At 43.9% G+C, this 72,089-nt stretch overlaps 1 protein-coding gene across 1 annotated transcript; it reads left to right on the forward strand.

Annotated features, from left to right (window-relative positions):
- Window positions 1–9,494: 9,494 nt before the first annotated feature.
- MEX3C (mex-3 RNA binding family member C) lies at window positions 9,495–37,125 on the forward strand. The gene is made up of 2 exons (XM_033934322.1): window positions 9,495–10,356; window positions 34,329–37,125. The coding sequence occupies exons 1-2, from the start codon at window positions 9,843–9,845 to the stop codon at window positions 35,528–35,530; spliced, it is 1,716 nt and encodes a 571-aa protein (XP_033790213.1). The 5' UTR covers window positions 9,495–9,842; the 3' UTR covers window positions 35,531–37,125.
- Window positions 37,126–72,089: the final 34,964 nt, after the last annotated feature.

Genomic DNA, 72,089 nt, shown 5'->3' on the forward strand with positions numbered 1-72,089 from the left:
AAAATTGCACCAAAAATGACCTGTGGGGACTTCCCTGAAGCAAAGTTGCAGAGAAAGGGGTTTTAGAGGTGGGGTACCTTGGCTGTGGCTGCAGAAACCTTTTAATTTCAGTTTTGGAGAAACCTCCCCCCCTCCCTGATTTTCCCTATAGGTTATAATAGCCTTACTCACTGTGCCATGTACCTACTTGCTTCAGCTTAGGAATGCAGATGGAACAGAGAACTTTGCCTCATAAAATCGCCAGATAAACTTGGTCTTTGGGCTACCAGTTGAACCAATGTCAAACTGAGCCTCAACCCCTGGAAAACCTTGTGCTACGAAGGGGGAGAGGTCCAAGCAGCTAGCCCACTATTAAGCCCAGCCAAGCCGGAAAGGGCAACCATGCCATTATTAAGCCCAGCCAAGCCAGGACAGAGCCAATAGCCTGTGTTCAAGCTCCTGATAAATCAGGGATGCGAGCAGCTATACCAGTGTATCTCAAACTGTGTGCCAAGGCATACTAGTGTGCCTCCTGAGATTCCAAGTGTGCTACGGCACACTGAGGAGGAAGAAAGGCGCCTACCAGCTAACTTCCCTATGCAGTACAGCGACAGCGCTGCCCGATTCCCCTTTTGTTTCCCCCCTTCTCTCTAGTATCCTCTGGCTTCTCCCCCTGGCCTCCCGGTCTCACCTTTAAAGCTAATTACAGCAGCCTGCAGAGGATCGCCGGTAGGTAAAATGATTTTATTTTCAATATAGGGATTGAAATGTGTCAGTTTTGAGAATTTATATCTGCTGTGTATATTGTGTGTATATGAAAAATGAATGGAAAAATTTGCATTACAATTAGTAAAGGGGATGGGATCTGGGGCAGAGCTTGGGTGGGCCTAGGGAGGTCTGTGGTTGGAATATTCAGTTGATATTTGTTAGACTTAGGGCAGGGGTGTCAAAGATCCTCCTTGAGGGCCGCAATCCAGTCAGGTTTTCAGGATTTCCCCAATGAATATGCATGAGATCTATTTGAATGCACTGTTTTCATTTTATGCTAATAGATCTCATGCATATTTACTGGGAATATCCTGAAAACCCAACTGGATTCCAGCCCTTGAGGAGGGACACTCGATTTAGGGGGTACTTAGCTTGAAGTAGTTGAGAAACACTGCTGAAGGCATTCAGCTGGCGCCAGTGCCTCTCCTTCTCTCTTCCCTGCTAGCACCCCCTACTGGCATCTCAGGGCCCATCTGGAGGGCCTCTGCACATGCGCGGATGTCAACATGATGTCACGCATATGCGCAATGTCATCACGGCAACATCCGTGCTCTTCTGGGTGCCTCAAGCCATGGCCACTACCTTTATTGTGCCCCAGCTCGAGAAAGTTTGAGAGACACTGAGCTACACAGAGGACAATCCCTAAGCTTAAAAGATATAAATGCAGGTTGGTTAGCTAGTTATCCCCAAGGGCTGATCCTGCTAGCAGCAGACTTCCATGGTGTGAGTCTGCGTCTTCACCCAGGCAGGGATCCCAACAAGTGGGAACCTCTGGGCATCGAGCCTAAAACCAAACATTTAGAAAAAATACTCAAAAATAATACAACCACAGAACACAGCAGAAACACTTCTGAGCCACTTGCTTTCAGGAAAAAAAAACTGAAGAGGCAGCAGCAGCTCCCAGCAAAGGAGGTGGAGCTCAAAAGATAATTGACAGCATTCTGCAAGCGTATCAACAAGGGATCAAAGAGGAAAAAGAACAAAGAACCGGCGTGGCTCACTGTAGAGGTGAAGGAAGCGATCAGAGACAAGAAAACTTTGTTTAAGGCAGGGGTGTCCAATGTCGGTCCTCGAGGGCTGCAGTCCAGTCGGGTTTTCAGGATTTCCCTAATGAATATACATGAGGTCTATTTGCATGCACTGCTTTCATTGTATGCTAATAGATCTCATGCATATTCACTGGGGAAATCCTGAAAACCCGACTGGACTGCGGCCCTCGAGGACCGACATTGGACACCCCTGGTTTAAGGTATAGAAAAGGTCATAAATGGATGAAAACTGGAACAAGCACAAACAACATCAACGCAGGTGCCATAAGACAGTAAAAGGGGCCAAAAGAGACTACGAGGAAAAAATAGCCAAGGAGGTAAAGAACTTCAAGCCATTCTTTCGATATATTACGGGGAAATGACCCGTGAAGGAAGCGGTGGGACGTTGGATGACCATGGAATAAAGGGAGTGCTAAAGGAGGACAAAGCACTCACCGACAAACTGAACACATTTTTTTGCATATGTATTTACCGAAGATGTACACAGCATACTGGAACCCATCCGGCTATATGCTGGAAACGAAGACGGAAAGCTGACAAGATTGACGGTCAGTCTATAGGAGATGGGTAGGCAGATTGATAGGCTTAAGAGCGATAAATCCCCGGGACCGGATGGCATCCATCCGAGGGTCATCAAGGAACTGAAAGGGACCATAACTGATCTGCTTCAACTAATAGCCAATCTGTCAATCAAATCGGGAAAGATTCCGGAGGACTGGAAAGTGGCAAATGTTACACTGATCTTCAAGAAAGGTTCAAGGGGAAATTCGGGAAACTATAGACCGGTGAGTCTGACCTCGGTACCGGGAAAGATGGTAGAGTGGCTGATAAAGGACCGCATCATTGATCACCTTGACGAACACCGGCTGATGAGGACCAGCCAGCACGGTTTTAACAAAGGCAGATCGTGTTTGACAAACTTGCTACACTTCTTTGAGGGAGTAAACAGACAGATAGACAAGGACGACCCGGTCGACATTGTATATCTGGATTTTCAGAGGGCGTTTGACAAAGTTCCGCATGAACAACTACTTCAGAAAATTGCAAGCCATGGAATCGAGGGTGAAATACACACATGGATTAAAACTGGCTGGAACATAGGAAACAGAGAGTGGGGGTAAATGAACAATACTCGGACTGGAAGAGTGTCACCAGTGGGGTGCCGCAAGGTTCAGTGCTTGGTCCCGTGCTCTTCACCATCTTTATAAATGATCTGGACATTGGTACGACGAGTGAGGTGATTAAATTTGCAGACGATATGAAGTTATTCAGAGTAGTGAAGATGCGGGAGAATTGCAAACATCTGCAACATGACATAATCAGGCTCGAGGAATGGGCATCAACATGGCAGATGAGGTTCAACGTGGTATAAGTGTAAAGTGATGCATGTCGGTATCAAAAATCTCGTGCACGAATACAGGATGTCCAGGGCGGTATTTGGAGTCACTTCCCAGGTAAGAAACTTGGGGGTTATGATTGACAAGTTGAAGCCATCCACGCAATGCGCGGCAGCGACGAAAAGGATGAACTGAATGCTAGGAATGATAAACAAGGGGAACAAAAACAGATCAAAGGTTATCATGCCGCTGTACCGGGCCATGGTGCGCCCTCATCTGGAGTATTGCATCTAGCATTGGTCGCCGTACATGAAGAAGGGTCCATAGAAGAGCGACTAAGATGGTTAAGGGGCTGGAGGAGTTGCCATACAGTGAAAAATTACAGAAACTGGGCCTCTTCTCCCGCGAACAGAGATTGAGAGGGGACATAAGAACATAAGCAGTGCCTCCGCCGGGTCAGACCATAGGTTCATCCTGCCCGGCAGTCCGCTCCCGCGGCGGCCCAAACAGGTCACGACCTGTCTGAATCACCAGAAGGGGCTCCCTTGCCACCTTGGTTTCTCATTGAAGTCCTATCTTCCCATCGTAGTCCTAACCCTCCGGTCTTGCACATGCACGACCTGTTGGGTTTCTATACTTATTACCTGGTTAGCTTTCTATACTTGTGTTACATCCCAGCTCCTCCCTCAGTATCCCACGATCCCTTTATCCCTCAGGAATCCGTCCAATCCCTGTTTGAATCCCTGTACCGTACTCTGCCTGATCACTTCCTCCGGTAGCGCATTACAAGTGTCCACGACCCTTTGGGTGAAAAAAAACTTCCTTGCATTTGTTTTGAACCTATCTCCCTTCAGTTTCTCCGAATGCCCCCTCGTACTTGTTGTCGCCTTCAGTCTGAAGAATCTGTCCCTATCCACCCTCTCTATGCCCCTCAAGATCTTGAAGGTCTCTATCATATCTCCCCTGAGCCTCCTTTTTTCCAGAGAGAAGAGCCCCAGCCTATCTAATCTCTCGGCGTATGGGCAGTGTTCCAGCCCCTTTACCAGTTTCGTTGCTCTCCTTTGGACTCTCTCAAGTACCGCCATGTCCTTCTTGAGGTGCGGCGACCAGTACTGAACGCAGTATTCCAGATGTGGACGCACCATCGCTCGATACAATGGCATGATGACTTCCCGCGTCCTGGTTGTTATGCCCCTCTTTATGATGCCCAGCATCCTGTTGGCTTTTTTCGAGGCTGCTGCGCACTGTGCAGATGGCTTCAGTGATGCATCCACCAGCACACCCAAGTCTCTCTCAAGTCTGCTGTCTCCCAACAATGCCCCCCCCAATTTGTAGTTGAACAACGGGTTCTTTTTCCCTATATGCATGACCTTGCATTTTTCCACGTTAAAGCGCATTTGCCATTTGTTTGCCCAGTCTTCCAGCTTGTCCAGGTCCCTTTGCAGGTCCTCACACTCCTCCCTGGACCTAACTCTACCGCAGAGTTTGGTATCGTCTGCAAATTTTATAACCTCGCACTTTGCCTCCTTTTCCAGGTCATTGATAAATATGTTGAAGAGTAACGGCCCCAGCACCGATCCCTGTGGCACACCGCTCGTGACTCCCCGCCAGTCAGAATATTGGCCCTTCACTCCGACCCTCTGCAGTCTACCCGACAACCAGTGCTTGATCCATCTGTGCACATCCCCTCCCACCCCGTGGTTCCACAGCTTCCTAAGCAGCCTTTCATGTGGCACCTTGTCGAAAGCCTTTTGAAAATCGAGGTAAATGATGTCTATGGGTTCCCCATTGTCCACCCGACTGCTTATTCCCTCAAAGAAGTACAGAAGGTTCGTTAGGCACGACCTTCCCTTACAGAATCCTTGCTGGCTTGTTCTCAGTAGGCCATTCCTCTCGATGTGCTCGCAAATGCCGTCCTTGATCATAGCTTCCACCATCTTCCCTATAATTGAAGTCAGGCTCACCGGCCTGTAGTTCCCGGGGTCACCCCTCGATTCCTTCTTGAAGATAGGTGTGACATTCGCCAATTTCCAGTCCTCTGGTACCTCACCAGTTTTCAAGGATAGGTTGCAAACATGCTGGATTGTGCCCGCTATTTCTTGTCTTAGTTCCTTCAGAACCCTTGGGTGGATCCCGTCCGGGCCTGGTGATTTACCGCATTTTAACCTGTCTATCTGTTTGAGGACATCCTCCTTACTTACCTCTATGTGCTCCAATTTTTCGGCCTGTTCCCCACTCATGAGCTCCTCTGAGTCGGGTATATTAGATGTGTCTTCGCTCGTGAAAACCGACGAGAAGAATGTGTTCAACCTCTCAGCTACCTCTTTATCCTCCTTAATCACTCCCTTCCTATCCCCATCGTCCAACGGCCCCACCTCCTCTCTCGCTGGTCGCTTCCCCTTTACGTAACTGAAGAATGCCTTGAAGTTTTTCGCCTCCCTGGCCAGCCCCTCTTCGTATTCCCCTTTCGCTTTTCTAACCTCTTGGTGGCATTCCTTTTGGCATTTCCTGTGCGCCTGGTGATTTTCCTCCGTTGGGTCCTTTTTCCATCTCCGGAAGGATACTTTTTTGTCATTTATTGCCCTCTTTACTTCAGTTGACATCCAAACTGGGTCCTTTGATCGCTTGTTCTTGCAGCCTTTCCTGAAACTGGGGACGTACATTCTTTGTGCTTCCTGCAGGGTGTCCCTGAATAGGGTCCAGGCGCTTCCCACAGTCTCCATCCTAAAGATGTTTCTGAGCTTCCTCCCCACCATTTCCCTCATAGCAACATAGTTCCCTTTCTTGAAGTTGAGCGCAGTTGTTGCGGTCCTCCTTACTATGGGTGTCCCCCTTTCTAATGTGAATCTGATCGCGTTGTGATCACTGTTGCCTAGTGGTCCTCCCACTTCTACCCCTCTTGCAGGCCCCCCTAATCCGTTTAGGATGAGGTCAAGACTGCAGTGTTCCCTCTAAGCGGGCGGGTGTTGTGAGCAAACTTTTTTCACTGTGAGCTAAAAATATCGGGCGCCAGCAAGTTATGAGCCAAATAAATATGTTGTCAAAGTTGCTGATACATGAGGACGAGGTATTCAAAGGAATTTTAGGCCTACACGCTAAATTAAATAACGTTAAATAATATTTTTAAGAACACAGAAATTGTAGGGATGAAATGATATCTTAATAAATGTTTTACAACAAATGTAGTTATGTCTGTTACATCCATATGTGTAAACTGTAAATTAAAAACAGTCCAGAAGACAATACGTTTGATGCTTTCAATTTCTAGACCAGTGTTTTTCAACCTTTTTTGGGCAAAGGCACACTTGTTTCATGAAAAAAATCACGAGGCACACCACCATTAGAAAATGTTAAAAAATTTAACTCTCTGCCTATATTGACTATATATAAAGTAATTCTCTTGAATAGGAATCAAATAAACACAAAGAAAGTATTTTATAATTACTTTATTATGAAATAAAAATTATAAAATACTTTATTCAGTGCGAAACCTGGGCCTGTTTGGCTGAACACAAAGCTGATATTCTGGCTGGAATGGAAGAAAGACACACACGTAGCTCTTCGTCAACAGCTCTCAGTCTCTCTCTGTATTTGGTTTTTATAGCATACAAAAATAGACAAATATACCCTCCATCCTTTTTATTAAACCACAATAGCAGTTTTTAGCGCAGGGAGCTGCGCTGAATGCCCAGCACTGCTCTTGACGCTCATAGGCTCCCTGCGCTAAAAACCACTATTGCGGTTTAGTAAAAGGGGACCATATTGTAAAATATAGACAGCAGATATAAATTCAGAACTGTGCATAGTAAGTGAAGGGAAGTTTTCATCTCTGGGAATTTACCCAGTTAACTATTAAGTTATTTGGGCAAATTCCTTTGAAAACTGTGGTAATACTGCCTCCACTTTGCTAAATTTAAAATAAAATCATTTTTCCTACCTTGTCTGGTGATTTCTGGTTGCACTTTCTTCTTCTGACTGTGCATCCAATCTTTCTTCCCTTCTATCAGCCTGTATGCTTTCTCTCCTCCACACCTCATTCCCTCCCCCAACTTTTTCTTCCTCTCTCCCTGACCTTTCTTTCTTTTTTTCTGTTTCTCTTCTTTCCTTCTGTTTCCCTGCCTGCCCCCTTTCTTTCTTTCTCCCAGCCTCCTGTCCAGCAGTAACTCTCTTCCCTTCCTCCCCTCCCAGCAGCATCTCTCCGTCTCCCTCTCCAGTAGCAGCTGTCCCTTTTTTTCCTTGCCCAGCAGCTTCCCAGATTCCTTTCCCTCCTCCCCTCCCAGAAGCATCTCTCCTTCTTCTCCCTCTCCAGTAGCAGCTGTCCTTTTTTTTCCTGGCCCAGCAGCTTCCCAGCTTCCTTTCCCTCCTCCCCTCCCAGAAGCATCTCTCCTTCTTCTCCTTATCCAGTAGCAGCTGTCCCTTTTTTTCCTTGCCCAGCAGCTTCCCAGATTCCTTTCCCTCCTCCCCTCCCAGAAGCATCTCTCCTTCTTCTCCCTCTCCAGTAGCAGCTGTCCTTTTTTTTCCTGGCCCAGCAGCTTCCCAGATTCCTTTCCCTCCTCCCCTCCCAGAAGCATCTCTCCTTCTTCTCCTTATCCAGTAGCAGCTGTCCCTTTTTTTCCTTGCCCAGCAGCTTCCCAGATTCCTTTCCCTCCTCCCCTCCCAGAAGCATCTCTCCTTCTTCTCCCTCTCCAGTAGCAGCTGTCCTTTTTTTTCCTGGCCCAGCAGCTTCCCAGATTCCTTTCCCTCCTCCCCTCCCAGAAGCATCTCTCCTTCTTCTCCTTATCCAGTAGCAGCTGTCCCTTTTTTTCCTTGCCCAGCAGCTTCCCAGATTCCTTTCCCTCCTCCCCTCCCAGAAGCATCTCTCCTTCTTCTCCCTCTCCAGTAGCAGCTGTCCTTTTTTTCCTTGCCCAGCAGCTTCCCAGATTCCTTTCCCTCCTCCCCTCCCAGATGCATCTCTCCTTCTCCTTCTCCCTCTCCAGTAGCAGCTGTCCCTTTTTTTTCCTGGCCCAGCAGCTTCCCAGATTCCTTTCCCTCCTCCCCTCCCAGAAGCATCTCTCCTTCTCCCTTTCCAGTAGCAGCTGTCCCTTTTTTCCCCTGCCCAGCAGCTTCCCAGACTGATAGTGGTTTTCTCCCCTCCCAGCAGCTCTTCTTACTTCCCAGCGCAGCGATTCACGAAGGCAGCCTCGGGTCCTTTGTTGTGTCGCGCCGCCTCTGAGGAAAGAGGAAGTTGCATCATCAGAGGCAGCCGCGACTCAGCAAAAGCCCCGAGGCTGCCTTCGTGAATCGCTGCGCTGGGAAGTAAAGGAGAGCTGCAGAGAGGGGAGAAAGCCACTGTGGGAGGCTCCCCAAGATCTCTCCGGCCCAGCGCACGCTTCCGATGCTGATCTTGCAGAAGTTCAAATGAGTCAATCTTGCCGGTCCTGCGCTGTGACGAGAAACTTGTGCGCTGCGACCTAATATTTTGTGCGCCAGCGCACGCCAGCGCAGCTTAGCGGGAACACTGGTCAAGAGTAGCACCCCCTCGCGTCGGTTCTTTGACTAGTTGCTCCATGATCAAAACATTCAAGGTACTGAAGGGAATAGACTTAGTAGATAAAGACAGGTTGTTCACCCTCTCCAAGTTAGGGAGAACGAGAGGGCACTCTCTAAAATTGAAAGGGGATAGATTCCGTAAGAACGTAAGGAAGTTCTTCTTCACCCAGAGTGGTAGAAAACTGGAACGCTCTTCTTAAGTCTGTCATAGGGAAAAACACTCTCCAAGGATTCAAGACAAAGTTAGACAAGTTCCTGCTGAACCAGAACATACACAGATAGGGCTAGTCTCAATTAGGGTGCTGGTCTTTGACCAGAGGGCCGCCACGTGAGCGGACTGCTGGGCACTGATTTGACCCAGCAGCAGCAATTCTTATGCTCTTAAGTGCATAACCCTAGCATTCAGGACCACTAGACACATTGCACTAGAACCAATATTGGGTAAGCACTGGCTTCACATACTATATATCAGAGCAACACATCCTGATTTCATTCTTTGCACTGCACACCTCCGATCTGAGCAGAAACAGACAGTGCCGTGCAAGCAGCCACATCACCACGCTTGCCTCTGACGTTTTAATCCTGGAGCACCTACTACTCACAGGAAGCCGGGGAACTGGTGGATGATTAACCAATCAGCGACTAATTCGTAGGTTGGGCCAAAAACCGATGCCAGAGAGCCAATAAACGACGGACTAGTAAAGTACGGACAAATCGGCCGCAGCCTCAAGGCGGGGACCTCGCTCTCATAGACCAATGAGGAATCACGAACACTTTGCACCGGGGCGTCGCCCCTGCGGCTTGTGAAAAAGAAACAAAAGAAACCAAAAATAAATAAATAAATTAGAAGCTGCTGCACGTTGGTGTATAAAAAAAAATCCCTCTGGCGCTGGCGCTTTTTTTTCCTCCTCTCCGTCCCCTCCCTCTCTTTTATCTATTTGAGCAAAATGTTTTAATTTTGTAACAAATTTCGTCTCCCATAAACGTTTAATTTTTTTTTAACCTACATATATATTTTTTTAAGCCAAACATGTTAAATTATTATCACAGAAAGTCATCTAAGTAGCAAAAGGGGTGGGTGGGGGTCGAACAACAAAAAAAAAAGCCGCCTCAGCGCAGGCCGGGGACCGCCGGAACCGAGCGGGCTGACGAGCGGAAGAGGAGAGCCCTCCCCGAGCCCATGCCGAGCAGCGCGTCCGTCCTGGCGGAGCCCGAGCGCTTCCGCGAGTGCATGGCCGGGCTGGGCCTGGACGAGGCCGGGCCGCGCGCTGACCGCGGGGCGCCCGAGCTGCCGCAGCCTCCCGCCCACAAGCCCGCGGCCCAGCCCGGGAACGGAGAGGAGGAGGAGAAGGACGCCGAGCCGCCGGAGGAGGAGGAGGAAGAAGAGGAGGAGAGCCGCAGCCCGGGTGGCTCCCCGGTGCCGCTGCTCCTGTCTCAAACGCCGCTCCTGCTTCCGGGGCTGGGCTCGGTCCTGCTGCAGCCCGCCGCCGCCTTCGAGGCGCAAGAAGCCGGCGTGGCGTTGCTGTGTGGAGCGGAGGCGGCGAACCCGCAGGCGGTGTTCGCCATGCTTTCCCAGGCCTATAACGGTGGAGGGGTGGAACAGGCCGCGCTGCTCCGCAGAAAGAGCGTCAACACCAACGAGTTCGTCCCGGTGCCCAGCTCCGAGCACGTCGCCGAGATCGTGGGGCGGCAGGGTGAGTGATTTGCAGAGGAAGGGAGTGGGGCTGACGTGGAAGCGAGCCCGGGGGATGCAGCTGTGTGGGAGATGAAGGAGGAGAGGGGGGGCACGATTATGATAGTCTGGAAGTGAATAGATGTATCTTCAAATGGAGAATGTGTAGTGAAAACAAAAACTGTGGATACAGATGTTCTGGAGATAATTTATTAAACACTGACGTATAAAACCATGAAAATTCTATTTAAAAAACGTACAATGATAAAAAAAAATACTGTGATAAAAATCCAACCGGACCCAATGGAATGTGTAATGGATTCAGAATACGTGCATGGTAGAAGGTGGGAAGGGACGAGGCTGTGTGCAGTAGGTGGGGGAATATGGTGGAATAGAAATGTCAAGGGAAAAAGTGAATGGAGAAGCCTCAGACTGGGTTTTCTGATATCATTGAAAGGACGCTAATAAGGTGGATTTAGAAGACTTTAAGGGATTTAGAGGTGAGCCATGAGGTAAACTTAGGAGTTTAAGGCGAATTTGCATTCAGGTACTGTAGACATTTCCTCCCCCCCCCCCCCTGTCTGTGGGGATTTACAGTCTAAACCAGACATGGGCAACTCCGGTCCTCGAGGGCTAGAATCTAATCGGGTTTTCAGGATGTCCCCAGTGAATATGCATTGAAAACAGTGCATGCAAATAGATCTCAAGCATGTTCATTGGGGATATCCAGAAAACCCGATTGGATTCCGGCCCTCGAGGACCGGAGTTGCCCACTCCTGGTCTAAACTGTATGTGGGGCAGAATGACGGAGAGTGTGGGTAACATTACATACAAAGGGAGAAAAGGAGTAAGTGGATGAATGAAAGGGGAGACAGAGCACAACCAGTTGTCAAAGGCAAACAAGTGGAGGGATTAGAACAGCAGGGAAGCGGGGCTCAAATCCCACACTCCTGTCATTCTGGGAGAGCCATTTAACCTTTTACTGCCCCACATACAGTTTAGACCAGTGGGCTCAAGCTCAAGCCCTTTGCAGGGCCACATTTTGGATTGTAGGTACTTGGAGGGCCTCAGAAAAAAATAGTTGATATCTTATTAAAGAAATGACAATTTTGCATGAGGTAAAACTCTTTATAGTTTATAAATATTTCCTTTTGGCCAAGTCTTAATAATAATATTGTCATTTATAGCTAAAGAGACATATAATCGAGAAACATACTGAGGGCCTCAAAATAGTACCTGGTGAGCCACTAGTTTGAGACCACTGGTGTAAACTAAATCATCAGAGACAGAATAAAATGTATAGTCAAAGGCTACTGGTTGTGTTGTCTCCCATTTCATTCATCCACTTACCCCTTCTCTCCTTTTTTATGTGCTAACACATGATAAGCAGATTCATTTCCTTTTTTATTTTATGCAGTTGGCATTTTAAGAACATAAATGATACTGTATCAGCTGTAAGCTAACAGAATGTCTAGTGTGTTTTATTTTCCTAAAGAGAATAAGGAATGGTTTATGTATAATGTGTTGTTACACTACTGCAATTTTGCTCAGATTTCAAATTGTTAGGAGTCACTCAAACTAGGTCAGCCCCACATATCTCTGATGAAGTACTATTGCCAGTGATGCATGGGGAAGAGATTTTGGTTTAGAAAGCTGCATAGGGACAGAAATTTCATAACACTCCCAGTGGAATCTTAACACATACCCACCTGTGTCTGCTAAGATCTATTCTATCCTCACCCATTCCTATAATTAATTTGCTCCAGCTCACCAATACCTGCAGGAATCAATGCTATTACGGTACTTGCTGGCAGGCCTCCATTTCCTTCTGATCCCAATAGCCTCCAGTTTTTTTGGGTGGTGGTCAACCAGTGAGTGTTCCAAGTGCTTTATTTTGATGATCCATTTGCCTCTCATTGCTTTCCAAGCCTCATTCTGCTGCTCCAGTTGCCTCCTTCATGCATTTCAAGCCTCATTCTGGCATCACTAGAGATTTGACTACATTTCAGTGGGAATCCTGTGGCAATTCCTTTCATCCTTGTAGCAATCTCTGTGGCAACCTCTTCCATTCCTGCAGGAATCCTGCAATACCCATTCTCATTCCCTTTTTAAGTTGTAGGTCAAGTCGAGTGTGGTGTTGTGATTAGAGCTACAGCCTCAGCACCCTGAGGTTGTGAGTTCAAACCCCACGCTTCTCCCTGTCACCCTGGGCAAGTCACTTAATCCTCCATTGACCCAGGTATATTAGATAGATTGCTTGAAATACCTGTATGCAAACCATTTTCAGTGTGGTTGTAAAACTATAAAAAGGTGGTATAGAAATACCAATCCCTTACCCCTTTCGGGTACAGTAGATATTTTCCTGTTGCTGGAGGATTTTCAATCTCTTTATACCTGAGGTTGTAGAGAATGACATGGGAACAAATTTGTCCCCGCAGGAACTCAATTTCCCCGTCACTTCCCCGTTAGTTGTTGTCGCTGTGCCTGTCCCATTCCTGTAAGCTCTGCCTTAACCGCACAAGCCTCAAACACTTATGATTTTAAAGTGTTTGTGAGACTTTCTCAGATGAGGACAGAGCTTGCAGGAATAGGGCAAGGATATGAAAAAAACTTGCTGGGATAGGGATGGGGAAAAATTTTGTCCCCGTGTCATTCTCCACTGTAGAGGATGATGAGTGACTTGACCAAAATCACAAGGAGCTACAGTGAGATTTGAATCAGGCTTTCATATTTCTCAGCCCCTGCTCTAACCCATAGGTAACATAGTAAATGATGGCAGATAATGACCCGATTGGTCCATCTAGTCTGCCCAACTGTACATACATGCTCTATAAATTTAAATGGTCTTTTTTCTTAGATATTTCTGTGCCAGAAATCCAGAGCTCTGCCTGGTGGTTGCTTAGGTTCTATCTACTGGAGTCTACGCCAAAGCTCTCTCCAGCTATCGAAGCCTTCCCCAGCCCAATCTCAACTGAATGGCCATATATGAAACACAGACCGTGCAAGTCTGCCCACTACTGGCCTTAGTTCGTCAATATATACCCATTATTTTCTGATTAGAGATTCTCTGTTTATACCATGCTTTTTTAACTGTTTTCTTCTCCACCACCTCCCTCGGGAGTGCATTCCAGGCATCAACCACCCTCTCCGTAAAGAAGAATTTCCTAACATTCCCTTTGAGTCTATCAACCCCCCCCCCCCAACCTCAAATTATGCCCTCTGGTTTTACCATTTTCTTTTCTCTGGAAAAGATTTTGTTCTACGTTAATGCCTTTCAAGTATTTGAACGTCTGAATCATATCTTCCAGGCCCTCCTTTCCTCTAGGGTATACATATTCAGGGCTTCCAATCTCTCTTCATACGTCTTCTGGTGCAAACTACCTACCATTTTCGTTGCCATTCTCTGGACCGCATCAAGTCTTCTTATGTCTTTTCCCAGATACGGTCTCCAAAATTGAACACAATACTCCCAAGTGAGGCCTCACCAAAAACCTGTACTGTGGCATCAACACCTTCTTCTACTGGTTATACCTCTCTCTATACAGCCTAGCATTCTTCTGGCAACAGCCACCGCCTTGTCACATTGTTTCTTTGTCTTTAGATCTTCAGACACTATCACCTCAAGGTCCCTCTCCCCATCCATACGTATCAGCCTCTCACCTCCCAGCACATATGGTTTCTTCTGATTTTCTAATCCCCAAATGCATTACTCTGCACTTCTTTGCATTGAATTTTAGTTTCCAGATACTAGACTACTCCTCTAACTTTTGAAGATCCTTTTCATGTTTTCCATTCCCCCATTGGTGTCTACTCTGTTACAAATCTTGGTATTATCCGCAAAAAGGCAAACCTCCTAGCCCTTCAGCAATTTCACTCACAAGTACATTGAACAGAAAGGGCCCCAGCACCGAACCTTGAGGGACTCCACTACTCTCCTTTCCTTCCTCCGAGCAAATTCCATTAACCACCACCCTCTGGCATCTGTCTGTCAACCAGTTTCTAATCCCGTTCACCACTTTGGGTCCTAACTTCAGCCCGTCAAGTTTGTTCAAGAGCCTCCTATGAGGAACCGTGCCAAAGGCTTTGCTGAAATCTAAGTAAATCACTGTATTTTTTTGCTCCATAAGATGCACTTTTTCCCCAAAAAAGTGGGTGTAAATAAGGGTATGTCTTATGAAGTGAATATACCCCCCCCCCCGGCGGTACCTTTAAATTGTGGTCACTGTACAGCTGCCTGCTCATTATGTCGGGGCCAGTGGCGCACAAGCACGCTAATGCCTGGGCTTGCAACACTTCCTGATTGTGGTGGATGCTAATGCTTGGGCGCACGCCACTTCCTGGATGGCTGCTATCAGTCGCACAAAAACTGACGGCAACCATTCAGGAAGTGGAACACTCCCAGGCAGTAGCGCGCTTGTGCACCGCTGGCTCTGACATAATCAGTAGTCAACTGTCCAGTAACCACCACAATTTAAAAGTACCACTGTGGGGGGGGGGATGGAATTTAAAGGTGCCAGGGGGTATGCAAAAGTGATGGTTGATTGGGGGGGCTGGGACAGAATTTAAATGTGCCAGGGGATATGTAAAAGTAATGATTGATTGGGGGGAATGGGACGGATTTTAAAGGTGTTGTGGGGTATGTAAAATTGATTTTTTTTTTTTTTGGGGGGGGGGGGGCTGGGACAGAATTTAAAGATGCCAGGTATATATTAGTATACAATTTGGTTCAGAATGTTGGGGGGGTTCTTGTTTTCCTCCTCTAAATCTAGGGTGCGTCTTATGGTCAGGTGCATCTTATAGTGTGAAAAATACGGTACATCTAGCACAGGGGTCTCAAAGTCCCTCCTTGAGGGCCGCAATCCAGTCGGGTTTTCAGGATTTCCCCAATGAATATGCATTGAAAGCAGTGCATGCACATAGATCTCGTGCATTTCATTGGGGAAATCCTGAAAACCAGACTGGATTGCGGCCCTCAAGGAGGGACTTTGAGACCCCTGATCTAGCATATGCCCTTGATCTAATTCTCTGGTCACCCAATCAAAAAATTCAATCAGATTTGTTTGGCACGATTTACCTTTAATAAAACCATGTTGCCTTGGATTCTGTAACCCATTAGATTCTAGGAATTTCACTATCCTTTCTTTCAGCAACTCTTCCTTTTTTCCAATAACTGAAGTTTTATCTTACTGGCCTCTAGTTTCCCGATTCATCTCTGTGACCACTTTTGTGAATAGGGACCTCATCTGCTCTTCTCCAATCCTCAGGAACCATTCCCTTCTCTAACGATTTGGTGAACAAATTTTTAATAGGACCCACCAGAACATCTCTGAGCTCCCTCAATATTCCACTGCTTTGTCCACCTTCAATTTTTCAAGTTGTTTATAAACACTTTCTTCTGTGAATGGCACAGTATCTACTCTATTTGTTTAACTTTGCCAGTAAATCTTGGTCCTTCTCTAGGATCATCTTCTGTGAACACACAACGGAAATATTTGTTTTGCATGTTTGCTTTTTCCTCATCACTCTCCACGTATCGATATATACCATCTTTTAGTCTCGCAATTCCATTTTTCATCATCTTCCTTTCACTAATATATCTGAAAAAATTTTTATCTCCCTTTTTTACATTCCTACCCGTTTGTTCAACAGATGTCTCACTCTTGGCTTATTTCAGTTTCACCAGGTAGTCCTTTCTGTACTCTTCTTGAAATTTTTTATATATCACGAAAGCCAACTCTTTTGCGTTTATTTTCTCCACTACTAGTTTAGAGAACCATATCGGTTTCCTTTTTCTCTTATTTTTGTTTATTTTCCCCACATAAAGGTCAGTAGCCATTTTTATTGCTCCTTTCAGCTTCGACCACTGTTTTTCAACTTCCCTTATGTCCTTCCATCCTAACAGCTCTTTCTTCAGGTATGCTCCCATTTACTATAGTCCTGTAGGGGTGATTCCTGACTCATACCTAAGGTTAGGCCTCACTCATGTCAAGCAAGCCTGAACCATTTTTCCTGCCTGAACCATCTCTGCCTGATGCATTTTGGATTCGTTTACAAGAACTGTGTGTTTCAGTCAAGGACAAGTGGTCCACCCTAACTTGTTCAGCTTCTGTGTGAGACCTGGAGGAGTTATGAACTATGTTATGATCTATGTTTTGTGCTTATCTATGGTGCCTTTCAAGGCCTCTGCACAAGAAAAGACTATTCATTCTTGCTGTTCTGCTTTGATTGGTCCTGGAGGGTCATCTGACACGACCTAAGGAGAAAGGTGTTTGCAAGGATTTAGACTATGTTTTGATGTGAGGGAGCTCAGATCAAAACTTAGGTTTCTTTGTACACTACAACGTAACAATAAGAACTGATAAAAGTTGCCTTTTGTGACCTGCTCTCATATGAGAGTGAAGATGCAGAACTGTCTTATAAACAGATCTGGTTTCTATTGCAAAAGGAACTCTAGCTAATATATTACAGCTGCTCCAGTGACAAACGGACTTGTCTGACCATAAGAAGTTCTATCATCTTCTAAGCTGAGGACAAAGAAGAATTCCATCTCCCGGATCTGCTAAGGTGAGATGGAAGGGTGAGAAAAGGAATTATCTCTTCTTTTAGCTGGCTAGATAGAATTGTATTGGTTATGGATAGGAATGTTAGGTACCCTTGAGGCTCCTTTTACTAAGCTGTGCTAGCAGTTATAGCACGCACGCTAGAAGCTAACATCTCCATTGAGCTGGTGTTAGTTTTTGGTGCGTAGCGCGCACTAAAAACGCTAGCGCACCTTAGTAAAAAGAGCCCTTGGTGATAAGCTATAATAGATTGCTGCTATTATCAGGACTTAGTGTTGTAAGAAATTACTTTGTGTGTAAGAATTAGTCATATTTACTAATTTACTTAGTGATTACTGTGTAATAATTGTGTGCTGAAATATATGTATGTATTCAGATATATTGTGAACAATAATTAGTTGTTGTTTGCTGCTGGCTTGTGAAAATATATTTTTATATCTATAATAAAACATTTCATATAGCTTTGGTTTCTCTGTATTCGTATAAGTTGGCATAAATCCAAATCCGTGACTGCAGTTATGGGATATCCTAGATACGAGATGTGCATATGCTTGTTTATGTTGCACTAATTGGTTATACCCATAAATCTGCCTACAGTCCGTATATTTGAAATCTAGGACTTTTCATTTTGTGTGGCCGCCCTCCACTTTATCTGTTATATTAAATCAAACTGTTTGATAGCTATTTCCCAGGTGGGCACCCACTCGAACATTAGAGATACTCTCCCAATTTGTGAGGACCAGATCTAGTATCGCTTTTTCCCTTGTGGGTTCTGCCACTATTTCTCTGAGCAGAGCCTCTTGAAAGGCATCAATAATCTCCCTACTTCTTTCCAATTCCACAGATGGCACTTTCCTGTCTGCATCTGGCAGATTGAAGTTACCCAAAAGCAGCACCTCTTTCTTTCCGAACTTTTGGATATCTGCAATCAGATCTTTTATCAATTTGCTGCGTGAGTCAGAGGTCTGTAGTAGTGCTGCCCGATTCAGGAAAAAAATTTCGATTCGATTCAGCCTACTGAATTGGCTTTTTGATTTGATTTTCCTACCCAATTGGGTGTTTTTTTCAAACATCCTGGTGAGTTTATTTTATAGCTTCTTCACCCCTTTTATAGCCTGTTCACTACCTTTGCCTTCTCCTAACCACACTGGAGCTGTGGTGTAAACAAAATAAACAAAAAAGACTTTTCCTCTCTCTCTTAAATCCTAGCTCACATTTGCGGTCTAACACCAGCTCTGGCAGGATACACGTTTCAAATCTGACATATTGTAATCACAAAAGGGAAAATAAAATTAGTTTTTCTACCTTTTGTTGTCTGGTCATTCAAATCTTGTTTGTCCCAGGCTCTGGTTGTCTTCTGATAACTTGCTTGCCAGGGTCTCCTTCTTTTCTTCTTTCTCCGTTCTAACCACCCATTTGCCATCTCTGTCCTCCCCTTCTGTTTAGCTTCCCTCCCCCGGAGGTCTGGCATCTTTCTTTTTTTTCGTCTCCATCCACAGATCCATCTTTTCTTAACTACCCTTTCATCCAGCATCTCTCTCTCCTTCCCCATCACCCAAAGGTCCACCATCTCTCCCTTTCTTTTCCCATCTATCCTCCTATCCAGTATCTCAATCCCCCCTCCACACCATCCCTTGTGTCCAACTTCTCTCCCTTTCTGTTCCTTCCCTCCCTAAATCCCATTGTCCATCATCTCTCTTCCTAGCCTCTATTTTCAGACCCATTATTTCTTCCCCCCCCCCAAGTCCGGCATATGCACGTCTCTTTGAACCCCTCCCTCCGTGTTCTTCTGCACCTCCCCGTGAAGGCCTGTACCCCCCTCGAAGGCCTATATCCTCCCGAAGACCTGCCTGCCTGCTTGCCTGTCCCCCCCCCCTTAAAGGCCTGCATCCCCTCGAAGGCCTGCCTGTCCCCTCCCCTTTGAAGGCCTGCATCCCCCCTGGAAGCCTGCCTGCCTGTCCCCCCCCCCCTTTTGAAGGCCTGCATCCCCCCCCCCCCCGAAGGCCTGCCTGCCTACCTGTCCCCCCCCTTTTGAAGACCTGCATCCCCCTGGAGGCCTGCCTGCCTGTCCCCCCCCTTTGAAGGCCTGCATCCCTCCTTGAAGGCCTGCCTTATAACCTGTCCCCCCTTTGAAGGCCTGCATCCCCCCAAAGGCCTGCCTGTTTCCCCCTTTGAAGGCCTGCATCCCCCCAAAGGCCTGCCTGCCTGTCCCCCCCTTTGAAAGCCTGCATCCCCCCCCAAAGGCCTGCCTGCCTGTCCTCCCCCCTTTGAAGGCCTGCATCCCCCCCGAAGGCCTGCCTACCTGTCCCCCCCCCTTTTGAAGGCCTGCCTGCCTATCTCCTCTGAAGGCCTGTACCCCCCTCCCCCGAAAGGCTGGACCCCCCACCAAAGGACTACACCCCCCCTCTGGAAGGCCTGCTGTTCCCTTGGCCTCCAGAATCAATCTCCCTAACTTCAGCAGCCTGCAATAAGATCGCTGGCACTAGCGATCTTTGCAAGCTGCTGAACGGCTTTGGAGCGTCTTCCTCTGCTGCCATCAGTTCCTAAATTTATTCAACAAATACAGCAAATCAAACTGCCTACTCGACGAATGTCCCCCCCAAAATTATAACAACTGCCCCACCTGAATTCAAAATGGAACTATTCACTTGGCTAACAACGGCCCTTACAAACGGAACACTAAACAAAGACATGGGCCACATACTGATTACACCAATCCCCAAAGATCAGAAAACCTCTACAGCACTAACATCCAACTACAGACCCATAGCAAGCATTCCCCTCTTCACAAAACTACAGGAAGGATTGGCCAACCTCCAACTGATAAACTACCTAGACAAATTTAACATCCTCAGCAAACATCAATCAGGTTTCAGGAAAGGATATAGCACAGAAATGGTCATAGCCTCCATACTAAACCACCTCTATGATCTCTTCAGCAAAGGCAAAAGCGCACTGATCCTGCAATTAGACCTCAGCAGTGTTTTTGATCTAGTAGACCACAAAATTATGCTACTGTGCCTTGATGCAATGGAAATCTCGAGAAAAGTAAAGAAATGGTTCCAAGAATTCCTAACAAACAGATCCTACCGAGTAGCCAGCAATGGAAATCACTCCAACCCATGGAATAACCCGTCAGGGGTACCCCAAGGCTCCCCTCTATCGCCTATATTATTCAACATTTACATAGCATCCTTAGGTCACCGACTACAAAAATTAAACTTAAAACACTACATATACGCAGACGATATATCCATTCTAATCCCCTTAAATGACATCTCAACTGAAATTATAGACATCCTTTCACATACAATGAGAGAAATCGAAAAATGGACCACCAACTTCAAACTGAAACTAAATACAGAGAAAACAAAAGTTGTCTTGGCAAGTCCCAACAACAAAATAACGAGAACATCATTAAAAATAAACAGCCACGAATATCCGATTTCCAAAACCATAAAAATTCTGGGTGTCACACTAGACACGCACTTGACCATGGCTGACCACACAAACTTAACAGTGAAGAAATGCTTCTACACACTATGGAAGCTAAGGACTATTAAAAAATACTTTGACACAACATCCTTCAGGTTACTGGTGCAATCGCTGATCCTATCCACCTTGGACTACTGCAACATCGTCTACCTTGGTATCCCACACAAAACAATTTAAAAAACTGAGATTAGTACAAAACATTGTAGTTTGCTTGATTTTCGGACTGAGAAAACAAGACCACATTAGCCCATACTACAAAAAGCTGCACTGGCTACCAATGGAAGCGCGAATACAGTTCAAATTTGCATGCATCTGCTTCAAACAAATCTGGGGCCTAGCACCTTCCTACCTGCAAACACTCTTTACTCTACACAACCCCACACAAACAACCAGAAACAAAAGCATCTTCGCCTATCCTAAAATTACTGGCTGCAAATACAAATCCTACCTTGACAGAACCTTCATGTTCCAAGCTAACAGACAACAATCCTGGCTGGGAAACTACTTAAATAAAACCAGACAGACCTACAACACATTCCGAAAATCTATCAAAACCACTCTGTTTGACAAATTCATCACCTAAATAGACCAATCCGCGTTCACTACGCTTTTTCCTCCTACAAACCCGAAGCAATCTTCAAGCAATTCCTACCCCTCTCACTTTCCCTCCCCCTTTCAACCCCTCTTACAATTCCCTCCACTACAACCCTTTTCTTCTGTAACATTCCCCTCATGCATTTGTAATTCGCTCAATGTCCAGCCTTCTTTTCGATGTGAACTGCCTAGAAGTCATCTGACTATGGCGGTATAGAAAAATAAAGTTATTATTATTATTATTTTTGTGCAAATTCCTATGCCATTGTCCAGCAAAGCAGACACACTGATGTTTCCTTTTCTGCCATTTAGGGCTCCTTTTAAAAGGCACGCTAGCAGTTTTAGCGTGTGCTAAAATGCCCCGCGCGCTAGCTGCTACCGCCTCCTTTTAAGCAGTCGGTAATTTTTCTGCTAGTGCATGCTATAGCACGCACTAATCTTGTGCATGCGCTAAAAACGCTAGCGCACCTTAGTAAAAGGAGCCCTTAGTCTTCTCCATTATTTCCTACTCTTTGGTGCATCCTCGTATGTCCTCTTTCCACACCTACTGCTCTACCTCTTTTCTACTCATTGGCTTGTCTCCCCTTCCATCTTTTCTATCAAGTTTTTTGGTTTTTGTTTTTTTTTTTGTTCCTTTTCTTTCCCATATATCTTGCAAGCTACCACCTCTCATTCTCTTTTCAGAACAATATGAAATACAATTAGATCACTTTTTACTTACAAAAACTAAGTGCTGAGGTAATATTAACCAAACTATAAGTCCATAATTACACACAATTTTAAGAACAATTATATATCAATACATTTTAAAACCTTCCAGCTACGATTAAAATTTTTGTAATTTCTTTGTTTATATCTCCTTACTGTACTGTTCTTGCTCCCCTCTGGCCTGCTTTTAACTCCCTTTTATTTTCCAATTTCCCATTGTCAATCCTCCTTCCATAGTAGTATAGTAGATAAAGATCTGCATGGTCCATCCAGTCTGCCCAACTGTCAATTTTGAACCATTTTACTTGCTAAGTTTCACTATAATATGTCTTCCAATCTCCACGAGATATGCAAGATGATACAATGATACGAATGTGGTATAAAATATACATACTGTACTTGCTTCTGATCATCCTTGCCATTGTCAGGGCTCAGAACTTATGGCTTCTTTTACAAAGCCGCGTTACGATAACGGCCCCGAAGCCCAAAGAGATTTAAAGGGCTTCGGGGCTGTTGCCGCACTGCAGCCGCGGCTTTGTAAAAGAGGCCGTTAGTCTGCCCTGCACTGGCCCTACTTTTCAGCTACCGATGTGCCGTCAAAACCTACTCCAGCCCATCCTGAACTGTCTTGCCACCTACAGGACACAGATCGTCGAAGTCTATCAGTCATCAACTTCACTTCCTTGCTGCTGCAACTGCTGTTTAAGCACCACTCCTGAGCATCATAAACAAAGTTTTATAGCTGTTGATCTGTTGCGTTTTATTTCGGTATTATTTCAATACTATCCTTTCTGTTTAGGGATTCTTTGTGTCTATTCCATGTATTTTTGAACTGTTTGTCTCCACCACCTCTACCAGGAGGACATTCCAGGCATTCACTACCCTCTCCATGAAAAAGAATATTTGTTAGTTTCAAGTTTATTTTAATCTTAATGTACCGCACATCAAATGTCTGAGTGGTGTGCAAATAAAAAACAAAGGGCATATGAAATCAATAAGGACAAAACAGAAAGGAATAAAAATAGAGAGGCGATTAAGAAGGACACGGGCAAAATGATAGATGGGGGAGGAACTACAATGTTAGAAAAGAAAACAAGGGAAATAACATAAGGAAAGACGGCAGGGGGTTAGCATAAGATATTGCAGGCTGTAAAATAACTGCTATACTAAAATAGCCTACTACTTATATCATAGTTCTTTCCTTTCTCGACCATTTCCCCTTTTATTTTTACTCATAAGAACATAAGAATAGCCATATTGGGTCAGACCAGTGGTCCATCTAGCCCAGTGGTCTCAAACTCGCGGCCCGGGGGCCACATGCGGCCCGCCAGGTACTATTTTGAGGCCCTCGGTTTGTTTATCATAATCACAAAAGTAAAATAAAACAGTTTCTTGATCATATGTCTCTTTAGCTATAAATGACAATATTATTATTAAGACTTAGCCAAAAGGAAAGATTTATAAACTATAAAGAGTTTTTACCTCATGTAAAATTGTCATTTCTTTAATAAGACATTAACTATTTTTTTCTGCGGCCCTCCAAGTACCGACAAATCCAAAATGTGGCCCTGCAAAGGGTTTGAGTTTGAGACCACTGATCTAGCCCAATACAGTCCTCCCTCCATATTTGCGGTGGTTAGTGGCAGAGCTGACCCACGAATATTGAAAATTTGTGAATAACTTTTGGACCGACTGACCAACCCCTGACTCCCTCCTGTGTGTCCAGACCTTACCTGGTGATCTAGCAGTGACACGGGACAGGAGCGATCTTCCTACACTCCTACTCCATGCAGAGCCGTCATCAGAAATGGCTGCCTGAGTTCCCGTTGTAGTCTCGTTCGGTTAAGAGATTTCTTTTAATTCTGGTGTCTTTGTGTGTTCTATATGTTAAAAGTGCTTTACATTTTTTAAGACATTTCATGTAGTAAAAAGATCACTGACACAGTTTAGCTTACAATAAAATGCACACTAAACCTGGACAAAATGAGATGCAAAGTTTTCATGTTCATCTTTAGTCAAAGCTAATTTGGTGTCCAGTTGCTCCTGTTGAAAATGTTTGTTTGAAGCTGGATGTTTATCATCAAAGGGTCACAGCTAATATTTGTCCTTAGTTTTAAGCCTTATCTTCTACAATAAGAAAAATGATGATTACCATAGTCATTTTAGCTAAAGATCGTTTAGTGCGAGTTTGCCTTCATGTGTTAGTTACAGTTTATTACATTTGCTATTCTGCCTGGCTATAAAAAACAAGATCTCAGCAGTGTATAATCAATTTAAACAAAAGATAAGAAAGTGAACTACAATATGATAGGAAAGCTCTATCACACAAGTTGAAACACATTCAGTATAAATAAAATAAAACACACGCATTCTGTTCCATCCCCTAAAAGGGGAACATTAAAAAGGGATTTGGACTTGTATACTGCCTTTTTGTAGTTGCAAATCCTAAAAGTTTTTACTTTCCTACTTTTTTTTTTATATAAGATTTTCAATTTTTAATACAAGCATTACATTTGCAAGTTGCCACAGATCCAGAAATTATATTCAATAAAACATATAAAGGAAACATTAACTATCTCTTATTTAGTCCACAAAAATGAGAATCAAGAAAAGAAATAAATGCAGCACGTTCCCTCTGCTGCGGTCCCGCCGCTTCTCTGACGTCAAGGGCAGGATTGAAGCAGAGGGAACATGCTGCTGAGGACGATAGAAGCCTTCAAGGATCACTTCAGCACCGGCGATTCTCTCTGCAGGCTGCAGTAATTTAGGTAAGAGCAGGAGGCCAGGGGGGATGCCGGAGGACAGTGCAGCACTTCCCGACTCGCCCCCCTCCCCCCTAAAGCAGGAGCAGCAGTGGATGGCCAGCAAGAGGCAGCACTGCTGCTCCTGCTTTAGAAGACCTGAAGGTACGGGAAAGAGGGTTAGTCACCGAATCGGCGAGGCTGATTTTTTTTAAAAAAAAACAACCAAATCGATTCAAATTGGAAATCGGGCAGCACTAATGCAAATCCTAGACATATGTCATGGGCCATGACTACTATTCCAGTTATGGCCTGAATCAAAGTATAGGTCAGGAGCAATTAGGGAGTCCCTATTTGGACTCTGGGTTTCTGGCCAGAAATATCTAAGAAAAAGGACCATTTAAATTAAATTATTAATTTATAGAGCATGTATGGTTGGGCAGACTAGATGGACCATTCGGGTCTTTATCTGCCATCATTTACTATGTGTTAGGTTCTAGACTATGCACAGGAACTTAGTACCAAGAGTTGTACTAATGCAAAAAATTTCAGTCTTCTGCCAGGTTTTGTTGGGCTTCAGCACTTGGACAAAGTGGTGGTTTTGTGTTATGCGGAGCGATCATTTCACTCTGAAGGTGACCTCCATTCAGCTGCCTGTAAGTCTCAAACCAATAGAGATCAGCTGAAAAATTTTACATGAATGTCCGTATAGAATTTTATTCAATTTAGAGGAGGTCGAGCATGGACAAATTTCAAAATTGATCCACTTGATTAAAGATCATTTGGGTCATTCCACGTCAAGTACGGAAAATTTAGGAAACGGCACCAGCCAAAATATTTGAGAGTTGAGGCCAAATTGTATTCTTGTAAACCTTAGACTTTTTATAAAGTTTTGGATTTTTGTGCTTGTGTACATTTTGGATCAGTTTTTTGTTTTTGCTATTTTCTTTCTGTTTTGTTTTGTTTTTTTCCTTTTGGCATTTGTCCACTATTTGTATTTATTTTTGTTTTTTCACTTCAAGTTCAGTTTTATTTGATGCACTGCCTAGTCCTCTATTGTAGTATCTTCTTTTATCCCAGGACAAGCAGGCAGCATATTCTTGACTGATGGGTGACGGCACCGACGGAGCCCCGGTACGGACAATTTTAGAGTGATTGCACTCTAAGAACTTTTTAGAAAGTTCTAGCTCGGCCGCACCGCGCACAGCGCGAGTGCCTTCCCGCCCGACAGAGGCGCGCGGGTCCCTCAGTTTCTTAGTTTCCGCGGAGCTAAGAAGACGCGTTTTCAACGGCTGTTGAAATTTTTTCCTAACTTGCCTTCCCGCTCGCGTAAACGTTTGGCTTAATTTGCCTTTTTTCTTTCTTTTATTTTGTTAAAAAAATAAATAAAAAAAAAATATCTTTCATTTTTTTCTTCAATTTTCGGTTTTCCCCGGCGGGGCCTTCTGCCACCATCGAAGCCTCGGCCTTCGATTTGGCGGAAGCCGTTTTTCCTTTCATGCCCCCTCAACCGGGTTTTAAAAAGTGCCAGCGGTGTGCTAGGCCTATATCTCTCACGGACCCACACAACTGGTGTTTACAGTGTTTGGGTCCTGAGCATCAGGCCTCTTCTTGCACCCGCTGTGCTACTTTGAAAAAACGAACTTTAAAAAATCGCTTAATTCAACAGCGATTGTTGTTCGGTGCCGAGATGTCCGACCCCCGTTCCTTCGACTCCGGCTTCGGCACCGATTCAGTCGGCACCCTCGTCTTCGACGCCGCGTGATTCCACACCGGCATCCCAACAGTCAGGTAAGCCGGCTAAGAAGCCTTCCCCGCTGGAACGTCTTCCGGCCTCGAGTGCAGTGAGCCCAATCCTGCCGCCGGTTCGACGCCAGCGGAAGCGCTCCGCCCCTATAGAGGTGAGTCCCTCGACATCGGGCTCCTCATCTCCGGGGCGTCGAGCGGCACCGCAGGTACCGCAGAAGAAAAAAGCGGTACCGGTGCCATCCCTCGATGACCGCATTACGGCCATCCTTCAGGTGCAGCTGAAGGAGCAATTAGAACGACTCCTTCCTGCTATCATGACACCGAACCTTCCGGTGCCAGTTCGCACCGAGCCATCGGTACCGGTTGTTGAACAAACCTGTATCGGTACCGATTGTGGAACCCGTATTATCCACTTCCACTGTTTCGGTACCGCTTCACCTAACCTCATCGGTATCGATGCCAGTCCTTGCACCGGAGCCGAGAGCTCACCATCAATCGGTGCAGACTTCGGCACCGGTGCGTCCGATAACTTCTCCGGACACGGTATCGATGAGGTCGGGTAAGTCGATGCGCAAAACCCGACACATGCAAACGTCGACACCTGAGTCTCGGGACCATTCTTCCCATGTAAGGGACCCTGATTTGTGGGGAGACTCAGAGGAACCCTTTCTTTCTGAAGGAGAATGTTCCTCAGAGGAGGAGGATTCGGCTGTCCCTGACCCATCCTCCAAACAGGCCACTTCCTCTTTCTCTAGTTTTTTGAAAGAGATGTGTGAGTCCTTGTCCATTCCTTTGGAGGCTGAATCCAAAAAGTCTAAAGCTTTTTTGGATGCCCTTGATTTTGATCAGCCTCCAAAGGAATTTTTGAAACTTCCCCTTCATGACATCCTGAGGGAAACTTTCTATAAGAATTTAGAGACTCCTTTAACTGTCCCAGGGGCCCCACGTAAACTGGATTCTCTATATAAGGTAATTCCCATTCCTGGGTTCGACAAACCTCAACTACCACATGAATCCTTATTTGTCGAATCCACCCTTAAAAAGACTTCAGGAGCCAGTGTATATGCATCTGTCCCTCCTGGCAGAGAAGGAAGGGCCATGGATAAATTTGGTAAGAGGCTCTACCAAAATGCTATGTTAGCTAATAGGGCTAGTAATTATGCTTTTCATTTTTCTTTTTATTTAAAGCATCTCCTTACCACCATGGCTTCTTTCGAGAAATATCTTCCTTCACGAAAGCATTCCGCTTTTCACACATGCTTGTCGTCTCTTCTCCAATTGCGTAAGTTTATGGTGAGATCCATATATGACACTTTTGAACTTACATCCAGAGCGACAGCAATGTCAGTAGCTATGCGTCGTTTGGCCTGGCTTCGGGTATCCGAGCTTGATGTTAACCATCAAGATCGGTTAGCCAATGCCCCATGTCTAGGGGATGAGCTCTTTGGGGATTCCATGGACTCAACCACACAAAAGCTCTCTGCTCATGAGACGCGCTGGGATACCCTGCTCAAGAATAAAAAGAAGCCTCCTCCGCCAAGACCATACAGGCAGCAATCGGCCTATCAACGCCGTTTCACAGCCCGTCCATTGCCTACCACTGCTCAACAACCTAGGCGTCAGAGGCAACAGCAACGTCAGCCTCCCAGACAACAACAACAGCAACAAGCTGTAAAACAACCTCCTCAGCAAAAGTCACAGCCCTTTTGACTTCATTCTCCGCAGTATAGCCAGTATCCCTATTCCTGCTCTCCTGCCTCAACCAATAGGAGGTCGACTTTCTCTGTTCCTCAGCCGGTGGGAAGTAATCACTTCGGACCAATGGGTCCTCAACATCATCCGCCACGGCTACTCTCTCAACTTTCAGACTCTCCCACCTCAAAGCCTGCCAAAAGAGTCTGCTTTGAACAGTCCTCAATCAGCCCTCCTTATTCAGGAGGTCCAATCCCTCCTCCTTCTGAACGCTATAGAGGAAGTTCCTCTAGATCAAAAGGGGCAGGGATTCTACTCCCGCTACTTTCTAGTTCCCAAAAAGACAGGAGATCTCAGACCCATCCTGGATCTTCGCGATCTCAACATTCATCTGGTAAAAGAAAAATTCAAGATGCTTTCTTTAGCCATCCTTTATCCCCTTCTAAATCAAAACGACTGGCTATGCTCCCTCGATCTCAAAGAGGCTTACACTCACATACCGATCAATGTAACCTCAAGACCATATCTCCGATTCATGATCAATCATTGTCATTACCAGTACAAGGTGCTGCCCTTCGGTCTTGCCTCATCTCCAAGGGTATTCACCAAATGTCTCATTGTGGTGGCGGCTTTTCTACGCTCTCACCACCTGCATGTATTTCCTTACCTGGACGATTGGTTGATCAAAGACACTTCTGCCCAAGCGGTCCTTCTGGCCACCAACCAAACCATCCAGTTTCTACAACTTCTGGGATTCGAGATCAATCTACCCAAATCCCATATCATTCCCACTCAGAGACTTCAATTCATTGGAGCGATCCTAGATACACTCCTCATGAGAGCTTTCCTGCCATCCAATCGTCTTCAGACCCTTCAGTCTCTATGTCACCAGGTACTTCCTCTGCCGTCCATCTCAGCAAGGCAAATGATGGTGCTCTTGGGACACATGGCATCCACAGTTCATGTCACACCTCATGCCCGTCTTCACCTGCGCACTCCTCAATGGACCCTTGCGACCCAGTGGTCCCAAGCGTCGGACCCTTGCTCACGACACATATCTGTGACATCATCTCTTCGTCAGTCTCTGCAATGGTGGTTGGTATCCTCAAATCTATCCAGAGGTCTTCTGTTCCATCAGCCTCCTCATCAACTAGTCATCACCACCGACGCCTCTCTGTATGCATGGGGAGCTCACTTGAACGAGTTCCAGACTCAAGGTCTTTGGTCAGCCCAGGAGAGGAAACATCAAATCAATTTCCTGGAACTCAGAGCGATGTTTTACGCCCTCAAGGCCTTCCAACACCTTCTCTTTCCTCAGGTCCTTCTATTGTGCACAGACAATCAAGTTGCGATGTACTACATCAACAAACAGGGTGGGACAGGCTCTCGCCTTTTATGCCAGGAAGCCCAGAAGATATGGACTTGGGCCATAGATCACCATCTCTTCCTGAAAGCTATATACATTCAGGGGAAACAGAATTCCTTAGCGGACAAACTCAGCAGAATTCTCCAACCTCACGAGTGGACACTCGATCCTGTAACTCTACAGTCTATCTTCGATCAATGGGGCACTCCTCAGATAGACCTCTTTGCAGCTCCTCACAATCATCAGCTGCCCCTATTCTGCTCCAGACTTTACTCTCCACACCGTCTAACAGCAGATGCTTTTCTCCTCAACTGGTCGAATCAGTTCCTGTACGCCTTCCCTCCTCTGCCTCTCATGTTGAGAACCTTGTTCAAGCTCAAGAGGGAACGAGCCACCATGATTCTGATTGCTCCGAGGTGGCCCAGGCAACATTGGTTCTCCCTTCTACTTCAACTCAGTTCCAGGGAACCTTTTCTTCTTCCTCTGTTTCCTTCTCTGCTTACGCAACAGCAGGGAACCCTTCTGCATCCCAACCTCCAGTCTCTACACCTGATGGCTTGGTATCTCTCGGGCTGAACTCGACTGATACTCTTTTATCTCAGCCCGTTCGTTCCATTCTGGATGCCTCCAGGAAACCAGCCACTCTACAATGTTACCATCAAAAGTGGACGAGGTTTTCTTCCTGGTGTCTTCTTCATCATCTTGATCCCACTTCCCTAGCGGTGGAGACGTTGTTGGATTATCTTCTTTCTTTGTCTGATTCTGGCCTGAAGTCCTCTTCCATCAGGGTCCACCTCAGTGCCATTGCAGCTTTTCATGAGCCAGTCCATGGAAAACTTCTTTCAGCTCATCCCCTGGTGTCCAGGTTCATGCGTGGGCTTTTCAATGTGAAACCACCTCTTAAAGCCCCTCCGGTTATCTGGGATCTCAATGTGGTTCTTTCAGCTTTAATGAAGCCTCCATTTGAACCTTTAGCTACTTCTCCTTTCAAATTTCTCACTTGGAAGGTACTTTTCCTTATTGCTCTTACCTCTGCCAGGAGAGTCAGTGAGCTTCATGCACTGGTTGCAGATCCACCTTTTACGGTCTTTCATCATGACAAGGTGGTTCTGCGTACACATCCAAAGTTTCTCCCCAAGGTTGTTTCTGAATTTCATCTCAACCAATCCATTGTTCTACCGGTTTTCTTTCCAAAACCTCATTCTCATTCTGGGGAACAAGCTCTGCATACTTTGGATTGTAAAAGGGCTCTTGCTTACTATCTGGAGCGTACGAAACCCCACAGATCAGTTCCCCAACTCTTTCTATCCTTTGATCCGAATAAATTGGGACGTCCTGTTTCTAAACGTACGTTGTCTAATTGGCTAGCAGCGTGCATCTCATTCTGTTATGCTCAGACCGGACTGACACTGGAAGGTTCTGTCACGGCCCATCGAGTCAGAGCAATGGCAGCATCTGTAGCTTTCCTCCGTTCCACTCCTATTGAGGAAATCTGCAAAGCTGCTACTTGGTCCTCAGTTCACACTTTTACATCTCATTATTGTCTGGATGCATTCTCCAGAAGGGATGGTCACTTCGGCCAATCTGTTTTACAAAATTTGTTTTCTTAATGGCCAACCTTCCCTCCATCCCTCTTTTTGTTAGCTTAGAGGTCACCCATCAGTCAAGAATATGCTGCCTGCTTGTCCTGGGATAAAGCACAGTTACTTACCGTAACAGGTGTTATCCAGGGACAGCAGGCAGATATTCTTGCGTCCCACCCACCTCCCCGGGTTGGCTTCTTAGCTGGCTTATACTAACTGAGGGACCGCGCGCCTCTGTCGGGCGGGAAGGCACTCGCGCGTGCGCGGTGCGGCCGAGCTAGAACTTTCTAAAAAGTTCTTAGAGTGCAATCACTCTAAAATTGTCCGTACCGGGGCTCCGTCGGTGCCGTCACCCATCAGTCAAGAATATCTGCCTGCTGTCCCTGGATAACACCTGTTACGGTAAGTAACTGTGCTACTCTTCCTTTCAGCTTCACTCCTAAACAGATAGGATCATCACTTTGAAGAAAAAAGATAAGTGGGTTTTCCTAATTTTGAGATCTGTTTTAATTGGAAATCCTTGGAAGTATCTAGGTAGTTTAGGACTGAATGAGGGAATTAATAGATAGTCAAAACAGATGAGTTAGGAAAATCTGAATTTTGAGAAGGAAGGAAATGATGGGGAAATGATGCTCATACAGAACGTAGAGGCTGAAGAAAGCATGAGGACACAAAAGTTTGGATTAAAGTGAAACAGATGAATTATACTTAATGTATCTTGGAAAAGAAGAAAGGCATTATAGCAGGGATTTGTAATAGATATAAGGAAGTGAAGTTGTTTGTAGCTTAGTAACAGGAAAATCTTTAGTTAAGATTCACAATAAGAAGTTTCATGGTTTGGTCTTGGAGAAGTTAAGGATTCATTAGTTAAAAGCAAATCAATTATCAGTAGTAAGACTTAAAGCAGGAATGGGTACAAGTGGATTTTTTCCCCCTCCATTGAAAATTAGAAAGACTAGGGGATACTCAATAAAGTTATAGGGAGACACTTTAAAAACCAATAGGTTGCCCACTTTTCCATGTTTTCTGTATTCACCTTAGCTGAAAAATTATTCCTGAGTAAATTCTGGGGAAAAATATATTTTGAATTACTGGTTGGCTGATGTACCTCCCTCCTTTGAGTATTGGAGAAATAAACTGCATGAACTGATGGGATGGGAGGCCCGGTTGTCTTCCTCTTCTCGTCACAGAAGTAGAGACTTCGTCAATATTTGGTCTCCTTATTTGGACATTTTATCACTGAGGAGTTGTAGTCGCATCCTGAATGGACTTCAGTTGTTTTCACACACACCTGTCTGAACTTGGTTTTATTTTGTGCTGTTTCTTTTGGGGACTGGGGGAGGAGGGGGTTCTTCTTGTGGCTTTGGAAGACATAAGAGTCCAGTCCTCTTTGGCAGATATTTCTACTTGTAAAACAGTGTTTTTATTGTGTGTCATCTTGCCTTTGTTGTAATTTTTTTCTTGTTAATAAAAACAGATTTCACGTAAAAACCAATAGGAAGAAATATTTTCACACTCAGAGAATAGTTAAGCTCTGGAACGCATTGCCACAGCATGTGATAAGAGTGGTTAAAGTAGCTGGTTTTAAAAAGGATTTGGACAAGTTCCTGGAGGAAAAGTCTGTAGTCTGCTATTGAAACACATGAGGGAAGCCACTGCTTACCCTGGATCGGTAACATTGAATGTTGCTATTACTTGGGTGTTTGCCAGGTACTTGTGACCTGGATTGGCCACTGTGAAGACGGGATACTGGGCTAGATGGACCATTGGTCTAACCCAGTAAGGCTATTCTTATGTTATATAACTTCCACTGACCCATGAAGGGGCATAAAGCTCTGATTGGTCCGAATGCCTAATCGTCCGAGCCAATCAGAGTCTTAGGCCCATTCACGATGTATCCAGAGAGGGGCCAGAGGCTCTTGATTGGCCCAGGTTGTCTAATCAGAGCCTCAGGCCCCTCCCCAGTGCATCCCAAGATGCACTGGGGAGGGAAAGGCCCATTTTGGATGACACAGGCCAGTTGAGAGGAGGGAATCCACATCCCTCAGGTCATCTACTTAGAGGTAAGGGGGGGCGTTGGAGGCAGGGGGGAGGTATATGGCAGGGGGGGTCACATGGTAGTGGGAAATAGTGGGCATCTTTCCTGCTGTAGGGGGTGCGCGCAGGGCAGGCGTTTCTTGGCAGCAGGAGAGAATCGGTATTTCTCCCGCTGTGGGGGGGGTGCTTGGGGCAGGCGTTGAAGGGACACGTGTAGTTTTCCTTAGGCTGTGTTTGAAGCTGTAAGAAAACCAGACCCTGTTTGTTTTTCCTTCTCTGAAATACTACAAGGCCATTATTATGTTTGAGAAGATGTGTGTTCTTATCTTGTTGTGAAGTGAATTCAATTGTTTTCATAGCTGTATTTGTAAGAAGCTTTAGATAAGAAAAAGGCTCTGCTGGCCAAAGCACCTTTGAACTTTGGCCTTTAGATAGAAAGATGCTTGTTATTTCTTTAAAGTTTCATGTGACCTGTGTCCATATATGGTTTGCATTTACATCATATGCTGACGACATTAACTCATGTAAAATGATATAAAAGAGTTGAAAAGCTGACAATAAACTGGACATGTTTGGGAGATAATTTCTTGTCTCTAAGATATTGTCCCCAGATGCATCTGTCTTGCTAATGACAGAGAGAGAGAGTGTGGGGCAGTAATTGGGACCTAATCCTTTTCAGGCGTTTCTTGGCAGTGGGCATCTCTCCTGCTAATTGGAGGGGGGGGTGTTCGCTGCCACTGCAGGGGAGCTGTGTTGTGATGCAAAGGGAGAGAATGAGCACCGGAGGGCTCATTTCAGTGTTGGAAAGCCCATTTGGATGTCATTGTTGGAGACTGCTAGAAAACTCACTATTGACACAGATAATCCATTTTGATAATCTGCCGCTAAAATGCATACAGGCTAAACTGTTGATAAACAGTTTAGCGACAACATTAAAGTTTTGAGAATCTGGGCCACAGAAAAACCTGTATATCAAGTCCCATCCCCTTCCCGGGTGTATTTTAAGACCTTAGTTTTCTGATACTCAATATTCTCTTTACTTCAGGAGTATTTTTCTCTGTTTGTAAAGGTTTTCACAAGCATAAACAAGACAAATATTTAAAATTATCTTTTGCCCATCCAACTGGATATGTTGTTAGAATAGTATTGGAAAGAGGTATATTTTTCATGATTGCGAGTTCTTTGTGTTTATTATTTTATGAATGTATTTGTATAAGTAACCTTGAACTTTGTGGTGCAGTATATGCTTAAATTGAAATAAGCATAATATCTGGGAATGGAGATAATTACCACTGTTTTGGATCAGCTGAGGACTCTCATCCCCTGCATGAGGGCAAATGGCTATTGGCTATTGCCTATTCAGTAACAAATGATTGGTTAGGAGGAGGAAAGAGGGTTGATAGTAAAATTGAAATGTTTTTGAAACACAAATTCTTACAAATGTTTTCTGTTTTCATATTTTTAAATAGGTTGCAAAATCAAAGCACTAAGAGCCAAGACAAACACTTACATTAAGACACCTGTTCGTGGCGAAGAACCAGTTTTTGTAGTCACTGGACGGAAAGAGGATGTAGCCATGGCCAAACGGGAGATTCTTTCAGCTGCTGAGCACTTTTCCATGATCAGAGCATCTCGCAACAAAAATGGTCCTGCTCTTGGAGGTACACCATGCATACCCAACCTGCCAGGGCAGACCACTGTCCAGGTCAGGGTGCCTTATCGAGTAGTTGGACTTGTGGTTGGACCTAAAGGCGCTACCATCAAACGAATTCAGCAGCAGACACACACATACATAGTAACTCCTAGTAGAGACAAGGAGCCAGTCTTCGAGGTGACAGGAATGCCTGAAAATGTAGATCGAGCACGTGAAGAAATAGAAATGCATATTGCCATGCGCACTGGAAACTATATTGAACTGAATGAAGAAAATGATTTCCATTACAATGGTACAGATGTCAGTTTTGAAAGTGGCAACCTTGCATCTGTTTGGCTGAGCTCTAATCCAGCAGTTCCTGGCCATACTAGAATGATTTCAAATTATCGAAATGATAGCTCTAGCTCTCTAGGAAGTGGTTCTACAGATTCTTTCTTTGGAAGCAATAGGTTGGCAGATTTCAGCCCGTCCAGCCCATTTGGCACAGGAAGCTTCTGGTTTGGTGATACAATGCAATCTGTAGGCTCAGAAGATCTGGTGGTTGATCCTCCTGCCTTTGAGTCCTTACCAGCACCTTCACAAGCTATCTGGGCACCGTTTGAGGCAGCAAACCCACTTTCTGGGTTTGGCAGTGATCCTGCAGCATGCATGAAGGCTCAACGCAGAGGAAGTCTGTCGCCTAATTTTCTTGAAAGTATAGAACATCCACTTGCCAGGAGAGTAAGAAGTGACCCACTTGCTGTGAACAACCAGGCTGGCCTTCCAATCTACGTCCCTGCTTTTTCCAATGGTAGCTACTCTTCTTCCAACGGTGGCTCCACCTCAAGTTCCCCTCCAGAGTCGAGACGAAAGCATGACTGTGTGATATGCTTTGAAAATGAAATCATTGCAGCCCTGGTTCCATGTGGCCACAACCTCTTCTGCATTGAATGCGCTAACAAAATCTGTGAAAGAGAAGCACCAGTGTGTCCTGTCTGCCAGACCGCTGTTACTCAGGCAATCCAAATCCATTCTTAGATCTGTGGACTCTTAAACTTTTAATGGCATGGGTATAACAGACCTCTCTTACTAAATTTCCTTACAGATTCTTATAACTGTCATTGAACCTTCTTAGAATTAGGCTAAAGTTTATTCATTTATTATCTAAAAAGCTGCTATTGTAACACTAAACCCTTCTTTGGTCTCATCCACTTTTGATTTGCTAGTCACACCCAGTTTTTGGTTTGAGAATAAGGAGGAAAAATTAATGTGGTATATAAATTATGACTTTCACAAGAACTGTAATAGTCTAGTTAACTTTTTTTAATTTGGAGACCATTAAACTTAAAGTTCTAACACAGATAATGTGCTGTGAAGGGTTATGCCATTTTTGGTTTATCAAGATAACTTTAAATACTGCCTTGTTTCTACTGCCAGTCTTGTAAAACAATTTCTTCCTTTTAACTTCTGCCTAATTATGCAGTTTTTGTAAATTTATTTCACTAATTGTGAATTCTTATCCACTGCTTTTCTTAACCTAATAGTGAAGAAATCTGCCAGTAGGATTTCTCCCGTTTCAACAAGGGCATTGGGAAGTGCATATTTTTTTGACTAGTAGGAAGGATGCTTGTATTCCTTTCATTAGTCTTACCAAGCTACTCTCAAGATTACACTTTTAACTAGTATATATGTTAATATAAAGTAGTTTTTATGTTCAGTCCTTCTCGCCTATTATGTATACATTTATTTTAGCAATCATAGGGAAAGTGGGAACAGGGTAGATGTGTGCCCTCCCAAAATTTACAAAAGCAGCTGTGACATCAGCCTGTAGTCAGTTTTATTAGATATCAAAAGTCATATGTCCAGTCACAAAGAAAAATCTTGCTTTATCATGCTCCTTTTTGCTTTTGCCTTTCAACCTGTGGGGACACCTTTTGTGTTATTAAATCTGCACTCAGATTGAAATTATAATGATTTCTTGATGGATTTTTTTCTACTAATTATTTTTTTGGAAGCATTATTTTCCCATGGCAAAAGAGAAGATTTTCTGTCAGTATAACTTTAAAATTCTATGTTTATTGAACTAGTATATATATAGAAATTTTATTTTTTATTTCCACTTGAAGAGTTACATTTCGTATAAAAGTTTACAAATAACGGTTTTTATTTTTTTCAAGTATAAGAGTTGCCTTGATGGCATATTATGATGTAATGCATAACTTTAATGCTAATTGCTTGTAGAATAGTTTAAATGTCAGTATTGAAACTTAATCTCTAGCTGCCGTCTTGTAGTATGAACGAATGTTCACCAAGCATGTATTTTGTATTGTATTGCATCGTACACTGCAACTAATAAGCCAAGGAATATACATTAGATGCGTGTACCGTTTCTATAAACTATCAATATAGTTTAGTATTTGCTAATTTTACTACACTTTTGTTATGTATATGTAGGGAGGTCATAGGGGTTATAAATTCAATTTGAGTAAAGTTTAAAAACCATATATTTTATGATAAAGGGCCTTTAACTTATGATGGCCAAAGCACTGATATATATTTGCTGTAAAGAGAATTATAAGAGTTTTATTTTTCTGATATTAAAAGTTCCTTAATAAAGACTTGTTTCCATTTAACATGAATGTTTCTGCTTGCTTTTGTTTTGATGTTAGGCCTTATCTTTTGGGGCTAAGTATACTAAAAGTTGCTTTCCTTTTTTATTTATTAGCTCAGTCTTGGTTGACACTTTACCAAAACTGCTTCCAGTCCTCAAGATCCACAGGCGCAGGCCAGCTTTTCAGGATATCCACTATGAATATGCATGAGCTTTACATGCCATTGAGGTTAATGCATGTACATTTCTGTCATGCATATTCATGGTGGATATCCTGAAAACCTGACGCATCTTCAGACCTGAAGGACAAGAATTGAGTAACCCAGGCTTAGAGCATATTGCAAACACAAGTAAATATTTTGAAACCATCAAGTCAGCTAAAACAAAATTTAACCCTAAAAAATAATCTTTTTGTTATTTCCTAAACAGTTAGGTACAACCTTAGGGCCCCTTTTATCAAGCTACGTTAGAGGTTTTTAGCGCAACATCAGAGCACCTACCTTGCCAGACTGCTAAAAAAAACTAGCGAAGCATGATAAAAAGGGGGGGAGGTTTAGAATGTGAGCACTTTAAGGACAGAAAAATACCTGCTATGCCTGAATGTACACCGTTGGATAAATTTTGGGCTTGCAGTCTGTATATAAGAAATTAAATCTTGCAATACACTAATGAAAATAAAGTTCTACAAAATATGCATATTATTAGAATCTAGGGTTGTGTGTTGATTAAAACTTTAATCGCAATTAATTGTGCCATTAAAGGTATGTGTATTGGGTTTTTTGTCCCTACCCCCCACTGCAGCTCCTTGTAACTTTGGGCAAGTCACTTAACCCTCTATTGAGATGCCATTGCCACCGCTGCCCACCCTCAGAGAGCTGCTTTGCCGCCTCTGCTGTTACCATTACCACCCACCCCTGGAGAGCTGCTATTGCTGCCACCATCTACCCCCAGAGAGCTGCCTTGCTGCTGATGACTGCCATGGTCCACTATAGTCCTTCCCTCCCTCCCACTAACCTTTTATAGCCTGCTGGCAGTGCTTGCAATCAAAGCAAAGCATTGCCGGTAAGCTCATCAGCTCCAGTCTCGATCTCTTTAGTCCCTGCTACACCGGAACAGAAAGTTTCATCAGCTATTCCAGTGTAAGCAGGAAATGAAGAGATCGTGAGAGGCTGTGGAGCAGGCAAGCTTGCTGGCAATGCTATATTTTAATCGCTAGCACTGCTGGGAAGCTATAAAAGCTTAATTGGAGGGAAGGAAAGCAACTGACCCAACCATGGGGGGAGGGAGAAAGTAGAGACACAAACCCAAACATTTGAGGGATGGAGGGAGGGAAGTGGGAGAGACCCAAATATCAAGCGAGGGAGGGATGGAATTGGGAGAGAGAGAGACCCAAAAACGGAGAGAGGGTAGGATCACAGGAAGATTTGCTGGAAGAAAGAGGGGTAGATGGGAGAGAGAGAGTGATGTTTGAGAGGGCTAGATTCTGGAACTAGAGATGGAAAAAAAAACAAGAGACATGGTGACAGGAGGGAAGGAGATACTACAGGCAGAATTCTGCATGAAATGTTGAAAATTATGTGCCCAATACAAAATTCTGCAAAGTTCATTTGTAGTAGTTTGCATAGAATTCTCATATCCTGAGGCCTGAAATTCCTTCCTGCCTTTTCTTTTCTCAGGTTCCAGCCTCCTCAGTTCTGTCTCTCCCTCCAGTTGCAGTTCTGTCTCCCTCTAAATCCCACAACTCTCTCACTTGCACCCTAAATCCCCTCCTTGGTCTCATTATCTGGCATCTCTCTCTCTCCCTCTTACCACTGGCTAAGAATCCCTTTCTTTCCATCCCTTTTCTGGTCTTGGTTACTCTCTTCCTCTATCTACCATTCCCCCCACCCCCATTTGTGGGTCCATCATCCATGTGTCGTCGTCCCCAGACACACATACTTGCAGTCCAAGATCCATGTCCCTCCTTTCCCCCCGAGAAACCAAAAAACACTGGAGTGACGATGTTCCTGAAAAATTTAAAAGTTCCACAAGTCAAAGTAAACAATCCACATAGAAATAAAATGATCCACATAAAAACCTTGAGGATCTAATCCGCTGAGAGCATGGGACCCAACACGGCCTGTGTTTCGACAAGATAGTCTTTTTCAGGGGTCCCTGATAGTCCTGAGGTAGTAGATACATGGAATAAACAGTCCAAAAGTGTAAATGCGTGGAACTCCTCAGAGAACGCGCTGCATAAACCATTACTGCAGCTAATCGCAGAATGGCGCAGGACCAGGCAGGAAGTGCAAAGGTTGTGCGTTGCTCTGCAGAGAAAGGCAGCCATCCAGCAGGAGACCGCACTGGATCACCACTATTTTAAAAAAGGTACTGGGGTTGGGGCTTTGGCTGCGGGTGGCTTTGGGCTGCAGGCTGCTTCGGGCTGCGGGCTTCCCAGCACCAGACTACCAGACGCATCTATGTTTAGAGGAGGAAAAACCAAGAAGAAAAAAATTCTGAAACAAATTTTTTTTTCTTGGTTTTTCCTCCTCTACAGGTGGATGCGTCTTATGGTCCAAAAAATACGGTAAATTATTTTTCGTTTAGTAAGGGGGGTAATGGGATTTGAAATATCACCTTTCTATGGGACAATTGAAATGTGTCAGTTTTGAGAATTTTTCATATATATTGCATTATACAGGAGGAATTGTATGGGGCGCTTTGTGATTAATCATGCAATTAAAATTTATCCCAGGATAAGCAGGCAGCATGTTCTCACATGTGGGTGACGTCATCCACGGATGCAGGCAGCTGCAAAAATGCTATTGCACTTTAAGAACTTAAGAAAGTTTGCAACTGACTGCACCACGCTTGCTCGAGTGCCATCCCGCCTGATGTAGGCGCGCATCTCATCAGTTCTCAGTTTTCCGCGGAACTATGAAGTTGTGTGTGAAAACGTTTCTATGTTTTCTGTTGGCCTTCCCACTCATAAAATTTCTGATTTTCTTCTGTTTTTCTCTCTTTCTTAACTCGTAAAAAAAAACAAAACACCTTTTCTTTTTACTTTTAGCCGTTTTTGACGGTGGGGCCTTTGCCTCTGCCTCAGCCCTTAGGTTTCTATTTGGCTGAGGCAGTTTTCACTCCCATATCTCACCCATTTAAAAAGTACAGCAAGTGCCAGCACACTATTTCTTTAACTGATCCCCACAAGTGATGTATCCAGTGCCTGGGCCCAGACCACCACGTAGAGTCTTGTTCGCGCTGCTCCACGCTTCAGAAGTGTTCCATAAAAAGTTGTCTTCTCCAACAAAAATTACTTTTCGGTACTCTGGATGCATCACAGGTACTTTCGACACAGTCCAAGCCCTCGACATCAAAAGCATTACCATCGTCTGAGGTACCTGCCTGTTTAAATTGTAAGCTCTTTCAAGCAGGGACTGTTTTCTTACTCTTTGTGACTCTGTACAGCGCTGTGTGTGTCTGGTAGTGCTATAGAAATAATAGTAATAGGAGTAAGAAGTCACCAGCTTCCCAGACGGCCACTAAGGTACAGAGAGTAATCTTACCGGCCAAACGAGACCATCGATTCAGACCATCGATTCAGGGGTTTATCTTCATCCTCTCTGGAGCGAGCCTAGGTACAATTGATACCAGCATCCAAACCACAGGTGTCAGTGCAGGCCTTCAAAAAGAAGCTCGATGCTCTCTTTAAATTGGAGTTTGGGGATATGTTCCAGATGATCACTCATGTCAGCTCCTCCAGTACCGGCCCAGCCTGAGTGTTGCTCCATGCGTGATGCAGATACCACCACTGCCTCATTGGAACTGCCTTCTTGGCACTGATCATTGTCATTGAGCCATGCTTCTTGGCATCGGTCTTCAAGACACCAATGTCCTTCACTGAAGCATCGCTCCTCCAGGCACTGGTCTCCTTCACCGAAGCATCGCTCCTCCAGGCACCGGTCTCCTTCACCAAAGCATCGCTCCTCTAGGCACCAGTCATTTTCTCCAGAATATATATATAAGAAGCGTCATTCTTGACATAGATCTAGTCATTCCAGACATTTGTCTCGACATCTTCCATCTACCAAATCTGGCAAGCATTCTTCTAAGTCCAAGCATATTTTTCCTACGCGCTCCTACTTCTTGTCTTTTTCACCTGCTTCATCGGGTTGGTACTGCCCAAAGCGTAGGTACCGTTCTCCCTCCATTCCTGTGGATTCAGAACAGATCTCCATCTTCAGTCTGTTCATGAGGCATCTCCATCTTCTACGGAAGCTTATGGTTATCAAGTAGAGCATTCTTCTCGCTCTACTTCCCATAGAGAGCCTTCTCCTTCTGAACCAGTCTTATACCCGTTTCATCAGACAGATGAGTAAAGACTTGGCAGTAAAATTGGAGGCAGATTCCAAGTATTCAGAGGAGTATATGGAGACCATGGATATCAAACATCCTCCTAAGGAGCTACTCAAACTTCCTTTACATGGTATCCTGAAAGAAACTCTTTGTAAGAATTGGGACTCCCCTTATTCTGTTCCAGCTGCTCCCAAAAAGCTTGACTCTCAATATAGGATCATCCCTATTCCTGGTTTTGATATGCCTCAGCTGTCTCACCAGTCTCTCGTAGCGGAGTCCACTCTTTAAAAATCTGCCCCTTCTAAAATCTACGCTACTGTCCCTCCAGGACGTGAAGGTCGATCAGTGGACAGGTTTGGTAGACATCTCTACCAGAATTCCAAGCTCGCTAATAGTCATCAATTACAATTTTTATTTCACTTGCTAGTTGAAGTACTGGGTCAAAACCATGCCAGTTTACTTCAAATATCTGCCATCACATCGGAAGTCAGAATTTCAAAACATGTTCCATACTCTTCAACAGCTCAGGCAGCACATGGTACAATCCTTTTACGATGCCTTTGAGCTGCCTTCCAGAGTGTCTGCAATCTCGGTAGCCATGAAAAGGTTTTCATGGTTAAGAGTAGCAGACATGGATCCTAACCTTCAAGATCAGTTGGCTAATATCCCCTGCCTAGGAGATGAACTTTTTGGGGACACTATTCAGAATGCAACTAAGAAGCTTTCAGAACATGAAAAGTCATTTAATTTGTTGCTTAGGCCTAAGGCTGTCATCTGCTTCTAAACCTTGCAAGCCATTTTCCTCATATCAGAGGCGTTATACTCCAAAGTCTATACTCTTTCCAGACCACATCTGAAAAAGCAGCATCCCCAGAAATCTCAGACCTTGGCTTCTCCCAAATCAAATCAGCCTTTTTGACCGTCTACTAGACAGCGTAATCTCAGTCAAGATATCTCTGTGTCTCCCTCTCCCCATTGGAGGTCATCTACTTCATTAGCATCATCGCTGGCAACTGATCACCTCCAATCTCTGGGTTCTCAATATCATTTGAGAAGGTTATTCTCTTCATTTCCTCAGTATTCCTCCGGATCATCCTCCAAGAGAGTTTCCTTCCAACCCTTTTCTGTCCTCTTCTTCTCCAGGAAGTCGAATCTCTGCTCATTCTCAATGCCATCGAGAAGGTTCCTTTGGAACAGTAGAACACGGGGTTTTATTCCTGGTATTTCCTCGTCCCAATATCGTCTTCGACCGATATTGGACCTCAGAGCTCTCAACAAATTTCTTGTCAAAGAAAAATTTTGGATGCTGTCTCTGGCGTCTCTATATCCCCTTCTGGATCAAAACGATTGGTTATGCTCTCTGGATCTCAAGGAGGCTTACACTCAAATTCCCATTCACCCAGCCTCTCGCAAGTTTCTCAGATTTTGGATGGGAAATCATCATTACCACTACAAGGTTCTACCTTTCGGCCTTGCATCATCTCCCAGAGTTTTCATCAAATGCCTGGTGGTGGTGGCAGCAGCCTTGCAAAATCACGGTTTACAGGTTTTTCAATATCTGGACAATTGGCTCATCAAAGACCCTTTGTCTCGGAGGGTTGCTGTAGCGACACAACAGACTATACTATTTCTACAAAATTTGGGGTTTGAAATCAATTTTCCCTAATCTCAACTGCAGCCATTTATTCAATTTATTGAAGCTCTTCTAGATACTGTGCAGCTCAAAGCATTCCTTCCCCAACAACATCAGGATGCTCTCATACACCAATTGCAGATTGGATCTCATACACCTTTGCCATCAAGTGTCCCTCCTTCCTTCACTCTCAGCAAGGCGCATGATGGTTGTTCTAGGTCACATGGCCTCTACAGTTATGTGACTCCTTTTGCCAAACTTCACCTAAGGATCCTTCAGTGGTCCCTGGCTTTTCAGTGATCACAGGTTCTCAATCTGCTTTCCCAGCATATTACAGTAACATCTTCTCTTCAGCAATCTCTTTAATGGTGGATGCTCTCTTCCAGTCTATCCAGAGGTTTGCTGTTCCAACCACCCCCTCACCAGAAGGTTCTCACGACAGATTCGTCAACCTATGTTTGGAGTGTTCATCTAAATGGTCTCTATACTGGAGGTTATTGGTCCGCCTCATATCGTCGCCATCACATAAATCTATTTGATCTCAGAGCGATTTTCAATGCTCTCTAAAGGCTTTTTAGCATCTTCAAGATCAAGTCATTCTCATTCGTACCGACAATCAAGTAGCCATGTACTACGTGAACAAACAGGGAGGAACAGGATCCCTTCTCCTTTGTCAGGAAGCCCAGAAGATTTGAAATTGGGCAATCCCTCACAACATTTTTCTGAAAGCTGTCTATATTCAAGGAGAGAAAAATTCACTGGCAGACAAATTAAGCTGCATTCTGCAACCTCACAAATGGACGCTCAATTCACCAACTCTGCATCAAATTTTTTCTCAATGGGGAACTCCTCAAATAGACCTTTTTGCAACTCTGTGTTCCCTCCATTTCCACTTATTCTCAAGACACTTGTCAAACTCATGAATCTGCCACCATGATTCTAATAGCTCCTCAGTGGTCTATACAACCTTGGTTCTCCCTTCTACTTCAACTCAGCATCAAGGAGCCACTTCTGCTACCAATATTTCCATCTCTTCTTACACAGAGTCACGGTTCTCTTCATCCCAACCTGCAGTCTCTACATCTGAAAGCCTGGTACTTCTCGGGATAACTTCATACTTTCAGTTTTCTCAATCTGTTAGAGATATTTTAGATGCTTCCAGAAAACCAGCCACAAGACAATGTTACACTCAAAAATGGACTAGGTTTTCTGCTTTATGCGATCTTCATCATCAGGAGCCTCAGTCTACCTCCGTGTCTTCTATTCTGGATTGTTTCATTTATCTCAATCTGGCCTCAAATCCACCTCCATTAGAGTCCATCTCAGTTAAATTGCTGCTTTTCATCAACTATTGGGTGGAAAACCTCTGTGCTCATCCTGTGGTTGCCAGGTTTATGAAATGACTTTACAATGTCAAACCACCTCCAGTAGTTTGGGATCTCAATGTTGTGCTTGCGTATCTGATGAAGCCTCCATTTGTACCAATGTCTATGGCTTATCTTAAATACCTCACTTGGAAGAGTCTTCCTCATTTCTCTCACGTCTGCTCGCAGAGTTAGTGAATTACAAGCTTTGGTATTGGACCCACCGTTTACAGTATTTCATCACGATAAGGTGGTACTGCGCACCCATCCAAAATTCTTACCCAAAGTTTGTTATGGAATTTCATGTTAACCAATTGATTGCACTCCCAGTGTTCTTTCCCATGCCTCATTCTCATCCTGGGGAAACAGCTCTTCATACTCTGGACTGCAAACATGCTTTGGCCTACTATTTGAAAAGGACTAATTCTCATAGATCTTCTCCACAACTTTTTGCCTCCTTTGATCCAAACAAGTTGGGGCACCCTGTTTCCAAAAGGACAGTTTCCAACTGGTTGGCTGCTTGCATCTCATTTTGTTATGCTATGGCAGCTTCGGAGCTTTCCTTAGATCTACTCCTATTGAGGAAATATCTAAAGCCGCTACTTGGTCCTGGGTTCATACCTTCCTATTCCATACAGAATGGCCATTTTGGCCAAGCTGTATTACAAAATTTATTTTCCTGAATGCGAACACTCCCACCATCCCATTCTGGTTATCTTGGAAGTCACCCACATATGAGAATAGGCACCCTGCTTGTTCTGGGATAAAGCATAGTTACTTACAGTAACAGGTATTATCCAAGGACAGCAGGCAGATATTCTCACAACTCACCCACCTCCCCTGGTTGGCTTCTTAGCTGACTATCTGAACTGAGGAGACATGCGCCTCCATCAGGCGGGAAGCTCTCGCACATGTGAGGTGCAGTCAGTCGCAAACTTTCTTAAATTTTTAAAGTGCAACAGATCTTTTGCAGCTGTCCGCATCGGGGCTCCGTGGATGCCACCCACATGTGAGAAAATCTACCTGCTGTTCCTGGATAACACTTGTTAATGGTAAGTAACTGTGCTTTTTAATCAATGTACAGCCCTAATAAAAAGAAAAATATAAGAAATGCAAATTGAAAAGTTACAAATTAAAGATTCTAAAACAATGCAGAAAGCTATAACCAGCCTTACAGTTTTCACAGCTTACTTCAAAAAAGCAAGCGTACTAGAAACGATACTTTTAGTACTCCTTTAACCCATTCTTTAGGGTATACTCGGCCTGTTTAGGTTTTCAGGATACTCTCAATGAATATGCTGTAATTCCTTGGTATGCAAATCTATCTTGTGCATATTCTTTGTGGATATCTTTAAAACCTGGCTTGCTGGTGTGCCACAAAGACTGGGTTGAGAACCACTGTTTTAGTCAAACCTCCTTCCATGATAAAATCAGAACTGTCATCTGCTGAAGGCAACATAACATAAAACTCACTTTTATACCGCTAAGTTCTATGCGGTTCACAAAAGATGAAAAGAAAGCTAGAGCATGCCTAATTTTCAAAATATTCAGTAAAACTACACATCAAAATTGTAGATAAGTCAGTCAACATAATTAAGAAAGTCAAATGCTTATGCCATAGTGCTGCCTGAAAGGATAGCAGATTTGTTGAAATCTTTTAAATTTACAACCCTTGGCAAATGGAAAAGAGAATAGCGCATGTGATTTCCTGGAATATTTGGAGTTATTGAATGTAAATGATTCCAAGAGATATTCTAGAATTAAGCCTGCCAATATCTTAAAATAGAAGCAACCAAACTTGAACTTAATCTGCGCTTCAATTGGCAACCAATGCAATTGATGATAATAAGGTGTAATATGATCATAATTCTTCAGATTGTAAATCAAGTGAACCGCTGCATTCTGAATCATGCACAGTCTCTGCAGATTTTTTGGGGCTCTCTACCAAGTTCATAGTGGATAGAGCATTCCTTGAAATACAATGGCAGCTTTAAAAGCAAAGAAGAATGTAAATTTATAGTGATACTTTATAGAGAGCCAATGTAACATAGTAGATGACAGCAGATAAAGACCTGAATGGTCCATCCAGTCTGCCCAACCTGATTCATTTTAAATTTTTTTCTTAGCTATTTCTGGGCAAGAATCCAAAGCTCTACCCGGTACTGTGCTTGGGTTCCAACTGCCGAAATCTCTATTAAAACCTACTCCAGCCCATCCACACCCTCCCAGCCACTGAAGCCTTCCTCAGCCCATCCCCCACCAAACAGACCGTGCAAGTCTGCCCAGTACTGGCCTTAGTTCAATATTTAATATTATTTTCTGATTCTAGATCCTCTGTGTTCATCCCACGCTTCTTTGAACTCAGTCACAGTTTTACTCTCCACCACCTCTCTCGGGAGCGCATTCCATGCATCCACCACCCTCTCCGTAAAGTAGAATTTCCTAACATTGCCCCTGAATCTACCACCCCTCAACCTCAAATTATGTCCTCTGGTTTTACCATTTTCCGTTCTCTGGAAAAGATTTTGTTCTACGTTAATACCCTTCAAGTATTTCAACGTCTGAATCATATCCCTCTGTCCCTCCTTTCCTCTAGGGCAGGGGTGCCCAAACTTTTTGGGCTTGAGATCTACTTTTAAAATGACCAAGTCAAAATGATATACCAACAATAAAAATGCTAAACATATATATATTTATTTATTTTTATATATATATATATGTAATGTAATGTAATTTATTTCTTATATACCGCTACATCCGTTAGGTTCTAAGCGGTTTACAGAAAATATACATTAAGATTAGAAATAAGAAAGGTACTTGAAAAATTCCCTTACTGTCCCGAAGGCTCACAATCTAACTAAAGTACCTGGAGGGTAATAGAGAAGTGAAAAGTAGAGTTAGAGGAAAAATAAAAATAAAATAAACATTTTAACAAGACAGCATTGATCTAAATATTTTGGAAGGTAGAAGAGAGGAGAGAAAGGAATAGAAGCAGAAGGGGGAGCCGTTGAACAGTATAATTCTGGAGAAATTTAAATGATAGAAATAGAACAAAACAAAGACAAAAGGCAAAACAATAGATAAGATTAAAGATAAATCATAAGCTGGAAAGAAAAATAAAATAAAATATATATATACACACCGAGTGTACTTTGTATTTATGTTCAAATATTTTTTTATTATACAGCCCCCTCCCCTGAAGGCCTAACCCCCCCCTGAAGGTCTGCACATTCCCCCTCAAAGGTTGACTCCCCCCCTGAAGGCCTGCACTACCCCTTGAAGGACTGCACCCCCCCCCCCCCCCCCGAAGGCCTAACCTCCCCACATCATTTACCTAATTCCAGCAGAGAGCAGTCTGCAGAGAGGATCGCTGGTACTTTAGCGATCCTTGCAGGTTGCCATAGGCCTCAGGAGCTGTCTTCCCTCTGCCCCATACCTGTCTCTGACTTAGAGGAGGGGCAGGACCACGGCAGAGGGAAGACAGCTCCTGAGGCCTATGGCAACCTGTAAGAATTGCTAAAGTACCACCTGCCACCGGCCGTCTCCCATTCGTCCCCTTTGGAGATCCCCACAGGAATAAGGAAGTTAAATTAATAGAATACTTAGGCACAGAAAAACAAAGAAATACCTCCAACAACTGCCCCATAAGAACTGCCTGTCACAATGCTCATTAGTTGAACTGAATAAAAGACAAGTGGATTTAGAAGGGGGACGATCCGCCCAGGTGCACGGCTTGGAGGGGTGCACAGCCGGCCAGGTCCGGGTCATCCTGCCTTTCTTTTCCCCCGGTCCGCGCTCGGGGCTCGCGCCTGCCCACGCTGACGCTCGAATGGTGCCGTCAACTCCCGCGAGTCTCGCGATAACCAACAGCACCATTTGGGCAGCGGCGGGTGCAAGCCCCGTGCGCAGACCGGTGGAAAGGAAGGGCAGGAGGACCCGGACGGCTGTGCATCCCTCCAAGCCGTGCACCCGGGGCGGGGGCGGACCGCCCCACCTCGGTACGCCACTGATTGGGAGGCCGATTTTGGGGTTTTTAAAATTGTATATCGGGCAGCATTAGGCCTCGCTCTTACCTCAATCATTACAGGCGCTTCTATTTCTTGTGATGTGCTGAGCTCCGTCCCCCACCGACCTTCACCCCCGCCCTTCCAGCACTCTGATTGGCCAGCGTTCTTTAAGAGGCGGGCCAGTCAGGAGGGGAAAAAAGAGAAGGGAAGAAGGGAACCTGCTGTGCGATCGACTGGGGTCGCCTGAGCGAACGACCTGTCGATCGCGATCAACGCGTTGGGCACCCCTGCTCTAGGGTATACATATTCAGGGCTCCAGTCTCTCCTCATACGTCTTCTGGCGCAAGCCTCCTATCATTTTCGTCGCCCTCCTCAGGACCGCCTTAAGTTTTCTTATGTCTTTTGCCAGATACAGTCTCCAAAACTGAACACAATACTCCAAGTGGGGCCTCATCAATGACCTGTACAGGGGCATCAACACCTTCTTCCTTCTACTGGCTACGCCTCTTTATACAGCCCAGCATCCTTCTGGCAGCAGCCACTGCCTTGTCACACTGTTTTTTCGCCTTTAGATCTTCAGACACTTATCACCCCAAGGTCCCTCTCCCCGTCCGTGCAAATCAGCTTCTCACCTCCCAGCATAAACGGTTCCTTCCGATTATTAATCGCCAAATGCATTACTCTGCATTTCTTTGCATTGAATTTTAGTTACCAGGCATTAGACCATTCCTCTAACTTTTACAGATCCTTTCTCATATTTTTCACTCCCTCTTCGGTGTCTACTCTGTTACAAATCTTGGTATCATCTGCAAAAAGGCATACTTTTCCTTCTAACCCTTCAGCAATGTCACTTGCAAACATATTGAGCAGGATCGGCCCCAGCACCGAACCCTGAGGGACTCTACTACTCACCTTTCCTTCCTCCGAGTGACTTCCATTAACCACCACCCTCTGGCGTCTGTCCGACAGCCAGTTTCTAACCCAGTTCACCACTTTGGGTCCTAACTTCAGCCCTTCAAGTTTGTTCAACAGTCTTCTATGAGGAACTGTATCAAAGGCTTTGCTGAAATCTAAGTAAATTACATCTAGCATATGTCCTTGATCCAGCTCTCTGGTCACCCAATCAAAAAATTCAATCAGGTTCGTTTGGCACGATTTACCTTTTGTAAAGCCATGTTGCCTCGGATCCTGTAACCCATTAGATTCAAGGAAGTACACTATCCTTTCTTTCAGCAACACTTCCATTATTTTTCCAACAACTAAAGTGAGGCTCACCGACCGGCCTGTAGTTTCCTGCTTCATCCCTGTGACCACTTTTGTGAATATGGACTACATCCGCTCTCCTCCAATCCCTAGGAACCACTCCCGTCTCAAGAGATTTGTTGAACAAGCCTTTAATAAGACTCGCCAGAACCTCTCTGAGCTCACATAGTATCCTGGGATGGATCCCGTCTGGTCCCATTGCTTTGTCCACCTTCAGTTTTTCAAGTTGATCATAAACACTCTCCTCCGTGAACGGCGCAGAATCCACTCCATTTTCTCGTGTAACTTTGCCAGACAATCTCGGTCCTTCTCCAGGATTTTCTTCTGTGAACACAGAACAGAAGTATTTGTTTAGCACATTTGCTTTTTCCTCATCACTCTCCACATATCGGTTCCCAGCATCTTTTAGTTTAGCAATTCCATTTTTCATCTTCCTCCTTTCACTAATATATCTGAAAAAATTTTTGTCTCCCTTTTTTACATTTTTAGCCATTTGTTCTTCCGCCTGTGCTTTCGCCAGACGTATCTCTGTCTTGGCTTCTTTCAGTTTCACTTCTCTTCTTGGGTTTTTTTATATTTCACGAATGCCAACTCTTTCGCCTTTATTTTCTCCGCTACTAGTTTGGAGAACTAGAACTTCACATAAAGGTCCGTAGCCATTTTTATCGCTCCTTTCCGCTTAGACCACTGTCTTTCCACTTCTCTTATGTCCTCCCATCCTAACAGCTCTTTCTTCAGATACTCTTCCATTGCATTAAAGTCTGTACGTTTGAAATCTAGGACTTTAAGTATCGTGTGGCCGCGCTCCACTTTAGACGTTATATCAAACCAAACCGTTTGATGATCGCTACTTCCCAGGTGAGCATCCTCTCGAACATTAGAGATACTCTCTCCATTTGTGAGGACCAGATCCAATATCGCTTTTTCCCTCATGGGTTCCGTCACCATTTGTCTTAACAGAACCTCTTGAAAGGCATCCACAATCTCCCTACTTCTTTCCGATTCCGCAGACGGAACATTCCAGTCCGTATCCGGCAGGTTGAAATCTCCCAACAGCAGAACCTCCTCTTTACTTCCAAACTTTTGGATATCCACAATCAGATCCTTATCAATTTGCTGTGATTTAGTTGGAGGTCTGTAGACTACACCCACGTAGATAGAAGTTCCATCTTCTCTTTTCAGAGCGATCCATATCGCTTCTTCCTCTCCCCAGGTCCCTTGCATTTCGGTCGCTTGGATATTGATCTTTACATAGAGAGCTACTCCTCCACCTTTTTGACCATCTCTGTCCTTCCTAAAAAGATTATATCCCGGTATGTTTGCATCCCATCCATGTGATTCACTGAACCATATCTCTGTGATAGCGACAATATCTAGATCTGCCTCTAACATCAGGGCTTGCAGATCATGAACTTTGTTACTTAGACTGCGAGCATTTGTGGTCATCGCTTTCCAGTTATTTTTCAGTGGTAATCTCCTTTTTCTTATAGATTTTTGTTTCGTTTCACTTTCCGTTGCAATACTAAGAAATGAGTTGCTGATATTGTTTATGTTGCAATCTTTACTACTATCACATCTTTTCTTTTGCCAGGGGTGGTCTCTATAATTGTCCTTCATACATAAACCACCCCCACCTTCTAGTTTAAATGCCTTGAAACATATTGTCTAAATTTCTCTGCAAGATTTCTTTTTCCTCCTGTAGTAATATGTAGCCCATCAGTGCAATATAGCTTCTTGTCCTTCCATGTATTTCCCCATCCTCCTATGTACCTGAAGCCTTCTTGATGACACCAGGCTTTGAGCCATCTATTAAAGTCCTCTGTGTTTTTCACTCTTAGCTCTCCCTTTCCATATGCAGGCGGTATTTCAGAAAAAGCTAAAGTCTTTACAGAAGGTTTCTCGCCCTCACCAAGCTCCCAAAAAGCTTTCTGTGCTGCAAGTGTGAAAAATGAAATTGTCACATCAAGCAATAATTAACACTAAACAAGTGTCTAAATTCTGAATGTGTTGCAGCCTACCCAAGGACACAGGGTAACCCAAATACTGAATTACAGTAATCCAATCTGCTGCTGATGAGTGTGTGAATTTATGTGGCTAAATCTATTGCTCTCCAGAAATGGGTGGCTTAATTATAACTGATTTGGGGGGGGGGAATTAGTATTTAGAAAATCTGCAGTATGAGAATTCATAGATCATTCCAAATCCCATTATATTACCCATGATGTGCATTCACTACCATAGCATTAAGTATGCTGATAGGTTTCCTAACTCGGAGAAGTTCAGCTTCAATTTATTGCTCAGTCATTAACCTGAAATTGCCTGCAAGTGATTGATATTTTTTGCTAGTGCTTCATCCCTCCCAGAACATGGCTCAAGATCAAGCTGAATATCATTTGCATATACTTTGGCAAATCCTCTTCTATAATAATGTTACTGATACATAAAACCATAGCTTCCGGAATACCTGATTTCATCAACAGGTTATTAATCCCCCCCATACACCATCGCACATTACGTTCTAATCAAAACCTGTTATCCATTCCCTCTTTAAGACACATTAGCACCATGCGTACTAATATCTTTTCTGTTACGGCCCTACCATCTGGAACTCGGCACCAAATTATATAAGAGAAATTTCATCACTTGATAAATTTAAAAGTAGCTTGAAGGCCTTTCTTTTTAAAGACGCATTTGGAGTATAATAGTCCTTTTAAGGACTGTAATGGAATTTCGCTCCCTGCTTTTTCTTATTCATTTTAATCTTTTCTACAAAGTGCTAGATTATTTTTTTTGTTCCCCCCATTTTGTTTTGATCCTTCTCCCTCTCTTTTTCATTACACAAATGTATTTCTACCCTTTTTCATTTTGTTTCGGTAAGTTATTGTTCGTCTGTGTGTTTGATTGTTTTAATAATTATAATTTGTTTTTAACTTATCTTTCTACTCTTTGTTTTTATATATTATGTAAAACAGCTTTGAATTTTGATAAGGCGGTATATCAAATTTTTAAATAAACCTGAAACCTAAACCTAATAAACCTATACACATTACACGCATAGGTTGGGGGAGGAGGGAAAGCTAGATCACGGTTCTTCAACCGCTGGTCCGCAGAAAATTTCTGCTGGTCCGCACAGGGCCGGCGAGATCAAGTCGATAGTTAAATTTCCTGCCGACTGCGGTTCCTGCTCACTAATGTTCCTCCCAGACTCAGGCGATTAAGACAGGCTGCCGACGTTGGGGCCTTCCCTCTCTGAGTCTCGCCTGTTCGGAAACAGGAAGTTGAAACAAAATAGGCGGGACTCAGAGAGTGAAGGTCCCGATGTCGGCAGCCTGTCTTGATTGCCGCCCATGCTGAGTTGCTGAAGAGGGCCGCGGGGAAGTTACAAGTAGAATGGAGAGAGCTGCAGATACAGGTGCAGGTGGAGGGAGATGGTCAGCGTGTGCGAGCAAGATCCTGGGGAGCCTTCACAGTGACTTCCTCCCCTCCCACCAGCTCTCCTACTTGCCAGGGCAGTGCTTTACCGGCAACGTCCTGCAGGCAAGTACTGAGAGCTGCTGGAAGGGGAGACAGCCACTGTAGGAGGCAGGGAAGCTGCTGGATAAAGGGAGAGCTGTTACTGGACTTGGAGAGAGTTAAAAGGAGAGATGCTGCTGGGAGGGGAGGAAGGAAAGGGATGGGAAGAGAAGAGAGTTAATGTTGGATAGAGGGAGGAGGGAAGGGAGAAGAAGGAGACATGCTGCTGGAAGGGGAGGAGGGAAAGGGATGGGAAGAGAGTTAATGTTGGATAGAGGGAGGAAGGAAGGGAGAAGAAGGAGAGATGCTGCTGGGAGGGGAGGAGGGAAAGGGATGGGAAGAGAGTTAATGTTGGATAGAGGGAGGAGGGAAGGGAGAAGGAAAAAAAAGAAGGAGGGAAGGGAGAAAGAAAAAAGGAAGGAAACAGCTGGCAGGAAGATTACAGGAGGGGAAGGGGGTCAGGGTAGAATGGAGAGATCAGATGAGGGAAAGGGGAGAGAGAGGAATGAGAAAGTAGAGAGACATTGATGCTGGAAAGGGGGTCAGCAGAGAAATGAGAGAGGGATAAAGATGCTACATCTGGTGTAGGAGAGATAAAAATGAAGAAGGCAGTGAAGCTGGAATGAATGATGTAAAAAGGAGAGAGGAGGAACAGGCTGGATGTACAGGGAAGAGGAGCATAGAAAGAAGTCAGATACATATGGAAGGGGGAGAGGGCAGACATTGGATGGAACGGGCAGATGCTGGAAGGAAAAGAGTGAAAAAAGGTAGAAAAAAATAATTTTATTTCTATTTTGTCATTAGAATATATCAGATTTGAAATATATATCCTGCTAGAGACATAACTGGGGACTGCAGTATTCTGTTAGCATGATATTTCTATGTAGCATTCTATAATAACTTGGCTTGTTCAGTTTTCTTGATAGTAGAGGGGATATATGTGAAGGGGAGGGGAGACAGGGGTTTTGTTGGTCCGTGCTCTGTATATTTGTATTTATAAAATCACAATTGTTCAGAATATTGTTTCTTTTTATACTTTAATAAAATACGTTTAATATAAAATCATAATTGCGGCTTGTGCAAATGTGATCAGATGGTTTGCGGGGACCGAGCTCGCGGAGATGGGGCATAAACGGGGTTTTTTAATTTTAGTCCTAGTAGTTTGCCGGTCCACAAAATAATTCTTTTATTTCTGCAGGTCCACGGGTGTAAAAGGTGTAGAAGAACACTGAGCTAGACCACTTTTAGTTCCTAGGCAGATGAGAAGGAGCTGCTATATTGGACCTGCCGAGTTAGGGTGAACAAGAGTTGGAGGCAGGGCATACATAGGTACTAATGAATTATCAAAAAGAAACTACAGTTTTTAGTATACTGTATATCTAATGGATATCGCTTATACCTTAGAGAAGTAATTCATGGTGTTTCCTTCAGTGCAGTAAACATTCCCGTTCTATCTCCTCTCTTCTCGACCCCCCCCTTCAATCAATATACTGATTCATTCACTTGTCATATCGACCAAACTATTGTAATGCCCTCTACCAAGGAATAACCCAGAAGGAAACCCGTTGCTTCCAACTAATACAAAACACTGCTGTTAAACTTCTCTACCACGCAAAAAAATATGATTGTGTTACTCCTCTGCAAAGCTCATTGGCTGCCCATCACCATTTTACCTATAAAATATTACTTCTTGCTTTCAAAACAAAAAACACACATCAACCAGCCTTCATTGATTAACTTTTAATTCCATATGCATCTTGCAAGACTCTCCAATCTAGTATTCAAAACCTGCTCACCATTCCTCCAATAAGAGAACTCTTTTACGACACTACACGCAAATCCATCTTCTCTGTCGCAGCTCCCACACTGTGGAATGCTCTTCCCACTGATCTTCATCTAGAAAAAACTCTTTAGATAAATTCAAATCCAAACTTAAAACGTTCCTCTTTAAAGATGCCTTTACCTTGTAAGTACTGTTTCCTTTGAAATTCGATTATCCTTTACAGAAATCTTAAGGCAACCAAAACACTTTTTTTTTTTAAAGCGACTTCCCAGCCTAATTGTACCTCACTCTCCCATTTTCCTCTTATTTTTTTTTCTATCTCTATGTATTTAATCTTTCCTTCCCATCCTCTCCTAATGTATCATATACGTCCATGCGTAAATGTTTCTCCCTTTTTGTAGTTTAGATAAGTTTTTATTCTTTTTTAACTTTTGCTACATATTGCAAACTGTTTAGATACCTGTATGATAAACGGTATATCAAAAATAAAGAAACTTGATTCCCTGTACTTGAAGGTCTTACAATTTAAGGTTATACTTGAGGCGGTGAAGAGCTACTCAAGGTCATAAGGGGCATTCACAGGATCTGAACCCTAGCTTTCCTGGTTCATAGATCAGTGCTCTAATCAATATAGTACTGGGTCAATAAAATGGGAAAATTAGCGGGGAGGGGGTTTAAAACCTTTGTATAAGTCATGCCTAAGGCATTCATAAAGTTTGAAAGCCTAGAAAGCATGTTCTAAAGCTCTTTAAAAAAAAGCATGTCTAAGTGGTGGTGTGAAAGAGGCTGTTTAAAGCAAGAGGCTATTTAAAGGCAAAAAAGCTTTGTTCTCAAAAAAATGGCAAAAGCTCCCAATGAGTATAAAACAGAAAAATGGAGCTAGAGGAATATGAGGAGATACTTGGCAAAGAGAATCAGTTTCAAATTTTTTTAAAAAGATATCTTCAAGAGGAGTCAATTACCAGTACACTTCTCCCTCCAAATCCACAGTTTCAGCATCCATGGATTCAGTTATTCATGATTTTTTTTTTAATCCATTTTCATTTTTGGAGCAATTTTTAAGCCCTCTTAGACCCCCCCCCCCCCTTAAGCCTTACCTGGTGGTCTAGCGGGTTTTTGGGGCAGGAGCAATTTTCCTATGCTCCTGCCCCGTGCAGATCACAATGGGAGCTCACGGCAGCCATTTCCTACGAGTGATCTGCATGGGGCAGGAACGTAGGAAGATCATTCCTGCCCTGAAAACCCGCTAGACCACCAGGTAAGGCTTAAGGGATGCCGGGGGAAGCAGGGGAGGGGGGGTCAGAGCCAGACTTAATATTATTCACGGTTTTTTAATATTCGCAGGCCGGCTCTGGCCTTAACCCCCCCGTGGATACGGAGGGAGAAGTGTATACAATTACAGTATGTGGACAATTTAACTATGCAGATGGGTTTTTAACTTGCATGCTTCTATATTAATTTTCAAAGACAATACTATACTGAAAATTTAGCAACTGCAAAGTACATATGTTAAAATGTCCATATGCTTTTTCTTCTTATCTTTGTATCGTGATTATTTGGCGTTCCTTTCCTTTTTTAATTGATGTACACTGCACTGATGTTATAATCGTAGAGCAGTATTTAAATACAAATAAACATACCTGCTTGCTGATGGTGTGCAAAATTGTGTTGAAAGTATGTGCCTTTTTTCTCTCCCTATTTAAACACACAGAAATTATTTCTTTTTAAAGTAGCTTTAAGTTACTGTTATGCAGCTAATGCATACTTTTTGACACTTTTAAAATATGCTCAGATGCCTTTATGTAAAGGGCAGAGTAATTTTCAAGTATATTTTCAAATGCTTATATGAAAATGCTATAAGTCTTTAAAAAAAAACTGACGGGTGAGTTAGAATAAGTGACAGTGAATGAATAGGTAGATATAATTGGCATCTGAGATCTGATGGAACAAGGCTAACTAGTGAGACATTACTAGGGCACAACCTATGTTATAATAATGGGGTGGATCATGCAATATTTTAAAGAGGGCACTGAGTCAAAAACGATAATGGTTCTGCAGGGAACAAAATGTATTGTGAAATTTTTATGGATAAAATTTCAAAATGCAAAGAGGAAGAGAATAGGAGCAGATGGTATCAGTGGGTCAGTGAAAGACAGTTGCTGAACTGCAATCAGAAATTTGACATCACAGTAATAACGAGTGACTTCATTACCATGAAAATCTACCTAATACAGCTCAAAAAGCATGTTTTTGTGGTGATAGGGAAAATGTGTAAATTTACAGGCATCAAAGGTGTGGAGGAAAAAGGACTTTGGAATCCACTTAGAAATGTTGATAGAGCTGAATATAAATTTTTTAAATAAATAAAAACAATGAAAAGCTCTTAACATGGAAGACTATAGATTTTGGGGCTCATTTTGAAAAAAGAAAAGAAAAATGTCCAAAATGTGGCATTAAGTGGCAGATGGCCATCTTTCTCACCAAACCCTTTCAATTACTGTATTTTTCGGTCTCTTAAGATGCACCCCCCTGTAGAGGAGAAAAACCCAAGGAAACAAAATTTCCTCCTCTACAGTGGGGTGCTTCTGGTGCCAAGCAGCCCGCCTACAGCCGCCTGTACCCGAAGCAGCCAGCCCACAGCCAGAATCTGCTGGTACTTGAAGCCACCCACAGTGAAGGAGCCCGCCCGACGACACCTATACCTGAAGCCTCCGGCCTGCAGCCCAGTCAGAAGCTGTCGCATCGAAGGAGCCCACCCAAAGCCGCCCGCACCCGAAGCCGCCTCGGTACCTTTTTAAAGTTGCGGTGCTCTCCTGGGCTGTCTTTGGAAGCAGAGCAAAGTGACGCGATGCAAGAGTGCGACCTCTGCGCTTCCTGTCAGGTCTTGCACCGCTCAGTGATTGGCTGATGTCAGTTCTCAAAGACACAGACACTCCCCCGCTTTAATTACTGCACTTATGAGAGGTTGCTGAAAAGTTCTCAGTCCAACCAAGAAGAGAATGGTGTGGATATCGTTCAATTAATGATCTGTAAACAACGTCAAAGCATGGAATTTCATTTCTTCAAGTTGACAATAAAATAAGATAACTCGTTTTAGCTACAGTGGAGAAATAACGCTCAGAATTTAGGTTGGGCTGAGAACTTTCAGCAACCTTCCAAAATTACATTATACTAGCTGATGCCCCGGCGTTGCACAGGTATTTAATTATAGCAATAACACTGTAAATGGATTCAAATAAAGATACTTTATAGTGGTGAATGAAATTATTTTTTAACAGCTTTATAAAAAGTACAATATTCAAATTATAATGTGAAATATTTGACAAAATGAATACAATACAACTAACACAAAACTTGATTATAAACAACATTTTTAGTTTCACCTCCAGGAGCAAGAACATATAAATTCTTGGGTGAACCCACCCTTGAGCAAGCAACATAGAGTTGTCCATGGGAAAAACAGGGGGATCTTAAATCCACTCCACAGTATGTAATAGTCTGTCCCTGTGATTTGTTGATTGTGATAGAGAATGCAAGTCTCACTGGAATTTGCAATCTCTTAAACTGAAAAGGAAGATCTGTTGGAATAAGTGGCATCCAAAAGTTTCAGTATTGATTTAAACAACTCAATATGTGGAAACTCAGGTTGAAAAGAAACTCCATGCAGTTTTTTCCCGGTTCAGAATGGAACCTGTGTTCTTAGTTCAGCATATGTGAGTACTCATGTAATGTAATAACATTATGAACTGGGGTGCATGAAGAAAACAGTTACAAACACAGTTAGAACATACAAACTCTATATGTATGGTGTCCGTGGTAGAATAGAAACGATGTCCCTAGTGGTTATAGTGTCATAGAAAGTGTTTTATAGTTGGAATTACTGTGAGAATGGCAGCTTTTTACATTTTTTCCATTGACATGAATGGGTGAAATCTGATTGTATGTTTGTAGCTCCGCCCACGTGTGCAGGTGGGCCGCGAGACCCCCAGAACATATCACCCCAGGTAGTGAGGGATCAGCATACCAAGTTTCGTTCAAATCAGTCAAGCCGTTTTTGAATTACTGTGAGAATGGCAGCTTTTTACATTTTTTCCATTGACATGAATGGGTGAAATCTGATGTTCTGTTTGTAGCTCCGCCCACGTGTGCAGGGGGGCGGCGAGACCCCCAGAACATATCACCCCAGGTAGTTGGAATTACTGTGAGAATGGCAGTTTTTTACATTTTTTCCATTGACAGGAATGGGTGAAATCTGATTTTCTGTTTGTAGCTCCGCCCACGTGTGCAGGTGGGCCGCGAGACCCCCAGAACATATCACCCCAGGTAGTGAGGGATCTGCATACCAAGTTTCATTCAAATCGGTCAAGCCGTTTTTGAATTACTGTGAGAATGGCAGCTTTTTACATTTTTTCCATTGACATGAATGGGTGAAATCTGATTGTATGTTTGTAGCTCCGCCCACGTGTGCAGGTGGGCCGCGAGACCCCCAGAACATATCACCCCAGGTAGTTGTAATTACTGTGAGAATGGCAGCTGTTTACATTTTTTCCATTGACATGAATGGGTGAAATCTGATTTTATGTTTGTAGCTTCGTCCACGTGTGCAGGTGGGCCGCGAGACCCCCAGAACATATCACCCCAGGTAGTGAGGGATCTGCATACCAAGTTTCGTTCAAATCGGTCAAGCAGTTTTTTAATTACTGTGAGAATGGCAGCTTTTTACATTTTTTCCATTGACATGAATGGGTGAAATCAGATGTTCTGTTTGTAGCTCCGCCCACGTGTGCAGGTGGGCCGCGAGACCCCCAGAACATATCACCCCAGGTAGTTGGAATTACTGTGAGAATGGCAGCTTTTTACATTTTTTTCCATTGACATGAATGGGTGAAATCTGATTTTCTGTTTGTAGCTCCGCCCACGTGTGCAGATGGGCCGCGAGACCCCCAGAACATATCACACCAGGTAGTGAGGGATCTGCATACCAAGTATCGTTCAAATCGGTCAAGCCGTTTTTGAATTACTGTGAGAATGGCAGCTTTTTACATTTTTTCCATTGACATGAATGGGTGAAATCTGATGTTCTGTTTGTAGCTCCGCCCATGTGTGCAGGTGGGCCGCGAGACCCCCAGAACATATCACCCCAGGTAGTGAGGGATCTGCATACCAAGTTTCGTTCAAATCGGTCAAGCCGTTTTTGCGTGATCGCGGCACATACATACATACACACATACATACCTCCGATTTTATATATAGGATACATAGCCTCACAGTTCTAGACAGATTATAAAACAAGTATGCTGAACACTTCCAGGAACTAAATACAAGACTGAGGCTTATTCAGAAGCATGAGAAACTTAGGTATAGTATTAGCTTGTCTTGATAAAGTTCCTAAAAAGCAGGGTCTTTATATCCCTTCAGAGGCTTTTGTAATCCGGAGATGTTAGGATGTGGGCTAGATGGTCTATTTTTGCTGCCTGTGTTCTAATAATCTGTCATATCATCTCTTGTGATGTGTGCCTTTGGGGGGGTGGATAAATGGAGTCTGAGTTGTCCTTGGTCTTGTTGAGGTAGTCTGGATAAGGCGATCATTCAGGGATTTGTATAGTAGACAGTAGAATTTGAATAATATTCGAGCTTGTATTGGGAGCTAATGCATGTCTAGGTATGCTATAGTGATGTGATCACATTGCTTATTGAGAAGATCAGTCTGAGGGCTGTGTTTTGAACCATCTGTAATTGTTTTATCGTGTTTGCGGGGCATGGTAGATATTAGACATTGCAATATAGTAGTCCCAGAACTAGGGACTGGACCAGGAGTTGAAATTGTTGCCTGTCGAATAATTTTCTTATTTGTCATAAGTTCTGCATGACTGCGAAGGATTTCTGGATTGTTTTGTTGATTTGCACTCAAATCCTGCCATACTACATGTAGGTGATCCTTTCAGACATAAGGGCTATTGGGGTGATATACAGTTTGGTCCAGTAAGTTTTTGGTGGATTTGGAGGGCTAAACGTATACTATAAGAGGTTATGGTGAGATGTGAGTAGTATAATGGGTACACAACATGTCAAACTGATTGACAAGTGAGATAAGATAAGAATTGACCAATCAGCATTCACTTCCAGGTTAGACCTCGCCCATACCACGCTCACACTCACACCACTTCCATGTCCTGCCCATATCACTCCTAACACCCTGCCCATGCACTCCCATAGGAATGAATGGTAATAGCTCCACCTCCTGCCTATCCCCAAAGTAATGCCCTCCATCTATGTCACCGGAAATGGCCGTTTCCATTTTATTATGACAGTGGAAATGGGGGTGTATAACCCCTCAGAAATTCACTTTTTGATGACATCAGCGGATTCAGAGTTGTCTGGCCCTGGAAATGCACTTGTCAGATGATGTCAGTGGAAACGGGGTGTCTGCTTGAAGCACAGGTTTTATGCTCCCTGTTGTTTTGGGGTTATAGTAAATGCTGTTCAATAAAGTTTCCTTCGTTATTGTTATCACAAAATGGTTGCCTTCTCTCTAAAAATTAGGTCTTAAAATCTCTTTGAACAGGGGTAACATTTTTCTATTCTCTGTTTTGCTAGACGGCTTCTGGTAATGACTGTATGGTTCATAGTCCATATAAAGTGACGTCCCTTTACGTCAGTGGTCTCAAACTAGCGGCCCGGGGGCCACATGCGGCCCGCCAGGTACTCTTTTGAGGCCCTCGGTACATTTATCATAATCACAAAAGTATAATAAAAGAGTTTCTTGATCATATGTCTCTTTAGCTATAAATTACAATATTATTTTTAAGACTTAGCCAAAAGGAAAGATTTATAAACTATAAAGAGTTTTACCTCATGCAAAATTGTCATTTCTTTAATAAGACATTAACTATTTTTTTCTGAGGCCCTCCAAGTACCAACAGATCCAAAATGTGGCCCTGCAAAGGGTTTGAGTTGGAGACCACTGCTTTACGTCGTGTGTTGGGCATGCGTAGATTTCTGAGGCGTGACGTAGGTACGACATGCACGCGATTGTCTTGCGCGCAAATGTCTCTCGTTTTGTTGCCTCGCACTCATTTATCCTGCGCGTGATTGTTTTGCGTGCGATTGTGTTGCGCTCAGTTATTGTGCATGTGATTGTAGTTGCGTGTAAATGTGTTTGCGTGCAATTGTGTTGGGCGTAAATGTCTGCACGCATTTGACTTGCCCCCTGACCGTATACACTTCCCTTTCCGGGTTCACTTTTTTCCCTACTGTCATTCTGTTGACTGTTTTTTACTTGGCTTAACACAGCTTGCTAAAGTGCTTGTTCTTACACATGTTATTTGCCACATCATTTCCTTTAAGCCCTCACCATGACAACAGGGCTGCTCTCCCTCAAACAGTCACCAGGGCATGTTTGGACTTGCCTCTTTTTAAGATGTACAGGGTTTTTGTGCTGCAAAATAACACCACATTTTGGATGTTGAAAAGCAGACCCTAGCAGGGCTGTGTAAAATATAAGCACTGGTCTGTTTCAAGTGGTTCACAAACGCGCGCCGACATTTGAGAGCGGACAATTGAGAGCAAGACTTCAGCGCGCCGCTCTAAAAGCTTCTTTTAAAGGGCTCCGATGGGGGGGGTTAGGGGGGGAACCCCCACTTTACTTAATAGTGTTGGCGCTGCCATTGGGGGTGGTTTTCGGGGGTTGTAACTCGCCCATTATACAGAAAACTTAACTTTTCCCCCAAAAAATAGGTAAAAAGTTAAGTTTTCTGTATAATGTGGGGGGTTACACCCCCCATGCCCCCCCAACACGGCAGCGCGAACAGTATTAAGCAAAGTGGGGGCTTCCCCCCACACACCCCCGTCAGAGCTCTTTAAAATAAGCATTTAGAGCGGCACGCTGAAGTCTTGCGCTCAATTGCCCACTCTCAAATGTTGGCGCGCGTTTATCTCGCGTGCTTTTGTCCCGTCACCGTTTCAAGTTCACAACGTTGCTAATCTTAAAAGCCTAAGAGATACATAATCGAAATGAAAATACATCTAAACACCCGCCTAAATCGGCATTTGGACGACCTAAAAGACAGGTCGTCCAAGTGATGATAATTGAAATGGATTTTTAGATGCAGCTAGAGCCATCTTACGCCTCTTGACTGCCACTGTGTGTCCAGAGAGAAAAAGAGCATTTATCAAGGAGTGGTTAGGGCAGGATGAAGGGCTGACCAAACTTAAGTCATCCTGCAGCGATAATCGAAAGTTTGATGAGACTGCCTAGAACAGGGGCGTCAAAGTCCCTCCTCGAGGGCTGCAATCCAGTCGGGTTTTCAGGATTTCCTCAATGAATGTATTTGCACGCACTGCTTTCATTGTATGCTAATAGATCTCATGCATATTCATTGGGGAAATCCTGAAAACACGACTGGATTGCGGCCCTCGAGGAGGGACTTTGACACCCCTGGCCTAGAAAGAACTTATAGGTTGTGGCTTAGATCAGGGGTGTCCAATGTCAGTCCTCGAGGGCCGCAATCCAGTCGGGTTTTCAGGATTTCCCCAATGAATATGCATGAGATCTATTAGCATACAATGAAAGCAGTGCATGCAAATAGACCTCATGTATATTCATTGTGGAAATCCTGAAAATCCGACTGGACTGCGGCCCTCGAGGACCGACATTGGACACCCCTGGCTTAGATGATCTAAAACCAGGTATAAGTGCCCAGAGGGTATCCAAAGTGACCAGATAACTACTACAGGAACAAAGTACAGACCCCCACACACTTCCCCCAATGATCACTGAACCCCCCCTAAAAATCGGAATAAAAATGTACATACCTGCCTCCAGAACATCAGCACCTGGCATAGAAAAGCCTAGTAGAGCTGCACAGAGGTGGCTTAAGTAGGTGGGGGAGGGGCTAGTGAACCATAGAGAGGAGGATCCAGGCCCATAAGCCACTAACCACTACATTTATGGTGAAAAATGTGAGCCCCCCCCCAAAAAAAAACCTCTATTGCCATATACAGTAGTTGCCACCTGCAGTCATAAGGGCTATTAGGGTTGTAGACAGGTGGGTATAGTGGGTTTGGGGGGGCTCACCATAACTTATAAGAGAGTTCTGGTGAGATGTTTATCTGGCTCTCTCTTTGTGAAGTTCACAGCAGTGCCCTCTAAAATGCCCTACTGCACTGTTGTCATGTCCAAAGGGTCTTGTTTTGAGTGTTTGGGACTTGGATGAAATTTTGTTCAAAAATTTGGTATAAAGATAGACGTCCTGACGGTTTAGGCATCCCAATGGCCTGGATGTCCAGATAGAGGATTTTCAAAATCTGCTATAATAAAAACCTTAGCGCATGCGCACTTCAATCTCCATGTTCCATGCCTCCGTGGCGGTGTGCCGCGCACTAGAGAATGAAAAAATTATCATCGTTCCTGCCTTGTCCCCAAGCTGCAAATGTCCCCATTACTGCAGATTTACTGCAGTGACCATGATTTACTGCTGTAAACGGTCCCGTGACATTCTCTCCTTCACATGCTCAGTGCCTGCCTCAGCTGATTTCCTGCCCCAATCTATGACGCCAGCTGACTTCCTGCCTTCTGCCTACTTTGCCGGGACACCTATTCTTCTCACCCCGGACCAGCAGCGGTAGAAGCCGGGGTTTAATCAAGCAGCCGCAGGGCATTTGCTAGGCTGGCCCACTTCAATAATGCAAGGCGGGCTGGCCTAGCAAAAGCCATGAGGCTGCCCGGGCTACCGGTTGCTGGACAGGGGGAGAAGGAAAGGGAGAAGGGTACTACTGGATAGGGGGAGGTAAAAGTAAGGGAGAAGGGCTACTGCTGGATAGGGGAAGCAGGGAAGGGGTGCTGCTGGATAGGGGGAGATAAAAGGAAGGGAGAAGGACTACTGCTGGACAGGGGGAGCAGGGAAGGGGTGCTGCTGGACAGAGAAAGAAGGGAAGGGGTGCTGCTGACGGGGAGCAGGGAAGGGGTACTGCTGGACAAGGGGAAGGTAAAAGGAAGGGAAAAGGGCTACTGTTGGACAGGGGGAGCAGGAAGCAAAGAAAGAAAGAAAGGCCTCAGCGCCCCATTGTGCTAAAAGTTTACACATCTATTCTAGCACCCGTTAATGTAACAGGCTTAAACACTAGTATTATATATATATATATTTCTAGAAATATAGTGGTTTGCCTTTCGAAAATAGGCATTTTCTTACTGCCAACTTTGGACGTCTAGCATCATACGTCCAAATCGGACTTAGACATACCGTATTTTTCGTTCCATAAGACACACTTTTTTTCCAAAATAATATTAATCAAACAATTCCCATATATATGAAAGAGTGCAATTATATTACTAATTCACAATGTATATAGGAAGAGGCCTCAGTACTGGAGCCTACGCGCAGTCGTATTCACAAACTGAACTTATCAGTGTAGATGCTTTGCTCCTTTGCTCCAATCATTGGCCGTATTCCTAATTTAAATCATTTATTCTAACCTATTTTATTGAGTAATAAATATTCTAAAAATTCATACTATTATTTCTTTAGCTAATTTTACATTTACCTTATTTATATATTAATACCACGCTCTCTATCAACTTTTATTCCTTTCATCTACACTATTTCATATGATTGAGACATAGCTGAAAAGTTTCTATCATTTCCTAATTTCAAATTTCTGTCATTTCCTAATTTCAATTGCAGTCAACAGCAAACATTCTTAGGATTTCTTATTTCATTAAGCTGTTACTGAAAAATTGTTGAAGAAAAATTACTTAACTTCAGGCAGTGCTTGTGTATCGGGAAAATACCAACGTGGCCAGCGTTTCATGGAACTCGGTTCATATCCACTGTTTCAGGGCCAATTTATAACAGTACCAAGCCACTTTCCTCAACCATACCTCCTCAATAAAATAGGTTAGAATAAATGATTTAAATTAGGAATACGGCCAATGATTGGAGCAAAGGAGCAAAGCATCTACGCTGATAAGTTCAGTTTGTGAATACGACTGCGCGTAGGCTCCAGTACTGAGGCCTCTTCCTATATACATTGTGAATTAGTAATATAATTGCACTCTTTCATATATATGGGAATTGTTCGATTAATATTATTTTGTATAAATATTTCCCATTAGGGAATATTAGTGTAGTGTGTTAACTAGACACTTTTTTTCCACCCAAAAGTGGGTGGAAATCTCGGTGTATCTTATGAAGCGAAGATGCAAAATTTGTATCCCCGTACAACTGCAACTCACCCCCCCCCCCATTACAGCACCTTTTTAAACACCACCGCCGGACCACCTTTTTAAAACAACCCCTGCCACTGCCGGACCATCTTTTTAAAATAAACAAACACACACCCCCAACGCCGTCATACCTTTTTCAAGCAGCCTGGTGGTCTAGCGTATATCCCTCCCTTGATGGCTCCGCACTACTTCCGGGCAGCAGGCGCACAAGTCAGGAGCTTTCCGACTGACTGGCAGCAGTTCTCGTGGGACTCGGCAGCCATTCGGAAAGCGGCGCAGGCCCAAGTGGGAGCGTGTAAAGCTTGGTCCTGACCGCCGCGCTCCTGACTCGTGCGCCTGCTGCCCGGAAATAGAACGGAGCTGTCGAGGGAGGGAAGAATTTTAAAAGGTACGGGGTTTTTTTGTTGTTGTTTTTTAAAGATACAGTGGGGGGTATGATTAAAAAGGTAGATATGATAGACAGCTGGGGCTGAGCCATGGACATTGAGGAGGATCATCTTTGTTTATAGGTGGCTTTCTGCTTGTGGAAGGTGAAAGTACTGTTAGAGAGCAGGCTTTCTCTGGGTAAAGTAATTCTTTAAAGGTTGATTGCATTGTATAGCGCCCCACATCTCTTCCTCATCTCCTGTAATTTAAGCAGCTGCCAGACGCTGGAGGCTGTGATCAGAGAGGAGGAGGTTATTGGAGCCCTTTAATGCCAGTTCTAATAAACTGTGGTATATCTTAGGAAGAAAGAGGTTGGGATTAAATAATGGTAATTGTACCTGTGTGGGTGGAGATGATGTACCGGGACAGCATAACAGAAGCCAGGTACTGAGACTTCTTGGATTAGACCAGGGATCTCAAAGTCCCTCCTTGAGGGCCACAATCCAATTGGGTTTTCAGGATTTCCCAATGAATATGCATTGAAAGCAGTGCATGCACATAGATCTCATGCATATTCATTGGGGAAATCCTGAAAACCCGACTGGATTGCGGCCCTCAAGGAGGGACTTTGAGACCCCTGGATTAGACGAGAGAGATCCTGAACCACTTTTGATTTAACACACCACCAGGCCAGATGTAGATACAGTGTCTTGAGGTCCCCACACCACTTTTTCTCCCAGGGCTTATCCTTATTACTTCATGAAGACCAAGTCTGGATTTTTTTGCATGTGTGTGACACCTTTTATTGGACCCACATACAACGTTTCCTAAGACAGTGCCATGCAGGAGTTTTACAGACTGCTTCAATAACAGGTGTCACAACCTTCAAGGAATCCACTTTTCTCCAGGACCAATATGCCTGCACAGCATTAGCTTAAGAAGTCTGCTTCTTGGAGAATATCCTTAGTTAACCTTGTCCTTGTTCCATAATGTGATCTGCTTTTGTTTTCAAACAGTTAACCATCATAAGATTTTCATTTGAGCTAAGCCAAGTATTTTCAAGGAAGTCTTCCAGGTTCCATTCAAAGGCTCTGCTTTCCTGGAGCCCCAGAGTTCAGCTAACAAGTCTCCCCCTCCCCCATTGTTTCCCTCAGGAACCTCCATTTCCTCTTAATTTTCCAGCTCATTTTGTGATGTCCAAATGCTTTTTTTATATTTTACTTTTTTTTCTATCTAAAAAGAAAATAAAAAGGTACGTGGGGTATGATTAAAGGTACAAGCGGGGTATGATTTAAAAAGGTATTGGGGGGTATGGGGCCTGCCTACCTGCCACTAGGCCTGCCTACTCTGTGACCTGTCCCTGCCTGCTCTGTACCCTGTCCCAACCTACCACCAGAGGGTGGGGGGACAGGATACAGAGCCCAGCAGGGAGGGGGGACGGGGTGTAGAGCATGGCAAGGAGTGTGGGGTTGGGTGCAGAGTCTGGCAGGGAGAATTTGGTTCAGAATGTTTTGGGGTTTTTTCTTGTTTTCCTCCTCTAAATCTAGGGTGCGTCTTATGGAGCAAAAAATATGGTATGTTTTGAAAATGCCCCTTCATGTGTCTTTTTTTCCTGGATTTTACTCACATCAAATTTGTTCCCATTCTATTAAGCTTTCAGAGAGATAAAGAGCCAGACATTTTCAAACCCTTATATATAGTTTCTTTCCAACATTCAGCCACGTTGAAAGGAAAAAAAACACACACAACAATATATCAAACTGTCCATTGCAATCCAAAAGTCTTCAGCATATCAATTCATCAAAATGATCTAACATTATAGGACTGCTACAAGTCTGCGATTAGGGGTTGGATTATAGTTTCCGTGACACACAAAAAGAAGCTGCATAATGAGAGTTCAAAATGTATTAAACAGCTTGGACTACCACATAAGCAAACAGGCAGTCAAAGAAATTACAAAGCATTACTGGAGAATGAAAAGCAAGTCAGACTTCTTATTACAGGATGAAATAGACGTGAGAGCATCAGAGTATAAGAAATGCCATTCTGTATCAAACCAAAGACCCATCAAGCCTGGAATTCTCTAACAGTGTTCAGTTCAAGTCACAAATACCTGACAGGAGATCCAATCCTTCTTGCTCATACCAAGGGATAGCCAGGGCCTTTCCTAAATGTAAACATTAAGCTAGTCCCCTCTATGCAAATATCAACTTGTGCATAACTTATAGGACAAAAATATAACTAGAAACAAGACTTCTCAATATATAAATCAAATAATAAGACTTGAATATAAATGTTGAAAATATAATGCAATTTTTCACATACACTCAGATTTGTGTAATCCGAGCAAGAGCCGCAGCTCCTATAGTCGAACCCACCGTCCCAATCACCCTGTAAGACTTTGATGTGAGGCTACATGCTCTACTGATTAATAACTTTGTTCTCAATGGCAATGAGAGGAGAAAACAACCCCTCCACTTAGCTTTAAGATGAATTAGCAGGTCCCGACATGGGCCATGTTTCGAGGGTCTGTTTCAAGGAACCCAAAGGAGAAATGAACAATTAGAAGAGATCATTTCAACTTACGAACACAAGTTGTCATCCGATTCACAGAAGCACCCATTTCTCTGGCATTTGAAGTCTAATGTTTCTTCTTTGCGTTCCTTGAAACAGACCCTCGAAACATGGCCCATGTCGGGACCTGCTAATTCATCTTAAAGCTAAGTGGAGGGGTTGTTTTCTCCTCTCATTGCCATTGAGAACAAAGTTATTAATCAGTAGAGCATGTAGCCTCACATCAAAGTCTTACAGGGTGATTGGGACGGTGGGTTCGACTATAGGAGCTGCGGCTCTTGCTCGGATTACACAAATCTGAGTGTATGTGAAAAATTGCATTATATTTTCAACATTTATATTCAAGTCTTATTGTTTGATTTATATATTGAGAAGTCTTATTTCTAGTTGTATTTTAGTCATTGACTTTGACCTCTCACTTCTGTATATTTTTGAGAGCATTTTCCTCACTCCCTATTATTTTTAACTTATAGGACAGCCATTTATGTGACGGTTTCTGGCAGACTATTAATGGGATAGTCCTGCCATTGGCTTTTGTGGTCATTTTCCCCTCCTCCCTTCCCACAGCTATAACTGTGTACTCATTGAGTGGGTTGATGGAGTGCTGCTTGGGATGAATCATCGCAGCCATTTCATCATGGGATGTTTCAGCGCGGCTGCGATGAAACGGCCGCAATGAATCGTCCCATTACGGGGAGGCTGGGCTTGGCATCCAACACAGCAGCTCCAGTGAATACAGCAGACGCAACAGGTCCAGCATCTGCTTATCCCCCCCTCCCCCCAGGGCCCGGGACACAACACAGCAGCTCTGGCAGCAGAGGGCAAGCATGGTGATGCATCAACTCCAACATCAGCTTCCCCCCTCCCCCCGGGCCAGTCACCACAGAGGTGCTGGATCGCGAACAAGGAGAGGGGGAGGGTATCATTCTGGGTGGGTGGGGGAGTGATGCCCCCAAACACTAAAATTGGACGATTCATCGCAGCCAGTTCATTGCGCGGAAATGGCCTCACTGAACTGGCCATAATGAATCGTCCTAGACCTGATGAAGGGTTACTAATGGTTGAATACTGGTTCTATGCACCAAGCAATGCTGAGAGGACTTGTGTGCAGGTGTTAACTCATACAAAAGATACAGTCGCAAGTTGTATTAAAGTGTATGCTGAGGAGCCACTTTAGGTATTCCGTGCCTCCCACTTTTTGATGCATGCACGACGTGAGAAATATTCCGTGAGTATCCAGGGTAGTGTAGAAGGTTTTGTGGCGAGAATTTCTTGTTAATCTTTCACATTTACAAGAGTGGTTTGAAAAGTTTGGTAAAAAAGCAAGTTAGACAACGTAGTCTCCATCGAAGGCTCTACACTTGGTCCAGCGAGTTTCCAGTTTTTTCATATCGTAGGAAGAACAGCTTACCAAAAAACTGGAAACTCACTTTTTTACCACACTTTTCAAACCACCCTCATAAGTGCTGATTTTGTTTTCTTATGCCAGCCGAAGGAAGCCCAAGCAGGTTTTAAGGGCAGATGGTAAGTAGCAGACAGGTGTGTACGCCTGAACAAAACTGAAAATGGAAGCCCACATTGACACCTATTCTGTGTCTAAATATGTCATCAAAAATTTCAACCGCAGGCGGTTTTGAAAGGTTCACAATAGGCTCAGAAGAACAGATGCCTTTATGTGTTAACACATTCAGTTTTGGTTCAGATATGTGCACAAGAAGACACACTTAGGGGTGTGGCCAAGATGGCATCTTGAGGGAAGCCACTGGTAAGCTGAGCTCTGCGGCTTTCTTCTGGAATGAGAGAAAAATGTAAGGGGAAAGCTCGGCCCTTTCCCCAGAGCCCCAGCGAGAACTGCCTTTTTAGGCAAGCAAGCAACCATCCCAGAGTTACTTACCAATTACCAATTCCAGACATACCAGCTTGGGTGCTTGAAACCACATCTTTTGGGGAAGCTGAAACATAACTAAGTCCAGCTTTGTGCCAAGCTCCACCTCCACCACAAGTGGCGTTTCCAAAGCAGACATTGCATCTTAACCTGCGGCAAGATGGCAGGACAGCGCTGAGGGGATTGACAGCAGAGAATGACACGGGGACAAATTTTTCCCCTATCCCACGGGAACACATTTTCCCGTCCCGGCGAAATCTTTTCCTGTTCCTGCGAGCTCTGTCCTCATCCGCACAAGCCTCAAACACTTTAAAATCGTAAGAGTTCGAGGCTTCTGCGGTTAAGGCAGAGCTTACAGGAATGGGACAGCAACAGCGACAAAACTTGCATGCACGGGGTGGGGAAATTGAGTTCCTGCGGAGACAGGGACAAATTTGTCATTGTGTCATTGTCTAATTGACAGCCTGGAAGAACAGATGCCTGGATCAGAGAGCAGAGAGTTCCAGTACATAGAGGGAAATGGGGCAGTCAAAATCATAAGTACCCAGAGTCATCCTTCAAGGTCAATTTAGACCATCTGTATTCTTTAATTAGTATTTCTCCACTGGAGAAACAAGCTATGGTGACTTTGAGTTCTTTATGGGATGCAATTAGAGCTTTGCATAAAACGATTACCATTTTAACATCAACTGTAGTGGAGAATCAGAAATCCGTTCTTTAAATTTCTGGCTAAGTATCACAAGCTCAGCAGAGATTGGACAACTTTGAGGGACAAGATGTCTGAGATGTGCCATGTGCAAATGGCTTTGATAAAAGACAAATTGCTAATTCACAAAAATGGAAAGAGTAATTGCCATTCAGCAGGGGAATTTTAGGAAATTTCAGGATAATTTGGGAACCATTAACAAAATATTGTAATGAATGAAAATCATTTTTCCCCTTAAATATGCACATCCAAGGTGGGGAGAGAAGGGTGGGGGGGGTATTTTGGTTTTCTTATGAGTGCAAATAATGTGGAGAGGGGGGTTATTATATATCT

This window comes from Geotrypetes seraphini, chromosome 1 (assembly GCF_902459505.1).
Source record: "Geotrypetes seraphini chromosome 1, aGeoSer1.1, whole genome shotgun sequence".
Classification (NCBI taxonomy): domain Eukaryota; kingdom Metazoa; phylum Chordata; class Amphibia; order Gymnophiona; family Dermophiidae; genus Geotrypetes; species Geotrypetes seraphini.

Coding starts and splice junctions, on each gene's coding strand:
- MEX3C (XM_033934322.1), top strand. CDS start 9,843: ATGCCGAGCAGCGCGTCCGTCCTGGCGGAGCCCGAGCGCTTCCGCGAG. Junction 10,357..34,328: donor CGAGATCGTGGGGCGGCAGG/GTGAGTGATTTG, acceptor ATTTTTAAATAG/GTTGCAAAATCAAAGCACTA.